Source organism: Sebastes fasciatus, chromosome 13 (genome assembly GCF_043250625.1).
Source record: "Sebastes fasciatus isolate fSebFas1 chromosome 13, fSebFas1.pri, whole genome shotgun sequence".
Classification (NCBI taxonomy): Eukaryota; Metazoa; Chordata; class Actinopteri; order Perciformes; family Sebastidae; genus Sebastes; species Sebastes fasciatus.
In genome coordinates this window covers 2,803,846-2,874,412 of record NC_133807.1, presented here as the reverse complement: position 1 = coordinate 2,874,412, position 70,567 = coordinate 2,803,846, and the positions used below count along the sequence as shown (strand labels likewise).

General features: G+C 41.7%; 2 protein-coding genes across 2 annotated transcripts; one reads left to right on the top strand and one right to left on the bottom strand.

The window, feature by feature from the left end:
- Nucleotides 1-14,827: 14,827 nt before the first annotated feature.
- Nucleotides 14,828-31,522, top strand: LOC141781432 (uncharacterized). The gene is made up of 9 exons (XM_074657202.1): nucleotides 14,828-15,125; nucleotides 17,187-18,925; nucleotides 23,397-23,723; nucleotides 23,877-24,814; nucleotides 26,010-26,183; nucleotides 26,271-26,444; nucleotides 28,089-28,262; nucleotides 31,007-31,180; nucleotides 31,303-31,522. The coding sequence occupies exons 1-9, from the start codon at nucleotides 14,828-14,830 to the stop codon at nucleotides 31,484-31,486; spliced, it is 4,182 nt and encodes a 1,393-aa protein (XP_074513303.1). The 3' UTR covers nucleotides 31,487-31,522.
- A 6,055-nt stretch (nucleotides 31,523-37,577) lies between these two features.
- Nucleotides 37,578-48,897, bottom strand: nags (N-acetylglutamate synthase). Its single transcript, XM_074655023.1, has 8 exons — nucleotides 48,412-48,897; nucleotides 47,303-47,583; nucleotides 44,798-45,011; nucleotides 44,089-44,269; nucleotides 42,990-43,029; nucleotides 42,652-42,783; nucleotides 39,337-39,519; nucleotides 37,578-38,241 (listed from the first exon to the last, which is right to left on the bottom strand). Exons 1-8 carry the CDS (start codon nucleotides 48,865-48,867, stop codon nucleotides 38,082-38,084), a joined length of 1,647 nt encoding a protein of 548 aa, XP_074511124.1. The 5' UTR covers nucleotides 48,868-48,897; the 3' UTR covers nucleotides 37,578-38,081.
- Between the last annotated feature and the right edge of the window lie 21,670 nt (nucleotides 48,898-70,567).

Here is a 70,567-nt window from a genome sequence, read left to right as displayed (position 1 = left end):
CTGGAAGATGGCGTACTCACAAAATTGGAAAAGTACGTACGCACATAAATTTTCACATGTATAAAACCGTGCATACGCCTGTTCCTGCGCACCTTTCCTTTATACATCCCAATTGACGTGAAATTGAGCACAGCTGCACGTGCCACTTGGTCCGCCTTGTCTCCTCCCATTAATAACTATGCAAATGACTATAAACACGCGCCATGCTGTCACTTATTATACAAATAACAACGGCAAATCACGCTGGAAAAGGAACAAAAGAGAAGAATTTCACAGAGTGTGAAATTGAAGTGTTTGTTACTGAGGTGGAAGCTCGAAAACCTATTTTATTTGATGGTCTTTCATCAGGAACCAGTAACAAACGCAACGTCTCCACAGCAGCGGACCGTGCGCTCCCGAAGGCTCCCGAAGGCTTCCGAAGGCGCACGGTCAGCTGCGCCCCGTGCCCGAACTGCTGAGGGGCGCCGGTCTGGCCGCATCCTCACTAAATATATACTATACGCTGTGCTGGAGTCACAGAGAGAGATTGTCAAATCAATGAAGGATATATATAGATATATATAGATATCTATATATATCTATATGCAACGAATTAAAAAGAATGAATGACGTCATATATTAAAAGACCTTGTTGAAAAATCAAAGTTTATCTCAACTCACCTCGTTGCTTTACATTCTGTGTATCTCATCTAAACGGCGCCGTATAGTTGCTGCATTTTGGCTCATTGTTAGGTGTGCCAGGGTCCGGTTCATCCATCTGTAGCTCCAGGGGACACAGGCTCACCACGGTGGTTTGCCACATTGTGCAGCACGCGATTTTGTTTTTGGCACGGTGGTTAAGGCATGTCATCTCTGGGAAATTAGTTTAAATGTATTTTTATTGTGCCTTTGTGATGTTAAACATTATGCGCAAACTAGTTAAGAAATATGTGTTGTTGTTTTTTTATCCCACATCATAAATAAAGCTCAGTAAGTTGAGTGGAAAAATTATTTTAACACATTTAGCGAGTTTCAGTACTTTGTAGTTTGACACTGCCAGATGACAGAGTTTGGAGGACGGCCCGCACATTCTCACGACTGGTCTAGAGTTTGCGGCACGGTACGCACATTCTCACGTCACGTTGATTTTTATACATCCCGGCGTGAGCGTGAAATACAGCGTATGCAACATTTTAGTACGTGCGCACCGTTTATACATGAGGCCCCAGGACAGCTACGTATTCTCTTCCTGCTTTTAACAGCTGCCGTAACTACGACAACCACAGACTCATTCGGCTGAAAGCCGCCAGTTAACGGAGTCGCCTGATAAACCGTAACACCGGTCAAGTAGTTGGCTAATCAGGCTCTCAATGGACAGGACCTCCGCCCTGAATACCGGACAGCTCACGATCCGACACCAGTCTCTCAAGTGGATTACCCACGACTGCGATTCAGACACTGTTTGATTAATGACAACCAGCAGCTGAGATCCAGCAGGTAACGTTAACCATTTAGCTCCGTTTAGCTGCTAGAAGTGCCACTGGCAGCTGGCTCTGTAGACATCAAACACATCTGGTTGTCCTGAAAGTTGTGAGTTGTATGTGGTGAAGAGTAACGTTAGTCGGTGTCACATTGACAAATAGTAATAATAGCAACAGTATTAGCAGCAGTAGCAGTGGAGAACGCACAGCGTACAGACAGGCAGACATATATTACATATCTATATGTATATCTGTACTGTATATGTATGTAAATATGTATATGTATGTATATATGTATATACATATCTATGCAAAACGCCACTGTAGTGGGCTCAGTTTTAAAGCTAGAGTGAAGATTCATACATGAATCATATTCATGGAATCATATGAAATGAGAAAACTTAAGGAATCCATTGGTACCGACCACTAGCTTGGCTGAATAACGCTCCAAACTTGCGCTAAATTTTGCCGAGGAATAACTGGCATGGTGATTTTCAAAGGGGTCCCTTGACTTTTGACCTCAAGATATGTGAATGAAAATGGGTTTTATTGGTACCCACGAGTCTCCCTTTAAACCTTACCTTTGTTAACTGATTTCCAATAATAAATATATGTATAGGCATTTGAATATAGCAGCATATTTGTCCACTCCCATGTTGATAAGAGTATTAAATACTTTACAAATCTCCCTTTAAGGTACATTTTGAACAGATAAAATATGTGTGATTAATTTGCGATTAATCGTGATTCACTGTGGACCATCATGCAATTAATTGCAATCGAACACATATTGTGGTGTCTCTCCTCACCACTGTTACCTAACCTCCAGCAGAGGGAGCCAGAGAACATGGGGGAGCCAGCGTCAGCCTGGAAGAGTTGTTAATCAGGTCTATCTCCACTGCCAGCTCACCCAGACCTGGGGCCTCATGTATAAAAGACTGTGCAGCTTTCACACTGGAAGATGGCGTACTCACAAAATTGGAAAAATACGTAAGCACAAAAATGTCCACATGTATAAAACCGTGCGTACGCCTGTTCCTGAGCACCTTTCCTTTATACATCCCAATTAACGTGAAATTGAGCGCAGCTGCACGTGCCGCTTGGCCCGCCTTCTCTCCTCCCATTAATAACTATGCAAATGACTATAATCACGCTCCATGCTGTCACCTATTGTCCAAATAACAATGTGGCAAATCACGCTGAAAAAGGTACAAAAAAGAAGAATTTCCCTGAGTGTGAAATTGAAGTGCTTGTTACTGAGGTGGAGGCTCGAAAACCTATTTGATTTGGTGGTCTTTCATCAGGAATCAGCAACAAACGTAAAATGACTGAGTGGCAGTGTGTCACAATTGCAGTTAATGCAGCAATATCAGAGACACGGACAACCGCTGAAATAAAATAAAATGGTCTGACATCAAAGTCGATGTCAGGCGAAGGGTAGCTGTGCATCGGCAGAGTGTTACAGCCACAGGTGGGGGCTCAGGAAAGCCGGAGCTGACGCCACATGAGGAACGAGTGGCTGCCATCATTGGAGAAACCACACTTTCTGGCATCCTGCCGGCAAATGAGGTAGATTCTGATATGTGTGTTACTCCTGGTAAGTACATAAAATACAGCTTGACTCAAACCTTGCCGCTGAATTCACACACAACGTACAACATAACATCTGTTAGTCACATGTTACATTCCACTTTAATAAGCAGGCTGGAGACATTGAGTTACAGAAAGTAATGTCCTTTATTGTCATAGATAATGTGGAAACTGGGGAATGCAGCATCAGGAGCGCATCTCCATCTGCCAACCTGAGCCAGGAAGAGTCCGGAGGAGGAGAGGGAAGCCATGGATCTGAGGCCAGCGTCTCCACAGAAGCTGACCCTGCGCCCCGGGCCTCGACTGCTGAGGGGCGTCGGTCTGGCCGCATCCTCATTAATGCTGTGCTGGAATCACAGACAGAGATGGTCAGTACAATGAAGGATATATGCAAGGAATTAAAAACAATGAATGACGTTCTTGGTGAGATCAGTCAGAAATTAAAAGACCTTGTTAAAAAATAAATGTTTGTCTCAACTTACCTCGTTGCTTTGCATTCTGGGTATCGCATCCAAACTGTGCTGTATAGCTGCTGCATTTGGCTCATTGTTAGGTGGGCCAGGGTCCTGTTCATCCATCTGTAGCTCCTGGGGCACAGGCACACCATGGTGGTTCGCCACATTGTGCAGCTCGCTACACGCTTGCACAATGCGACAGACCTTCTGTGGGGTGTATAGCAGGACACCGCCAGTGCAATCCAAGCAGCGCCAACGGCCTTTCAGCTGCCCTATGGTCCGTTCAATAACTGACCGTGCCCGAGCATGGACGTCATTGTATCGCTGCTCTTGTGCTGTCTGGCTGTTGGTGAGCAGGGTGAGGAGCCACGTTTTGAGCAGGTAACCACGGTCACCTACAGTCATAATAACCACATGCTCAAATGATACTACAAACGCACCATCATGAATGTTATGAATGCCATGTCCTGTAATATGAGATTTATTTAGTGAATAGTCTTGTAGATTACCATTTCTATGAGAGAATTGTCATAATCTCATGTCATATACACATTTGAAGGTGTCCCTGTGCCGTTTTACGCACGGCCTGAAAGTAATTTAAATCAGTTAAGAATCAAGTTTATATTTAAGAGCAACAAGCAGTATACATTACCTAGAAGCCAACCATCCTGCACAGCCCCTGCTTGAAGTCTGTTCCCAACACTACTACTCCGCAGGATGAATGAATCATGAGTTGAACCAGGCCACCATGCCACAACATTTGTGAGACACATTTGTGAATCACAAATCACTTGCACGTTTATGGAGTGAAACGCTTCCTGTTAACATAAGCAAATTCTTTCTCTGTTGGTGCCCTTGTAGCAATGTCAGTGCAGTCGATCGCTCCGATTACATTTGGAAATCGGCTCATCGCTGCAAATTGCACTTTAATGTTTGCCTGTTCAGCCACAGTGGAGGGAAATCTTACGTATCTTGGCGACATACCGATGAGGCCGTCCCATACGGCTGGCATGGCGCGGCTCAGCGATGACTGGGAGATACCTGACCGATCAGCCAGCTCCCTCTGAAAAGCTCCTGTTGCAAGGAACCCGAGCGTGGTGAAGACTTGGATTGGCACTGGCAAGGCGTGATTTCTCTCAGTCTCCCTCTCCAAAGCTGGACCCAGTTCAGCACAGAGCTGTAAAATGATCGCTCTTGGCAATCTGAATCGGCTCATAAGCCAGTCATCATCTTGGGCCAACAGGTCAGTGTGATCCCTAAACACACGCTCCCTCCCAACTCTGCCATTGGCAATGTCCTCCAGCAGTGTCCTCCAGCAGTGTCCTCCAGCAATGTCCTACAGCAATGTCCTCCAGCAGTGTCCTCCAGCAATGTCCTCCAGCAGTGCCAAAGCAGCCATGGTTTAGCAAGTATGCGCCATCATGTTCACGCAGCTTTTATAGGCTACATCTAATCGTCTACACCTTGTCAACTTCATAACGCATCACACGTGACTTATTCCTTTTCTTCCCAGGGGACATGGGTCTGTGCGTCATGGATGTCTGTGCGCCTCGGCAAGTGTGCAGTCCCTGACGTGTGTTAACATCTCCGTGTAACAGAAACAGAGACAACTTTCCAGTTTACTTGCAATTTTGGTTTTGGCACAGTGGTTAAGGCATGTCATCTCTCAAAAGTGTTTTTGTTGTGCCTTTCTGATGTTAAACATGATTTGCAAACTAGTGAAGAAATATGTGTTTTTTTTATCCCACATCATAAATAAAGCTCAGTAAGTTGAGTGGAAAAGTTATTTTGGCACATTTGGTGAGTTTCACTACTTTGTAGTTTGACACTGCCAAATGACAGTTTGCCGGACGGCCCGCACATTTTCACGACTGGTCTAAAGTTCGCAGCACGGTCCGCACATTCTCACGTCACGTTGATTTTTATACATCTGGGCGTGTGCATGAAACACAGCGTACGCAACATTTTAGTACATGCGCACCGTTTGTACATGAGGCCTCTGGACAGAGACCAGCTGAGGTGTATCAGCAATCAGTGACTGCTGGATAAGGAGGAGGAGAGCGGGAGCTGTCAGTGTGGAGGAGAACACAAGGAAAGTAATCTGTGGTAGTTAAGAGCAGGCTCGTTGGAGATGAACTGCACCTCGCCTGGAAAGTAGACAAGATCAGGCGGCATCAGCAGCAGGGGTGCGGTGACAAAAAGCTGCGGCCAAGTTGGCCATTTTACAGCCACCTTGAAAGCATATAAAGGAAGTCACAGAGATACTTACATCCTGTTAGATCCATCTGTAGGCTATCTGTAATTTACAGACCACAATTCTCCAACATCTTCAGCTAATTAAAACACATTAAAACAATTAAATAATCTGTTATTGTCACGAAGTTTAAAACAAGGTTGTCTTTATTATTTAATGTAAGTGACATTGTGGAGATACATGGTTTCCATTGGTCAGCAACGATATTCAGTTAATGATAGAATCGGCTTCATTATTCTTCTCCTAGGTTTGTTCCAAAAATACCGCATTTTGTTGAGGAGGTTGTCCCGTTGTACAGCGTTACTGACTTCATAAGTCATTCAGACTATCAAGAGGACTAGTGGAGGTAGGCTCATCTTAAGCGTTTCAAGGCCAAAGTATTATCAAGTGCTTCTCCTGTAGGCCACGAAATATGATGGGACAGATTGGAATTGACCAGGGAACAAAAGTGATGGAGATGTGTTGACAGGGCAGATTTTGAAATGTTGAATCTGTCTGCGACACCCCTATATGACTCCTGGTTCGACAGAGTCCACAGACAGGCAAGAACAGAGTGTTGACTTTTGAGAGAGGGACCGCTGGCAAGCTGCTGCCGCGCCTCCTCCGTGATTTGTTTGTTTATTTGATTGTTTTTGCTTCAACTCGTCTGCTGCATAGTGCTTAGACTGTCTGCTTCTTGGCTGAAGTAGTGCAAGAGTTTGGTTGTTCATGTGTGTTTGGCGCTACTGTGTTTTACTTTACACCCGGTAGCCTGGAGCTTATTTCGCCGGTAAAGGGGCTCACCTGTATGGGACTGTCGGGTCTCCTCTGTGCTTACTGTGGCTGGATTCCCTGATCTGGCACACGCCTGGTCGAAGCTGTCTGCTGCCTATCCTGCCTGCTTTCCTGGGTTCCAAGTGATCCTGTGGTTCACAGCACAGTGTGGACTCGCCCACTGGCTAAACCAGCTAACCTGCTAACCGGCTGCACGTCCCAGCGGCGTGTTTTGGTCTCCTCGCCCGGGTGTAGCCTGCAGCGCTACAGCTACAGCCAACACACTCAACCGCTCCACCTCTACCTGGCTGGCTTCGTGGCCTCATCATCATCATCTGGATTACAAAACTGTTGGATTATAGTGTTTTACAACTCTCCACTCCATCATGTTGGGCATCAAACTCCTCATCTGGATCGCTCTGTGTTTCACCGTCACAAGCACCACCCTGCCGCTGAAATACTCTGCAACGGAGCTGCTGTCTCTTCGATCCCACTACACGATCCCTGCAGCTCTGCTTCCACATCGGGACATCCTCAAACGACCCAGATATGTGCATCGTGGATCACGACGGAACTTTCTGTTCACTAAGCACTACAACAACAACAACAACAACACAAGCATTCCCTCCTCCTGGTCCACTAAGCCCCGCCCCCCTCGCACTGCCACCCGTCCTGTCAATCACAGTGTGCTGTCCCTCCTGCACAAAGCAGCCACCTATGCACCACTTGTCTGTCTAAAACTGGCTCTTTTTAACATTAGATCCCTCACCAGCAAACCCCGTGCTTCAGGGAGAGGGGGCGGTCTTGCTGTACTTTATCGTGACAGCATTAAAGTCTGTACAGTCACCGTCCCCCCTCATTCCACCTTTGAATGCTTAGCCATACAACTCACAGGCTCCACACCCATCATCATTATCACCATCTACAGACCACCAAAGCCCTCTGCCCTCTTTCTCACTGAACTGTCAGCATTATTAACCTCTGTGTGTGCCATGTCCCCTACTGTCATCCTTCTAGGAGACTTCAACATCCACATTGACAATTCTTCTGGTTTTACAAATGATTTCACCTCACTCCTTGAATGTCTAGATATCACCCAATATGTCAATTTCCCAACCCATAACAAAGGACACATACTTGATCTAATCTGCTGCACTGGTATCACCCCTCATAACCTCACTAATGCTGACCTCCCCATCTCTGACCACAAAGTCATCCTGTTTGAAATCTACGCCCCCCTATCAAAAATAAAAGAGCAACGGACCATCTCCTTCAGAAACATCAAGCATATCAACCCCACAGATCTCATCACCCTTATTAACTCCTCCCCCATCCGCCTCCCCTGCTGAACTGGTGAATCACTACAACAACTGTCTCTCCTCTTCCCTTGGTACCCTGGATCCAAAAAGACTGGACTTTCAGTGCACATCCAACTCTACACAGAACACCTCCACCGTTACAAGAACGCTCTCTCCACCGCCAAATCCCCCTACTACTCCAACCTCATCAGTACCGGTCAAGGTAACACCAGAACCCTCTTCTCAACAGTAAACCACCTTCTTCAGCCTCCGAGAACCCTCCCCCAAAATACCTCCACTGATCACTGCACTGCCTTTCTGCAATTCTTTGAAAACAAAATCAACACCATCCACCAACAGCTGGCCTCATCCTGCACCTCCCCATGTGACCCACCCTGGATGGCAACCTCCTGTCAACCACTCATCAGCACCCTCTCTAACTTCACACCCACAACGGAATTAACCATCACTGAGCTCAACCATAAAGCCAAACCCACTACCTGTCAGCTCGATCCCCTCCCCACCATCCTCGTCAAAGCCTGTCTGCCCTCCATCTCCCCCATGATCACAAGAATCATTAACTCCTCCCTCACCACTGGTATTGTACCCCCCACCCTCAAAACTGCTGCAATTACATCAACCCCCAAAAAACCCGGTGCTGACCCAGCTGATCTGAACCACTACAGGCCCACCTCCAACCTCACCTTCATCTCCAAAACCCTTGAGAGAGTGGTCACCGCCCAACTTCAGTCCCACCTCAACTCAAACAACCTCCATGAACCCTTCCAATCTGGTTTCCGCCCCAAACACAGTACTGAAACAGCCCTGGTCAAAATCACCAACGACCTCCTCCGTGCAGCTGACTCTGGACTGCTTACCATCCTCATCCTCCTCGATCTCACTGCTGCCTTTGACACCATCTCCCAACCACTACTCATCACACGTCTGACTGATATTGGTATCACTGGTGTTGCACTCACATGGTTCTCCTCATACCTCACCGACAGACAACAATTTGTAAAACTGGGCAATCACAGATCAAGGTGTTCCGCTGTTTCACTGGGTGTCCCCCAGGGGTCAGTATTGGGTCCACTCCTGTTTATCATCTACCTCCTTCCCCTTGGCACTATCCTCCGTCATCACAATGTCCTATTCCACTGCTATGCCGACGACGCACAGGTCTACATTTCAACTACACCCACTGCTGCCCTGCCACCCACCTCCCTCACCCCCTGCCTACAACACATCAGGAGCTAGATGAGCAGGAACTTTTTAAAACTAAACAGCAATAAAACCGAGGCCCTGCTCATCGGCTCCAAAAACAACATCTCCAAATCTCAACACACCACTGCTCAGAACCTCACCATTGATGGCTTTTCAGTACCATTCTCCACCCACGTCAAGAGCCTTGGGGTCACCCTGGACAGCACCCTCTCCTTTACATCCCACATAAAAAACGTCACCCGGACTGCCTTCTTCCACCTCCGCAACATCTCCAGACTCCGCCCATCCCTGTCCCACTCCAGCACTGAAATCCTGGTTCACGCTTTTGTCACATCCCGAATCGACTATTGCAACGCTGTCCTCTCTGGCATTCCCATCAAACTACTCAACAGACTCCAACTCATTCAGAACTCTGCCGCCCGGATCATCACCCGCACCAAATCCTCCGACCACATCACCCTCATCCTCATCCAACTGCACTGGCTCCCTGTTAAATCCCGGATTGACTACAAAAACCTTCTGCTTACCTACAAAGCCCTCCATAACCTCGCCCCCACCTACCTCACAGACCTCCTCCAGGAGTACACCCCCTCCCGTTCCCTCCGCTCATCATCAGCCGGACTTCTGACCACCCCCACTTCACGCCTCAGCACCATGGGAGCTAGGGCATTCAGCTGCTCTGCTCCCAGGCTCTGGAACTCACTCCCCCCACACATCCGGCAGTCTGACAATATCACATCATTCAAATCCCTCCTCAAAACCCACCTGTTTAAACTGGCCTACTCTCTCTAGTACTCATCCGCACCCATCATATGTGTCTGTACAAATATGTCTCTGTCATGTCCTGTTGTTTTTATATTGTTTTATCTGTCTGTTTTAATTGATTTTTGTAAGGTGTCCTTGGGTGTCCAGAAAGGCGCCACTAAATAAAATGTATTATTATTATTATTATTATTAACACTGTTTGGCATTGGCAATTTCGTTTGCTGTCCGTTCATGTAGAACGGCCCCAGTGTAGTCATAATGTCCTAGTTAGCAGAGAAGAGAAAAGTATCAAACTGACATGCAAATATCATCGATAATACTTTGGCCTTGAAACGCTTAAGATACCAAATGGCTGTCACATTGAGAATCTTTGCTCACGCTCCTGTCCATATTTTACATATTTGTCGACATGAATCCTAATTAGTATGATTGTATGAAAATGATTGAATAAATAATACTTTATACAAGACATGCATAACGTGAATCTACTACTGTCCAAATCATCATTCCTAAGTTTCAAACATGTTGAATTAAAAACATCATCTGGTTAAAAAATGTCTTATATCACTTTTTCTTAAAAGACAGATCTCTGTGTTATGGTAGATATGCTAATTATTTGATTATAAGTATATGCATATAGTAGCTTAAGAAACACAACACAACTCAGAAAAACACCTTGAAATGTTGACTTGATTGTGCTTCAAAGTTGTTATGGCTGATACAGACTGTTATATCAGATAATCAAGGGCCCAACACACCTGCACTCAATATGCAGTATAGCCAATAACCCACCTACTCAGCTGAGTAGTATATATCCCGATGAGCCAATTTAAATTAGTGGCCTATAAAAGTGTAGCTGGGAAGTGTCAGAGTTCGAGAGCGAAATGGGAGACATGGAGCTTGCTGCTGCTGGATGGGTCCTCTTGCAGCGAAACAGGAGAATTATCATGGCATTGTGTGCACAAGTGGGTAGTGGATGCTGATACGGGTTAACATTGATCACAGAGCATGCTTAAATTTAACATACCATCAAAGCATAACTGAAATTGGTTCTGCATATCTACTGTGTTCCTATGTGCACATGGGAGAAGTTCACCTTCAGGGCTTTCTGCCAGAAATGTCAGGCAACTAACTTAGTTTTAGGAAAAGATCATGATTTGTGTTCAAATGAAACCTTTCTGGCAGAATGCCCTGAAGGGTAACTTCTCCCAAGTGCTTGCCTTAAACAATAATGCATCATTAGGTTAAAAAATTAAGACAGGACAACACAGCACATTACTTATGTATTCACACTTTATTTTGTCTTTTACAGGACAGGAGCACAATATATGCCACCCCCAACACCCATGTCCCTCTTCTGCAGATATATTTAGATGCATCAAGAGACATGCATCTCGACTATCGCCTGTCAAGGCCGTCTTTTGAGGCGCTGATGGCCCTTCTCAGGAGGGAGACGACCCATGGCTGGGTGCAGCACATGGAGGTCCTCCTGGTGGTCTACTGGCTGGCACATGGTCTGTCATACACTGCTGTTTCCCGGGTGTTCAATGTGCCAAAGATGACTGTGTTTGACATTGTACATCGCACGTGCGACTCAATCCTGTCTCTCTTGGACAAAGTGGTCACCTTCCCCACACTAGCACAGTGTGCTGAAGTTGGCCATGGCTTCCAGCACCTTGCCAACAGCCCGGCCTTCAGCCACTGTGTGGGAGCCATCGATGGATGCCACATCCGTATCAAGGCTCCCAATGATCCACATGCACAAGATTATCTGAACAGGAAACTGTTCCACTCGGTCCAGCTTCAGGCGATCTGAGACAGCACTGGCAAATATCTGGACATATTTGTTGGGTACCCTGGTTTGGTCCACGACACCAGGGTACTAAGAAATAGTCCAGTATTTATCAGGGGCTGTTACCCACCAGCTGGCTTCTTCCTCGTGGGGGATGGGGGATACCCATGTCTGAGGGCACCAGTCACCCTGATTACCCCGTACCGGGAGCCAGTGCGGGGAACAGTGGAGGTGCGATTCAAAGCTCACCATGCCAGAGCCCGATCCATTATCGAGAGGTCCTTTGGAGTGATGAAGGCACGGTGGCGAGGGATCTTCCTCAAAGCCCTAGAAGTGGATCACACCTTCGCTCCGAAGGTTGTCGCGATGTGTACAGTGCTCCACAACATCTGCATTACTGCTGGGGACATCCTGGAGTCGGCTGAGGAAGAGGAACCAGTGCCACCGCCACCACTACCACCTGTGCAAGTGATTGAAGATGGAGGTCAGTTATACAGGGACAGACTGGCAGCACATGTGTCAGCCCCAAACCGGTGTCCCTCACCGCTGCAAGAGCACAACTATTTCATTTTGTAAAGTATATGGTTTTCCTGTTTTTGACCAATAGTTGAAGAACTTTTCTTCTACAGTTTTGTTTTTGCACATTAATAAATAAGAACTTGCCTTTCTTTCACACATTGTTTTTCCTGTTTATTGCAGTGGGTCTTTCTGTCAGATAACAAAACCATGGGTTGCCGAAGAAACACCATCATTAACTCTCCGTAAAAATAGTGGTAAAGGGGCTTACAACTATTCCAATTAATACAAGTAGTGTCTGAATGTAAATGGAAGCATTTAGTAAATAGGATGACATGGTGGATATGGCTGTGTCCTGCATTAATAGCCTACATGTGCTGCTAGACTCATTTTTTTCATCTGTGTCATCAGATTTAACTTATATATATATTTCACAGGAGTAAGTCAGTCACTTTGCATTCAGAAACTCCTACCTTTTCCCACCAGGTACGCCCTGGTGAGAACATTGTAATGTGTATCACAGTAATAACATTGCATGAACAACAGAGCTGTCATGTGTTTTAAGGTGACTGTTCTGAAAAAGGGGCTCCTCACATATACTCTTGTAAGAGGTGGGAGGAAGGGGCTTTGACAGTACAGTGAGTTCTGAAGTGATGGGAGCGGTGTACAGGGAGAGCTCTGACAGGTGGGAAGATTTAGATTGTAGATTAAAGTTATGTGTTGCTCAATACTATGCTAACAGAAGAACTTTGCATTTGACTTCTTAAATTAACAGAACAGGACTCCACTTTTTTTTTTTCTTCTTTTTTTTTTTAACAAGTTCTGCAAAAAGGTTAAGGAACCGCTCATTTTGCTCCATTAAGGCAGCATCCCTGGCTTCCTCCTTCTCAGCCTTCTTCCTGAGGAAGGCCAACATGCCCTCACCCCCTCCTGCACCTTTTGGTGGGTGGCTGGGAGGAGGTGGAGGGCATGGGCTCTTCCTCACTGGAAGCATCATCCAGGATGGAGGTTCCTGAGGGTTCTGAGGGTGAGGCTTCAGCAGCAGCCTGGCCACGGTTTGGCACCGAGCATGAGGCAACAAGGGTGGGAGGCTGAATAGACGGCCTCTCCCCTAGCGCCTCATGCATGGCATCAAACCACGGCCAAGTAGCTGATGTTTCCTCACCACTCTCCGTCCCTGTGTGGCGGTGGGGGGATTCTTCAACTCCTATGGATAATAGAATGTTAGTGAAAGGGCAGCAGAATACACAGTGACCAATACTAGAATAGTCTATCTGTTACTAGCCATTCAACTGTGTGGCTACTCATAATTGCTTTCACCTCAAATGTTGAAAAGTTCATCAAATGTGTAGATTACTAAGTAATAGGCACATTACAGTTCCATATAGAAGGCTGGAGTAGCCAATGTAATCTTATTTTAATTGTAGGCCAGTGACCTGACCCTCCAGACCCATTTCCTTCACCATCTGTCTGTAATCAGTCACAACAGCAGCTCATCAGCAGTGTGTAATAAAACAATAGGGTATATGTTTATTTGTCACATGAAATCATGTAAGGTACTATTACTAGATCAGAATTAGCTTATGTTAATTCACCATACCCATATGTGATAACATTTTAACCCAGGATATACGGTATACTTACTCCCTGCCTGATCTAGCTGTATTCCTCTTCCCACTGAAGAGGTTATCCAGTTTAACCTGTGCCTTTATCAGTGCAAGGGTTTCAGCATCTGAGACTAAAATGAAATCAAATAAAATAAATGAATCATATTCCTGAAGAGAGAGAGAGAGAGAGAGAGAGAGAGAGAGAGAGAGAGAGCACAGCAGCTGTAATAACTAATACATGTAGGTCTAATAACAAAAATCAATAGCAGTGGATGTAAAAGAGTGATAATACAACTATCGGAATTGATATCATTGGGTCGTCCTCAGACGGGCTTTCAAGCGGAGCTTCCAGCTATCTCAGTCAACCATACATCTGGCTAGCTCGCCAGCACTGTCCAGCATCTCTCCTCAGTACGTCCATGTATGTTGGTGTGGGACGTCCCTGTGATCGATACCCGTGCGTTGGTTCCCACAGCACCAGCATGCTTGCTGGGAGTTCTTGATGTGTTTGGCAGTGACCAACAAGTCTCATTCTCCAGGCTGCCACTTTGTCACCTAGCCTTGGTAGTCTGTATGTAAATGATATCAGCTGACAGGAAGTAAACATGGACCCAAGCTGTTACCTAGCAACGCAATTCTGTTGCAATTCCATTGAAATGTACTAAAACGGAGTGTTTCAGACAGAGGGTAAATACAGGTATATCCAAGCAGACAGTACGAGGAACTTAAAGGTTTTTTTAAACATTAAAGTATGTAAACATGTTCTACTAGAAACCCAAAATACAAGTATGAACCTGAAAATGAGCATGATATGGGACCTTTAAGGTAACGTAAAATGCTTGGTTTGTCCGTTCTGTGCTACATTATGTTATTTAAAACAAATGAAATACTTTGGGTTTAATTCATGAAAGGATTAGATAATGTGGTGACGGTCAGCATGTAGACATAATGACCCTCTGATAAGATTGATTATTAAGATAAAGTGTTGGTTAGTGTGCCCAAATTGAGGTATAACTACAACATTTACAAACTGTTTAATACTAAAAAACATACTTCAGTGTGCTAATTGATTTGAATGAATGCACCCTTATTGTAAATTGTTAACAATGTTTCATGGTATTTCAGCAGGAAGAGACCATGGCAACAGCCGTAGAGCTGCTGGCAACGTTGGAGGATTTGGCAGACGGAGAGTTTAAAAAGTTCAAATGGTTTCTGCAGCAGGCTGATGCCTTGGAAGGCTTCCCAGCAATCCCAAGGAGCCAGTTAGGGAATGCAGACAGGCTGGACACAGTGGATGAGATCATAGAGACCTACAACCAAAATGCAGTGGAGGTGACCATCAAGGCTTTGAAGTTCATCCAAAAGAATGACTTGGTGCAGCGTTTATCAAACATCAGCTCAACATCCAAAGGTACGTGTGAGGAAATAAATCAATAAATACATAAAAGGATAGAACAGAGTTACACGTGTAAAGGTCTTTGCACACCAAGTCCGTTGTTTTGTATGCGTTCTTTTAAACTGTTGTTTGATTAAAACAAAAACACAGAAACCTCGCACATTGAGCCCAACGATTATTCTAATCGTTATGAAATTCTCAGTATAAGAGCATACTGAATTATTTATGTGGGTGTGACGGATAGCACTAGTCCCAAACGGGGACTCCTTTAGCTGCCTAGAGCACCATCACTACTGTCTAATCTTTCTTATATCATTTGTTATGCGACTATCCCCGATTCTGATTCTGTCCCTGTTCTGCAATCACCTCCCACAATCTATCATTAAAGCGCAATAGAGTGCTACAGGAATAAGTCTTAAAACCCGGCTATGAGTTAGCATTTTAGCACTTCCGGTTCCCTCATCTGGAAGTCAATGGGTTTTTGGTTAGATGTCTGAAATAAGGTCTGTGGTTAACACAAGCTTTAGAGATCTTAAAGTTTTGTTCTATGATATAAAATACATCAATAAATAAACCACTCGTGAATTTTGAAGCTTTTATGTGTCTTTAAAAAGGGCGGTTGCTAACAAGTTACTAAATGAGACTTCAAAACGTCATCACTCCTACACATTAACTCGGACAAAAAAGTTTGGAAATTTGTGTTTGGTCAATTATTTCTTTATTATTTTCTTGTATTTTACATCGTTGGAAAGCCTGTTTATTAACCTTCACAATGAGGTCCAACTTGTAAGGATCATGTATTTGTGGGATGAGCAGCACAGCTGATTATGTGGGTAGTGCCCAAGTAAAATTTGCCAAAATGCTCTGCCAATGGTAAACAGTGTATTCTCCTGGTGGTATTGACTCTTGTTGTGAATTGTTTGGTGGATTGGATGATTGAACTCTCTATCAATAACAAAGAACAAACAAGACATATTGTCTATTTTACACTTTATTCATTTAATACACCGTCAGGAGCCTCAGTAGCGGTGGAAGATCCATACGCAGCCACAACAGCCTGGCACCTCCTCATCATGCTGGTCACCAACCTGGTCACACGTTGCTGTGGGATGGCATCCACTCCTCAACCAGGATTCAACTTGGTTTTGCGGAACACCAGCTTCAACTTAACTTTTCGCACAGGCTTTATCCAGATTAGACAAATGTGGCATGCCGATGCTTGGAGCCGACACCAAATGATCACTTTAGTAGGGCGCAGCACCCAGCAGGCCTCATGCACATCAGACACCTGATTGGCAGCACCTGGAGCTCAAAATAAGTCAATACCAACAGGAGAATACACTGTTTAGCATTGGCAGAGAATTTTGGCAAATTTCATTTGGGCATTACCCACATAATCAGCTGTGCTGCTCATCCCACAAATGCATGATACTTACAAGTTGGACATCATTGTGAAGGTAAAATACAATGGCAATTAGCATTGTAACAACAGAGAATAATCGACCAAACACAAATTTCCAAACTTTTTTTTCCAAGTTTATATACTTGAAGAATTGCGTAGACTACTTGCATATACTTGCCCTCATGCAACCGTGGTGTAGTTCGTTTATAGCTTAACGGTAGCTTTTTACTTCTGGCGATTGCACTTCAAAAATCGTAAAAGTGGTGTTCATTTGTTGAGATTATTTTACAGAACAAAACGGTAGTATCACAAACATTTGTTTGCCACAGAGCTTTCTGCAATAATATAATAAAAAAAAATAAAAAAACCCAATGGAAGGATCCCATTGGCTTTTGTCGAGGGAAACCATGCAATTCTAACTTCTGGGTTGGCCTACAAAAATATGTCATCCCTGCACCACCCTATAGTCTGAATAACTAACATGGAGATAGAAATGTGTGTCCATTCATCTGAAATGTTTGCATAGATTTTCAAATGCTGACAAAAGCATGTTCAAATTAACCCCAAGGGACTTTCCCTCGAAACATGAATGAGAATGCAGTTTATTTGTATGGGAATGTTATTTTGTACAAAAGCATGTTAAATTTAATGTCATCTCTTCTGTATTTGTTCAGAGGCTCTCACTGATTGCCAACGTAAACTCAAATCCAACCTGAGGAAGAGGTTTCAGCATTTGTTTGAGCAAGACACAAAATCTGGGAAGCAGATGTTGATGAATGAGATCTACACTGAGCTCGACATCACAGAGGAAAACTCTGGGAAGGTCATCGTCCAAGACCTCTTTGAAACCTTACCTGGTCAAGACGGATCAGTTAGAACATTATTGACAAAAGGAGTATCAGGTATTGGGAAAACAGTCTTGACACGGAAGTTTGCCATGGATTGGGCCGAAGACAAAGTCACCAACAAGATTCAGTTCATATTTCCATTCACTTTCCGAGAGTTGAATTTGCTCAAGGAGAAACAATACAGCTGGGTGGAACTTCTTCATTACTTCTTTACTGAAACCAAAGAAGCAGGAATAAGCGGTTTTGATAAATTCCAGATTGTGTTTATCCTCGATGGTCTGGATGAGTGTCAACTTCCTTTGGACTTCCACAACAACGAGATTCTGACTGACATCACTGACTCGGCTTCGGTGGACGTGCTGCTGACAAACCTCATCATGGGTAAACTGTTCCTTTCTGCCAGCCTCTGGATAACCACAACACCCGGGGCAGCCAATGAAATCCCTCCGGGGTACATTCACATGGTGACAGAAGTGAGAGGGTTCACTGATCCAAAGAAGGACGAGTACTTCAGGAAGAGATTCAGGAATAAGGAGCTGGCGAGCAGAATCATCACTCACATTAAGGCATCCCAAGGCCTCCACATCATGTGCCACATTCCAGTCCTCTGTTGGATCACTGCGACAGTTCTGGAGGATGTGTTGAAAACCAATGATAGAGGAGAGCTGCCCAAGACCTTGACGGAGATGTATATCCATTTTCTGTTAGATCAGTCCAAACTGGCGAATGCCAAAAATCATGGAAGAGCTGAGACAGGTCTACTTTGGAACACAGAGACCAGCGAGATCATTATGTCTCTTGCAAAACTGGCTTTTGAGCAGCTGCAGAAAGGCAACCTGATCTTCTATGAAGCAGATCTTAAAGAGTGTGGCATTGATATCACAGCTGCTTCAGTCTACCCTGGAGTGTTCACACAGATCCTTAAAGAGGACCGCCGGCTGAACCAGGACAAACCTTTCTGCTTTGTCCATTTGAGCTTTCAGGAGTTTCTGGCTGCTGTCCATGTCACTGCATCCTTCATCAACTCTGGTGTCAACCTCTTGGCAGAAGAGCCATCAACCTCCCAACAGTCTGCTGAGCAGAGCACAGAGCAATCTACAGTAAATCACCTCCTCCAAAGTGCGGTCAACAAGGCTTTACAGAGTCCAAATGGGCACCTGGACTTGTTCCTCCGCTTCCTAATTGGCCTCTCACTGCAGACCAATCAAGCACTTCTTCAAGACCTGTTGAAACAATCAGGAAGTAGCTTACAGAGCAATCAGGACACAGTCCAGTACATCAAGAAGAAGATCAGGGAGAATCCCTCTCCAGAGCAATGCCTCAACCTGTTCCACTGTCTTAATGAGCTGCGTGATCATTCTCTAGTGGAGGAGATCCAACTGTACCTGAGTTCAGAATGGCTTTCCACAAACAAACTGTCTCCTGCTCAGTGGTCGGCTCTGGTCAAAATCTTACTGTCATCAGAGAGCGAGTTGGATGTGTTTGACCTGAAGAAGTTCTCTGCTTCAGAGGAAGGTCTACTGATGTTGCTGCCAGTGCTTCAAGCCTCCAGTCTATCTCGGTGGGTTCACAACACATTCACATCATATGCATAACGTATTCAATCAGCGGTGCCGGAATGAGTTTTGAAGTGTGGGGGGGGGGCGGCTTTGGATGATGTAAGTACAGTGTTTCAGTATTCAGCACAGTATTGTGTGGTGCTGCCTAGGAAGAAAATTTGGAACATATTAAAGTTAAATGCAACAATCTGGAGCACTGTGAGAGCAACATCTAGGCTAGATCTATGAACAACTTGGTGCTCTAGTAAACTATTTAATCATCAAGGTTGTATGGTTATGAATGGGTTGCCAACGTTGCCGCAGACCCCTCGCACTGACGACAGTCTGCCCCGGTTGATAGTCGCGCCGGGAATCCCGTCCATCCCCACAGGGAGAGAGGGCACATTGAGCAGCTAGTACTGAACGGCCCCGGGCAGCGGCGAGGTCTGGGCGAGGGGTGCTGTAAAACTTTCCAAGCAAACCTCGGTCGCGGCGCACCGAACGATGCGCCCGGCGAGGGCCATTCCACCAGTTGAGAAGTATAAAAATATATTTGGTTCATTATGAAACTGTAGTGGGGTGAATGTCCGATCACTTTGATTTCATCTGAATCAGGCTACACAATGGTTGATTATGATTGGATAAAGATCCACAGCACATTCTTATCCGCCGATTGCAATATGTGGATACACATATTATTAATAGCATTAATATCATTATAGCATCAAACAACGCCAACAACATTTTAATTTCAATGGCAATATCATTTTTAAAACAAAGATCCAATGGATAATGAACTGAATGTATTCTGTTACTCTTTACTACAACTGGGACTGTACATTTGATGAAAATACACTAAAATACACCACTTATGATACAATTTATAAGATATGCTCAGGCGCTCTCCATGTTTTGGCCATGTTTATTGTTTCCAGGTTGACTGTTGACTAGGAGTTTTACTTTAAAAAAATGATTTATTTCCATATAGCCATGTTACAAACAACCTTAGAACCCATCAGCTTCCGGTCTGATGACAGATAAGTCTCTGGGGGCAAAGGGCTATATTTTGGAGGTTGTGGTGTAGCCAGCGGATAACCGGGTCAAGACTTCCTCTTCCGTGCACTGCTCATTGTATATAGAGTCCGATTAGCAACTTGAGACGCGAGACTGGAGTTGGAGTTGAGAGACCACATATACGACAAGTAGCCAGTTTACAAGCTAATTTACTTCAAAATGAACTCATGGGATTATAGTGGTTTTTAATCTGGAAAGAATGCTGCATTTGGGTATTTAGAATTTAAAGCAGAAATCTGGATCACTTTGATCCCAAAATCCAGGATCATTTGGATCCCACCTCAGAGGTGGATTTGACATAGATTTACAAATACCTTAGGCTTCACTTCCCCCAAATATGTTTACCGGAGATATGCATTACATTAATTACATCAGTCGAATGTACCTTTCAAATGTGAAAGTATTTTAGTAACAGAATGAAGTAATTGAATAAATGTAAATAAATGCTGTCAATGGGTTAGTGATTGTTTCAAGATGAAAAGTATGACTTAATTCCGATTAATTCCTGTTTAAAAGTTTAACCACAGACCGTCACGTACATCAACAAAGCCAGCTAGCTCACTAGCCTGCTAGCTACTTACCATAGAAGTCAGTGGAGCAAAGTTAGTTCCTGTTAGCATGGCCTAAGCCTAATTGGCAATCGTTATGCGATTGTTTTTTAAGGGACTGTTTGTAACTTCTTACACGTATAAATCATTCCAGGTCGGTGTCTCATGTGCGCATTTGGACGTGAAAGCTGCGCTAACACTTGCTCCTGTCGGAAAATGGTCCTCCATGGTTCAGCATCTTTTGCTCTCCACATGGACTCTTTACATGCATTCAACCAAAGCCTGCTCGAACATAATTGGTCAACACTACTCACACTAAACCAGAATGCTTGTGGTACCAAAATCTTGCGCCTACAGATTCTACATGTGAATGCAAAATCTGTTTAAAGAGATTATGACATAGTAATAAACACAATTGTAAGAGCCAAAACATGATGCTGACATACTGAGGTTGGGATGTAATTCACTTCTACGAACACTAGGTGGCACTGTATTAATTGATTGACCCAGCCACGGGTATATAGGTAAGGAGGTGTGTTGTTGGCATCAGGGTTTAGCCCGGAAGGGCAAATGGTTTTTGACCGCAGGGACGCTGAATTGTTTGCCGTGTTGTTATTGTTTACTCGTTGCTATGGTAACTGGACTTGCTTCCTTAATACCATATTAAGAATAAATGAACTATTATTGTAAAACCAACGAGCGGACTCAGGATCAGTGTTGTACAGCACAACAGACAACTAAAGGTACCATCTACAGCGAAAAGCGCGTCAGTCCAGGGCTAATCACCTCAGTAGCTACAGTATTGGACTTTAGCTCCTACAATTAGTCAAAAACCCGTCCTGTTGGAACTTCGTTGAAACTGCGGCACGTTTGGAACTCAACGGAGGCGACGCGGGAGGACGAGGAGAGCTGCCGGTGTGGATTTCGGCTGTGTTTGGAGGACGTCTGCAGCCATCCATGGGCGGAGGAGGTAGGACGGAGGAGCTACGGAGCTAATGCTAAAGCCGGCTGTGGAGCATCGGACCACGGCATCACTACAAGGCGCCCGACGCGGAGGTATCGTAGCGCTACACTGTGTAATGGCCATATAAAGTGTGCACACATATGCGGGCGGAAATCCAATGCATTGGTTGCCGAAGCGGGCGGACTTTGGACTTTGCGCTGACTGTTTGTTACATTGACTGTTAAGTGACTGACTGTTAATCATGGAGAGTCGCGAAGCGGCGTCGGGCCGTATTACCGGGACTGGTGCACAAACCGCTAGTGAGACTGGCGGTGTTGAAACACCAGCTGAGAAGCGGGTAGTAAAGCTCACCGTGAAAGCGCTTGCTGATAAACTGGAAAAGTTGCAAGACAGCAGAAGGGCTAAGCTAAACAAAGTAACAAACATAAGAAAATCAATTCAAAGTTTGATGGTTATGGGTGATAAAGAACAGGTACAAAATGCTCTTGAAGAGTTGATTAATGTGTGTAATGAAGCTAAATGTGTGCATGAATCTCTGTTGGTTTTGTTGCCATGTGATGAAAAAGAAAAACATGTAACATGGTTTAATGCAAAAATGCTGGCACCTAATGAGTGTATTGCTGAGGCAAAAAGGTTGGTTTCATGCATTGAAGGTGACACACATGAAAAGGGTAATATTGAGGATGATATTCATCCAGATGACAGTGTTTCAAATGTTGGTAGCAAACACTCAAGCCACAAAAGTATGAACAGTGGTAAGTCCAGTACCACATCCTCTGCCAGAATAAAGGTGGAGGCAGACAGAGCTGCACTCATGGCTCGCGTTGCATCTTTAAAAGAAAGACAAGCTTTGGAGGAGCAAGAACAGCAGCTGAAGAGGAAAAGAGAGCAGCTTGACTTGGAAGCTGAACTAGCTGCATCCACTGCTAAGCTAGCAGTATTGAGGGCATATGATGTGGGAAGCTCCTCTCAAGTACCATCAAATGGCAGGAATTCCTATTTGCAAAGGGAAAAAAGGAAACTGGAATCTGCAAATGTATTGAATCCTTCTGCAAAGGAATACAAACCTGGATCATGGAAATCATCACAACAAAATGATATGACAAAAGGATCATTACTGTCTAACAGGCCATTGGATATGAGACCAAATGAACATCAGCAGGAAAACAGTTTGTTGGGAACATCACAGCATCTGCAGTACCAACCAACAACTGCTCAGTTAAAGACAGAGGAAAGGCAGCCTACATACCAGCATCTGGTCGGTCAACATCCAACTGTGGACATACTTACCATCATGCACAGACAAAATGAAATCACAGCTGCTTTGGTTCAACAGCAGCGTTCACTGTCTCTACCACCGAGAGATATTCCCTTATTCGAAGGGGATCCTCTCCAATACAGGACGTTCATCAAAGCCTTTGAGCAAGGAGTGGAGGAAAAGGCAGGAAAAGCAGATTGTTTGTATTATTTGGAACAGTTTACCAGAGGACAACCACAAGAACTGGTGCGTAGCTGCCAACATATGGCTCCTGAGCGTGGCTATGCAGTGGCGAAGGGTCTTCTACAGGAACACTTTGGCAATCAGTACAAAATCGCAACTGCTTATATTGAAAAGGCTTTGGCTTGGCAAATAATAAAATCTGAGGACGTGAAAGCACTCCAAGCGTACTCTTTGTTCTTACGTGGCTGTTGTAACGTGATGGGGGAACTCCAGTACATGGAAGAACTGGATATGCCTGTAAACATGAGAGCCATCATTTCAAAGTTGCCATACAAAATGAGAGAACAATGGAGGACAGTAGCTCACGACATAATGGAGAAAAGCAATAACAGAGCTTACTTCATTGATCTGGTCAAATTCATGGAGCGTCGTGTCAGAATTCTTTCCGACCCGCTGTTTGGCAACATACAGGAACCAACATCTGGCGTTACTGGGACGAAGCCTCTCACCAGTTTTAAGCCACAGTCTGGGTACAAGGTGAAGGAAAACATTGTTGCCACCACAGTAACATCTAAGGACTTGCCCCAGGAGGCTAAGGAACCAACATCAGATCCAGCCAAGGCTGAAAATGCTGAATGTCTCTGCTGTGCTCGTAGTCACTCATTGGACGAGTGTAAACAGTTCAAGGGAAAGATGCACAAGGATAAGATTCACTTTCTGAGGGAAAAGGGAGTTTGCTTTGCATGCTTAGGTGATGGTCACATGAGCAGGGATTGCGAGAGGCGCATGACATGCAAGGTTTGTGGACAAACTCATCCCACGGTGCTTCATATCAAAAGGCAAGTAACAGCTTGGCAGCAGGAACCATCTCAACAGCCATATTCATTCCAAACATGTGGACATACAGGGGCCGGTGAGGACCGGTGTGTTCTATCCATTCTCCCTGTAAAGGTGAAATCTGCCAAAGGAAATCACATCATTGAAACTTATGCCTTTTTGGATCCTGGTAGTTCAGCCACATTCTGCTCAGAACATCTTATGCAGAGGCTGAATGTTACAGGCAGAAGAACCAGCTTCTTGTTGCGCACAATGGGTCAAGAAACAGTTGTTCCAGCTTACTCCTTGACTGGTTTGGAGGTCTCTGATCTGGATGGTGATGACTTCTATATTCTCCCAGAGGTTTTCACACAGAAGAAAATGCCAGTTACCACCGATAGCATGGTGACACACGAGGACCTGGCTAAATGGCCCTACTTGTCAAAAGTTCACATTCCAAGCATCAAGGCAAATGTCGACCTGTTGATTGGAACAAATACTCCCAAGATATTGGAGCCTTGGGAGGTCATCAACAGCTGCGGGAATGGCCCGTATGCCATTAGGACTGTGCTGGGATGGGTTGTAAATGGGCCGCTGATTGGAAACAGTGGCACCCTGGAGGCAGGGCTTCCCTCCGCTAATGTGAACCGGATCTCTGTGCGCAAACTGGAAGAAATGCTAACCAAGCAGTACAACCACGACTTCAATGAAAGGAGTGAGGAGGAAAAGGAAAGGTCCAGAGAAGACCTCAAGTTTCTGGAAACTGTTGAGCACTCAGCGGTACTTCAGGATGGGAAGTATTGTTTGAAATTGCCCTTTAAAAGCAAGGAAGTCTATCTGCCTAACAACTTCGTGGTGGCAAAGCAAAGGATCCAGGGTTTGAGGAAAAGGTTCCTCAATAACAAACACTTGCACCAGGAGTATGCAGGGTACATGAATGCGCTCATCAGTAAGACCTATGCAGAGCCAGTACCTCAACATCAACTGCATCAGGAAAATGGTCCTACTGTCCAGCTCATTGGCTACTTTTTTGACTGGAGAGGGCTCAAGACATCAGTTGCCTGGTTCCTCAGGTTAAAGGTCGGGTTGTTAGGAAGGATTCGCCTACGAAAGCAGCTGGAAGCTTCTGAGGCTAACCATTCAGAGGAAACCAGTCAGGACAGACCAAAGCCACCATAATTGAAAGGCCAGTGACAAAACTCTGTTTGGTACATGAAGTTTAAATGCATAACTTGGTGTATTGTAACATTTGGCTCCTCTTTTTTGTGTATTTTGTTTGAATTGTTATGTCTGCCTGCCATAACAATTAGGGGCCGGTGTGTAAGAGCCAAAACATGATGCTGACATACTGAGGTTGGGATGTAATTCACTTCTACGAACACTAGGTGGCACTGTATTAATTGATTGACCCAGCCACGGGTATATAGGTAAGGAGGTGTGTTGTTGGCGTCAGGGTTTAGCCCGGAAGGGCAAATGGTTTTTGACCGCAGGGACGCTGAATTGTTTGCCGTGTTGTTATTGTTTACTCGTTGCTATGGTAACTGGACTTGCTTCCTTAATACCATATTAAGAATAAATGAACTATTATTGTAAAACCAACGAACGGACTCAGGATCAGTTTTGTACAGCACAACAGACAACTAAAGGTACCATCTACAGCGAAAAGCGCATCAGTCCAGGGCTAATCACCTCAGTAGCTACAGTATTGGACTTTAGCTCCTACAACAATGAATACTGATTCAATTCAATTTATTTTTATATCGCGTCAAATCATAACAGCAGTTATCTAGAGACACTTTTCCTATAGAGGTCTAGACCGTACTCTAATTTTCACTTATTTAAAGACCCAACAAGAGATCCCCCATGAGCAACAGTGGCAGAAAAAACTCCCCTTGGCAAGGAAAAACTCCCCTGAGCTCCATGCTATACAGCCGGTAAATAGAGAATGGAATGCACTGTCAGATATCCACAGATTCGTCACAATGAGGCAAAAATATTCATATAAGCAAAGAGTATAGAAGCAAAGAGACGAAACTCTGGAGTTTTTTTGACAACAGCCCCTGTCGCCATTTTGGACTGAAAACACTTATTATATTTATAATATAATATTGTTTAACACAGGCCATTTCAGTAGAATATGACAATAGAACAGAAATGATTTTGTTTTACTTTTGTACCGTACCGGATGTTTAACTGGCGTCCGGTAGTCGCTTTCAGTCCAAAAGTTTGCTACTTTACATTTTTAAAGTATTTGTCCATCTTCTTCAGGCTGAGTGGCTGTCTTCTGACATCCACGAGTTGTACAGCCCTGTCTTCAGTTCTCAGTTGCCAGTCCTCCAGTCTTAGAGAGCTGGACCTTACTAGCAATTACTTGCAGGACGATGGAGTGGAGCTGCTCTCTGTGGGACTGGAGAGTCCACACTGTGGACTTGAAATTCTCAGGTCAGCTGGCTTTATGATGAACCACACCCAAATCTGTTTGAGAGCTGTCATTTTCAAAGTTTGTCTTCATCGCTCATTCTTTTTCAGGTTGATTGGCTGTGCGCTGACGTGGAAAGGCTGTGATGCTGTAGCCTTTTTCCTTAGCTCCCCGTCCTCTGGTCTGAGAGAGCTGGACCTGAGTTTGAACAACCTGCAGGATTCAGGAGTGCTGGTATTCAGTGCAGGACTGGAGAATCCACACTGTAAACTGGAGACTCTCAGGTCAGGTTCTGTACTATTTCAACAGTTTCTGGCACTTAAGTTTAGAAGTTGTTTCTGCAGGTGCCAATATGTGTGCCTGTGAAAGCTGGAATTCTGCTTCTGCGGAGATACGCATAAATGTCTCTGCGAACCTACCCAGACGTCAAGCAAAATGATTGGTTGATCTAACATCCTGTCCGGAAGTTTTCTCTATTTCTTCTTTCAGAGTACAACTCAACAGTAGTACAAAAGCTGGGTTTCCAACTGAGACTTTTAGTCCCTGAAACTCCTTCTCAAGAAACTAAAAGGTTCCTTCAGTCCCCTGTTGTCTCCGTTTCCACCGCGGTCAAAAGACCTGCAAAGATTAGGCAAATTAGTCCACTGAGGTTTGAAAAAGCAACATGACATGTGACGAGGGCTGCTGGTGGTCACAGCAAACACACTCTGCAGCCTGCAGTTCAGTGTGCCCACCCGTTTCATCTAAGAAAACATGCTGTGTGTGTTTGACCAATCAGCGACGGTCAGCTTGCAAACTCCACCCCCAAAGTTCCAGTACTTTCAGAAAGCACTACCCCCCAACTAGGGCTTTTTGGGGGGTAAATAGGCCCCATAAAATCTTAAGTTCCTGCGGTGGAAACGGGGCTGAAGTGATCTTCTAGCAGAGCATAGGAAAATAAACTCCTCCTCAAGGCTCTTCATATTGCTGGCCAATTTGTCACTGTCTCGTTGATTTATGTTGATAAATCCAAATTCTTTCACGTCTGTTTCCTGGATGTAGTGGTTTGTTCACACTGTCAACGGGGAGATATTGATTTCCAATCCCTGATATCTTCTACATTTTCTGTACATTGTGGTTAGCTAAACATGACACTGCTTCCTAGTGGACAAGTACGTTATGCCCTCAATCCGTACAGTTATATAAAAAAAAAAAACATGCGCGAGTGTGTCCGAAAGACGTCTACGTTCACTTATGTGCAGCCCGGAGAAGCAGAATTACAGTTTGCAAATGCATTCACCTCATCATGAAGCCTGGAGGGTGTTACTGGAATAATTACAGACTTTCACACTGTTTGATTAGAATTCAATTATACAAGACTTATATTATAAATTAATTGATTAAAATGTATTTTAATAGGAAAAATACAAATTGATAGGGGGGCCAATACGCCGGGTTCAGCACTTTCTACGGAGGGGCACCAAATTTGGTGTGCGTGATTGGCCCGTCCCATAGACCATGTGTACCAGGTTTGGTGCATATCGGACCTTGTTCATTTTGAGGATCCCGATTTGTTATATCATGGGAATGGAAGGTCAGATCGACTCGGTACCAAGACTGGGGTGTTCAGTGTCCCCGAAGTTTCAATTACAGGGGGACCAACACCTTCGCAGATGAACAGTAGGAAATTGTGGCTGTAATTATTACTGTGGCAGGGATAAAAATTACCCGCATACGCGCTCTGGATTAAAATTACTGACCATGGCAGGTTGTTAAAATCACCCCACCTCCCCTAGAGAAATGAATCCAGTCCAAATGGGGCTTGAGTTCATCTTTCTACACAGTGATTTCAGTGTGTCAGGGCTTATCTGCTTTAAATTTCCAGCTTGAGACCAATTTAAGATTTTATTTTTTTAATGTTTGTTTCATAATTCTCTTTTCTTCTTCAGGCTTAGAGCTTGCAACCTGTCAGAAAAGAGCTGTGAAACTCTGGCCTCGGTTCTCACTTTCCAGACCTCCAGCTTGAGAGTGCTGGACTTGAGCAAGAATAACCTACATGATTCAGGAGTGAAGCTTCTTTCTGCTGGACTGGAGAGTCCACACTGTAACCTGGAAACTATCAGGTCAGCTAAGTGAAATATTTGTTATCTTTAGAGCCGGTAATATAATTTTAAGAATTTAAAATAATATATTAAACAATTATTGGCCAGACATGAGTTTTTTTGGTTGCAGACCTCTCAAAAGAGTCTTCTCTGTCAGCCGATGAGACTGTTGTCAGGCTATTAAATTGGTGTTATCAGTCACTATAAGCCCTATACACACGTAGGCAAAATTGTTGGTACCCTTCCGTTAAAGAAAGAAAAACCCACAATGGTCACTGAAATAACTTGAAACTGACAAAAGTAATAATAAATAAAAATGTACTGAAAATTAACTAATGAAAATCAGACATTGCTTTTGAATTGTGGTTCAACATAATCATTTTAAAAAATAAACTAATGAAACTGGCCTGGACAAAAATGATGGTACCCTTAACTTAATATTTTGTTGCACAACCTTTTGAGGCAATCACTGCAAACAAGCAATTTCTGTAACTCTAATGAGACTTTTGCACCTGTCGACAGGTATTTTGGCCCACTCCTCGTGAGCAAACTGCTCCAGCTGTCTCAGGTTTGAAGGTAGCCTTCTCCAGACTGCATGTTTCAGCTCCTTCCACAGATGTTCAATAGGATTTAGATCAGGGCTCATAGAAGGCCACTTCAGAATAGTTCAATGTTTTGTTCTTAGCCATTCTTGGGTGTTTTTAGCTGTGTTTCTGGTCATTATCCTGTTGGAGGACCCATGACCTGCGACTGAGACCAAGCTTTCTGACACTGGGCAGCACATTTCGCTCCAGAATGCCTTGATAGTCTTGAGATTTCATTGTACCCTGCACAGATTCAAGACACCCTGTGCCAGATGCAGCAAAGCAGCCCCAGAACATAACCGAGCCTCCTCCATGTTTCACATTAGGTACAGTGTTCTTTTCTTTGTATGCTTCATTTTTGCGTCTGTGAACATAGAGCTGATGTGACTTGCCAAAAAGCTCCAGTTTTGTCTCATCTGTCCAAAGGACATTCTCCCAGAAGCTTTGTGGCTTGTCAATATGCATTTTGGCAAATTCCAGTCTCACTTTTTTATGATTTGGTGTCCTCCTGGGTCATCTTCCATTAAGTCCACTTTGGCTCAAACAGCGACGGATGGTGCGATTTGACACTGATGTACCTTGACCTTGGAGTTCACCTCTAATCTCTTTGGAAGTTGTTCTGGGCTCTTTGCTTACCATTCGTATTATCCGTCTCTTCAATTTGTCATTAATTTTCCTCTTGCAGCCACGTCCAGGGAGGTTGGCTACAGTCCCGTGGACCTTAAACTTCTGAATAATATGTGCAACTGTAGTCACAGGAACATCAGGCTGCTTGGAGATGGTCTTATAGCCTTTACCTTTAACATGCTTGTCTATAATATTCTTTCTAATCTCCTGAGACAACTCTCTCCTTAGCTTTCTGTGGTCCATGTTCAGTGTGGTACACACCAGATACCAAACAGCACAGTGACTACTTTTCACCCTTTAAATAGGCAGACTGACTGATTACAAGTTTGAAGATACCTGTGATGCTATTTACAGGACACACCTTAGTTTAACATGTCCCTATGGTCAAATTATTTTCAATCTTTTCTAGGGGTACCATCATTTTTGTCCAGGCAAGTTTCATTAGTTTGTTTTTTAAAATGATTCTGTTGAACCAAAATTCAAAAACAATGTCTGATTTTCATTAGTTAATTTTCAGTACATTTTTATTTATTATTACTTTTGTCAGTTTCAAGTTATTTCAGTGACCATTTGGGGTTTTTCTTTCTTTAACGGAAGGGTACCAACAATTCTGCCTACGTGTGTAGGTGTGAGTCAATAGGAGCCTATTACACCCACTAGTAGGTTTTTGCCTAAACTTAAAGAAGTTGTAGTTTTGTTGCCTTAACCTAAAGAAGTTGTAGTTTTGTTGCCTAAACCTAAAGAAGTTGTAATTTTTTAGCCTAAACCTAAAGAAATTGTAGTTTTGTTGACTAAACCTAAAGAAGTTGTAATTTTGTTGCATAAAACTAAGATGTTGTAGTTTTGCTGCCTAAACCTAAAGAAGTTGTAGTTGTGTTGCCTAAACCGAAAGAAGTAGTAGTTTTGTTGCCTAAACCTAAAAATGTTGTAGTTTTGTTGACTAAACCTAAATAAGTTGTAGTTTTGTTGCCTAAACCTAAAGGAGTTGTAGTTTTGTTGACCAAACCTAAAGAAGTTGTAATTTTGTTGCATAAACCTAAGGAACTTGTAGTTTTATTGCCTGGATGTAATGATGCTGTAGTTTTGTTGCCTAAACCTAAATAAGTTGTTGTTTTGTTGCCTAAGCCTAAAGAAGTTGTAGTTGTATTGCCTAAACCTAAAAAAGTTGTAGTTTTATTGCCTGAACCTAAAGAAGTTGTAGTTTTATCGCCAAAACCTAAAGTTGTAGTTTTTTTTGCCTAAACCTAAACAAATTGTAGTTTTATTGCCTAAACCTAAAGAAGTTGTAGTTTTATTGTCTAAACCTAAATAAGTTGTAGTTTTATTGCCTAAACCTAAAAAGCCTTTTGTTTGTGTTCAAAACGTGAACTTTCATTCAGTTTCACAACATGTTAGAATTTGTTGCTTTTAAGTTTCACTTTTACAACATAGTAGGTGTAGTAGGCCCCTGATGACCCACATCTACGGTGCTTATAGTGGCTGATAACGCCTATTTAATGGCCTGTTAACATTCGAATGGGGTGCCTCTTGTCATCATCATTAATTGTTATCCAGGTTGAGCGAGTGTAAGCTGTCAGAGAGAAGCTGTGAACATCTGGCCTCAGCTCTCAGCTCCCAGACCTCTAGTTTGAAAGAGCTGGACCTGAACAGCAACGACCTGCAAGATTCAGGAGTGAAGCTTCTTTATGCCGGACTCGAGAGTCCTCAATGCAGACTGGAAACTCTCAGGTTAGAACAGATTTAAAAGCTCTCGCACATACAATTTCTCTCAAATGACCAGATTCTTGTGATCTCACGAGTCACCACTACAGACCAGTTGTAGTAATGATTGTATTGCTGAATGTTAACAGGCTGTCAGGCTGTCAGGTCACAGAGGTGGGCTGCGCTTCTCTGGCCTCAGCTCTGAGCTCCAACCCCTCCCATCTGAGAGAACTGGACCTGAGCTACAACCATCCAGGAGACGCAGGAGTGACGCTCCTGTCTGCTGGACTGGATGATCCACAGTGGAGACTGGACACTCTAAAGTATGGCTGACGTACAGTAGGGCTGGGAGCTTGCACTCATTCCTAGTCAGTGGCAATGGGATAGTAGGATAATTATTAGGGCTGTCAATCGATTCAAATAGTTAATCACCATTAATCGCAAATTGATTTTCCATTTTTGATCCATTGAAAATACTCTTATCAACAAGGGAGTGGGCAAATATGCTGCTTTATGCAAATTGATGTATATACTGTATTTATTATTTGAAATCAATTAATAACACAAAACAATGACAGATATTGTCCAGAAACCCTCACAGGTACTGCATTTAGCATAAAACAATATGCTCAAATCATAACATGGCAAACTGCAGCCCAACAGGCAACAACAGCTGTCAGTGTGTCAGAGTGTGCTGACTTGACTATGACTTGCCCCAAACTGCATGTGATTATCATAAAGTGGGCATGTCTGTAAAGGGGAGACTCGTGGGTACCCATAGAACCGACGCTGACTTTCGTTGACTTAACGGCCACGGGTGTCGCTGTTAACAAGCAATTCTGATTCTTACAAACAGTCCCTTTATGTGATGTTGTATTTAGTAAAAAGGTTAAAAAGCCTCTACAACATTTATCAGAAAGTGTTTTTCCTATGATTAAACAAAATCTTTTCTGAAGGTATATGAGAGCTCTTTAAGCCACAGAGATGCACTAAGTGGGCTCCTAATTTTTTCCAGCTAATGGCTATACATTTATTTTCTGCAATTAAGGCTAGTCTAATTTTTTGTGATTTTTAAGTATTGCAATTCTACAAGTATTGTGATTCGATATTACGATTTATTGCTTTTTTAACACTAGACCATGGGAAAAAGTTGAATCATACACTTCTAGGTAATTTAACTTTAATAAAAATGTTTGATGTTCAGCATGTATGTAGTCAGAGATGTTCTCAAGTCAAATATAATCAGTCATTGTCAAGCATTATTTTTTTTTATTTTTTTTGTGCAACCCAAAAATCAAAGAATAAAGATATTCCTCTCACAAATTAGTGGTATTTTCTTTTTAATTTATAAGGGAAATGTAACGGTTTATACTTCTGGTGAATATAATCCAAGCAATCTTATTTCCATATATGTATTTTGTATATACAGTTAGAGTGAACCTTATCTTTAGGATGATGCAAAAGACAATCCGGAGTACCTTAATTTAACAGCTTTGACACACTAGAAGAAATTAGGTAAAGTCTATCTAACATTTCTTAATAAATTACACAACTAATTACTTATAAAAAGTGAGTAATATTAACCCTTGATTGTTAGTGACACACTAGAAGAAATTAGGTAAAGTCTACCTAACATTTCTTAATAAATTACACAACTAATTACTTATAAAAAGTGAGTAATGTTAACCCTTGATTGTTAGTGACACACTAGAAGAAATTAGGTAAAGTCTACCTAACATTTTTCAATAAATTACACAACTAATTATTTATACAAAGTAAGTAATATTAACTTTTGATTGTTAGTAGGCAATTGTCCATCTACTTATTAATTATTATTGATAATTAAACAATATGACTAATTAGCCATTACTTATTCAGGGAAGTTTAGCTTTACTTGAAAAATGATTATCAGACACAGGAGACAATATTGATCAACTTTGCATACTTTATAAAAAATATAAAAATATCATTGGTCTATTTGCAATTTACAAGTGCTTATGCTTTGTCTAATTTCCATTTCTTAAATCAAACATTGCTTAGTCACAATCAGTGCGGAAGTTAAATCTGATCAATGGGCGTGTTCCTGACCAGATGCTTAAGATGCAGAACACTTCAGTTTATAATCAACACCAACATAAAGATCATTTCCCCACTTTCCTTCAGAGGAAGTCGTTATGAAAGGTCATCCATCCATTTTCTATTCATGGATTTGTTTGATGAACATATGCATGTTTTAGCACACACTGAAAAAAACAACTTGTGGGATTTACTTGATAAAATCCTCGTAACAATTTGCACTAACACTAACTAAGTAAACTTTACTGCTGTAATGTCAAGTACAACTCACTTGCCAGCATCAAGTAAAATGTACATACTACTAAACTTAACATTAGTGAAGATATTAAGTAAATGTTACTCTTTTATATTTAAGTTATGTTATATTTATTTAAACTAATTAAGTAAATTCAATTAATTTTTTTTCATTGACAGAGTTGTCTCTGTCATGAAAATATTAAGTAAATCTTATATATCTGTAATATTTACTATTACTCACTATAAGTGTGTAAATGTTGCTAATTTTCTTTTGATAAATGTTACCAAATAAATGTAATTTTCTCTATGCATGTAATACACTTTTATCACAAATCACAAAACTAAAATACAATACAATTAAACTGTTTAATTTTGTCAACATTAAACACCAATTTCCAGTTCTGGAAAACAATTCCATCTCTGTTGACCAACATAAGACATCCTTACTTATCAAAAATATAAAACAAAAGTAGCACTGCTAATTATTTCATTCTACACTGCATTTCAAATAACAGGAGAAAAACAACAGGATATGAGGTTTTAACCTGATAGAGCTAGGTAGTATCGACATTAGCATAATTCTATTTTGCTCTTAGACAAATCCGCTGCATCCAACAAAAATCTGGAATGCCGATTTTAAAATATTCAATTAAAACCTTAAAGCCCTCTGAAACGGTGCAATTGCAACATTCAAACCGGCACTCTGGACTAGTATAGTAAGTTCTAGATAAACAATAAATGCTAACAACTTTCTTTAACCTTTCTCTGGCATAAACATCAGTGACAGGAAGAGTTAGTGCCTTAGTTGACACAACATTTCCGACAGACAACTTCCCACAACTAGCTAGCCAGGACGAAGTTGAACTCTAAGGCAAGGTGCTCTTGCTTACTTATTGGGGCCGAGTGTCTATAATGAAAGGTATAATGATATTCACACTGGCACACAATATATTATCATTACACTGTGGTTAATTTTGCATTAAACCATCTTACAAACAGCAATATAGTTTTGAAAGTCAACAAGTCCTGGCCATATTTGACCACATCCAACACACATTTTTGGAGAGTCAAGACTGAAGAAGGCCGCTGCAAGTCTGTGTGTCTGGACAGTGGAAGGTCCAAGACAAGCTGCTGTATGTGAGCAGAGGGTCCAATGGAGCTGATAGTGTCTTTGCAAGTTGTTGTTACAGTCATATCCAAGATGGAGAAGTGAGTTGGGGTGTACCAGCAGCTGTGATTGTATAGTACTTGCCATGGCGATAGCATTTAAGACAGCAGTTTCAACTTTAAAGCTTGTACTTTTGGGGACAGCTTAATCCCATCCAGTTCTAGGAAAAGTTTCAGAAACACCTCAAAAGTGTAACGCAGTGTTGCGGGGTATGCAAGGTAGAGGGCATAAACCAGCCCCATAAGCAGCGTGCAAGCTTTAGCAGTACTGCCGCATCCTGGCAACATCTCCTTGCCTTCAAGAAGGATGGATACATCCACTGGATCCTCTCCAGCACCATGGACGACCAGGATCTTGAGGATGTGAGAGTTGAGAGTTTGCTCCGGCTGGTTGGCGGTGCTTAGTGTTTGCTGACTATTTTCCAACATGGAGGATCGGTCACAAACAATCTCATTTTAAAGCTTAACAGTTACTAAAATATGTTTCTGAAAACATTTGAGTGGAGAAATAATCAACACAGTAACAGAATCTTGATTCATATTTGATCAGCGCTGCCTAGTTTTGACAGATTGATCGTAGTTCACCAGCAGTGATCGACATGATTGACAATTGACGATTAAACACATATTGTGGTGTCTCTCCCCACCACTGTTACCTAACCTCCAGCAGAGGGAGCCAGAGAACAGGGGGGAGCCAGCGCCAGCTGGGAAGAGTTGTTAATCAGGTCTATCTGCACTGCCAGCTCACCCAGACCTGGACATAGACCAGCTGAGGTGTATCAGCAATCAGTGACTGCTGGATAAGGAGGAGGAGAGCGGGAGCTAACTGTGTCAACACTGAACCATTATTCATACACAATAAACTGTCAAGTGATTTATTATTGGGAGTCAGTTAACAAAGGTAAGGTTTAAAGGGAGACTCGATGATCTGGGAAGTTTTGTTTAGTCCCCTGCCCTTTCCCCTGACAGTTAATAAAAGCAAAGTTAATGCCATAATAGTTAATCGAATTCCTTTTAACGCCACTAATTTCTTTAACACATAAACGCAACTTGTGATCAGAGGTTGTAACGGGCTCAGTTTTAAAGCTAGACTGAAGATGCTGGCATCATGAAATTACATTGGTACCATGGTACCAACCATGTCATACTACCTTGTTGTGAAGGAGATTAAATAACGCTCCAAATTCACACTCAATTTTGGCGAGGAAAAACTGGCATGACCATTTTCAAAGGGGTCCCTTGACCTCTGACCTCCAGATATGTGAATGTAAATGGGTTTTTTGGTACCCACGAGTCTCCCCTTTAAAGACATGCCCACTTTATGATAATCACATGCAGTTTGGGGCAAGTCATAGTCAAGTCAGCACACTGACACATAACACTGACAGCTGTTGTTGCCTGTTGGGCTGCAGTTTGCCATGATTTGATTTGAGCATATTGTTTTATGCTAAATGCAGTACCTGTGAAGGTTTCTGGACAATATCTGTCATTGATTTGTGTTAATTGATTTCCAATAATACATATATACATACATTTGCATAAAGCAGCATATTTGTCCACTCCCATGTTAATAAGAGTATTACATACTTGACAAATCTCCCTTTAAGGTACATTTTGAACAAATACAAAAGGTGTGATTAATTGCAATTAACAATGGACAACCACGCTGGCTGACCTGCAACGAATCCTGGTTGAGGAATGGAATGCCATCCCACAGCAACGTGTGACCAGGTTGGTGACCAGCATGAGGAGGAGGTGCCAGGCTGTTGTGGCCACGTATGGATCTTCTACCGCTACTGAGGCTCCTGACGGTGTATTAAATGAATAAAGTGTAAAACTGCCAATATGTCTTGTTTGTTCCTTGTTACTGATAGAGAGTTCAATCATCCAATCCACCAAACATCTCAAAACAAGAGTCAATACCAACAGGAGAATACACTGTTTACCATTGGCAGAGAATTTTGGCACATCTGTTCAAAATGTACCTTTAAAGAGAAATTTGTCAAGTATTTAATACTCTTATCAACATGGGAGTGAGAAAATAGGCTTGCTTAATGCCACCAAAATTTAATGGATTGTTCATTGTGCCACACCCTAACCCTCCAAAAGATTTCATTCAAATCCATCGCGGACTTTTGGAGTAATCATCCAAACAGACAAACCAACAAATAAACAAACAAACCAACGCCAGTGAAAACGTAACCTCCTTCCTAGACCTTCGGCCTTGGCAGAGGTAAAAATACCCCTGTTGGTATTTAAAGGGCCAGTGTGTAGGATTAAGGGGGATTTATTCGCTTTTCAACACACTTGTAAAGGGAAGGTTGAGCGGAGGAGTATTCAGTTGTGAACAACAAATCTGTGTTGAAATCGGCAAAAGGAGAGCTAGTTAACGTTAGCTGTTAGAAGCCGGTGGGCAGCGGAGTTCGCACATAGGATAAATTTGACTTTAGGACTATCTGCCAGAACTGGTTTATTTGAACCCAAACCAGGATCTTTTCCTAAACCTCACCAAGTAGGTTTGTTTCCTTAACCTGTCAGAAAGGGCTTTCTGCCAGAAATCCCTGAAAGCAAACTTCTCCCATGTAAATAATGCACCTAACAGCAACGTTAACGAATGTTTCACTGGGTTACATTATGGTGCGTTCATTCTCTGCTCTGTAAAAATTAGCATTAGGTGAAGGTAAATTACAATGCTATCATGATGTGTTCAAATGTCATCTTGTAAAATGTAGTTTTTAGAGATAAACTTGAATAAATCCAGTCGTTTGAAGGACATGTTTTCACAGCAATATGAAATAGATGGAGGGAATTATGACCTGTTTAACTTCCTAACACTAGCTCTAAGCAGCCGACAATAATGCATACTTACAACTACTAATGCAACGCTTCTGTAGAAAGCAATCAGAGTTGGTGATTGTTGAAACAGTGGAAAGACTTGACCAAGACAGTTTTGATGAGTTTTATTTTGTTTCTGTCAAGTGCATTTTACAATGATCAGCAAGGTAAAATTACTGTTTCTGTCAATGGAGTCTGGTGGCTTTGAGGAGAGCATATGAACTGTATGTTTTGTACGTTACTAAATTATAATAATTGCTTAAATTCCTGTTGATTTTATTTATTTTTTAATAGGTCTCTTCCATTTAGGACAAGTAAGTTTTGCTATCGGGCAAGTAAAACATCTCATCTACTTGCCGAAAGGGCAACTGGCTGAAAAAGCTTAATGTCGAGCCCTGCAATTACTGGAATGCTAACCCCGACTTTAAAAATAGAGGATGATTTATAGCTATTCAAAATACTGCAAGTATGAAATTCTCACTGTAGCTTTGGTTTTCAAGTTTCAAGGTAGGGAAAAACTCAAGGAAAAAAGGTCCAGTCAGAGCAAAGACAAGAAAACAATCTTCATATCAGAGTCAAGGAGCAACACAAGCAGCAGCTGGAAGGAGGTGGTTCAGGATCCTGCAGAGGCGGTGAGAGAGGAGACATGGAAAGAGTCTGGCAGGTTCTTGGTGTACTCCACCAGCTCATAGGAATCCCTGATGTCCGTCAGACCGAACCAGAACACGGTCCATGCCCCATTGACAAAGCTGCCATCACAATGTTTAAAGTACCTGAACAGAAAGAGAGAGAAATATCACATGTCAAATGACCAATGTTGTAACAAGAGTAAAGCCTCATCCACACCAGGAACGTCAGCAGTGCGTGGCGGCTGCGTTACCTGTTGTTTATTATTTCGGCGTCCGTGTTAACAGGTTGCGTCTCACGCACGTCTCAGATGCGTCTCCTCTAGAGAATAGAAGTCTCGCCTATTTTTGGCGTGTGTGTTCACAGCAACAACAGACAGTGAAAGTGATCTATTGACTTTATGTTGACATCATACCAGCAACATCACTACAATTTCAATGTCTATCTGTAGAATATGTCATGGAGATGAAAAAAAGTAAAGACTTATTTTTAAATCAACACTTCCTGCTTTGATTTCAAAATAAAAGCCCTCAAGCATTTTTTTCCATGGACAGAATTCCTTCACTTGTTAACACAAGGATTTTATTCTGAAATATGAGCAGTCAGTGCTGTGGAACATGCAGTGACTTAGAGAGCACCGTGAATTGATATAGTATGGGGATTAAATCAACACTTACTGCTTTCATTTCAAAATAAAAGCCCTCAAGCGCTTTTTTTTGTGGACAGAATTCCTTCATTTGTTAACACGAGGCTTTTATTCTGAAATATGTGACGGACAGTGTTCTAGAACATGCAGTGACTTGGAGAGCTCCATGAATGAATATAGTACTGAGTTTTAATTGTGGATTATTACTATTATTTACAAATTACCACACGTTTCTTAACCTTTCTCTGTCTAAAATAAATATAAATGTGTATAAATATAAGTGTGCTAGGCTTTGAAGGAAATTTTACATAGTGGCCAAACGGTGGTACCAAAGAACACATATCGCTAAGAAGTGAAAGTCAATTGTTCGTTTCCATTGCAACATCAGTGCCCAACGGCAGAGCTACGCTTCCGCCATTTTGGACTGAAAGGGACTACCGTTTGCATACTATTATGGATACACTCCCAAGTTTTTGATATCTACCTCTTGCTACTACATGGTTTGAAGTCGCTTTGGAGAAAAGTGTCTGCCAAATGAATGTAATGTAATAATAATGGAACTGCCAACATGAGTGTCTTAAAATGTGTGTCTTACCAGGGGTTGATCCTGTTGGTGGCTCTAGACCTCCAGAACAGTTTGCCCAGGTCCTGTCTGATACATTCCCACAGGATGTGGCTGGTGCCCTGACCCTGCTTACTGCTGCTCACCACAAACTTGTCGAGGTAGGGAGTGCCGCTGTTCACCGGCTCCATGGTGATGATGGCTGCCGCGCTGTAGCTGGAGGGACAGAGATACAAAATAATCAGGAGAAAGGTTCACTGGGTTTAGATTCTCTAGTGCAGCGCCCATACAAAACATGCTCGTACCTAGGCCTGTGTATTGCTGCTTGCAGCCCTTCTCGAGAACTGCTCATACAAACAACATCACACTCGACACGGTGCTTCCTTGGGTCCTGAGCAATACATCTGCCATGACATAGTTGTGCCACACACCAAAGTCGTGGTTACTCAGAAACACCGGTGAATTAAAGTCTGATTCACGGGTAAAAATAAACCCAAGTTCGGCTATTCGCAGTCAGAAACATTGCTGAAATACACTTAGCGGATGTATTCATTTTCAAATAGGCGTATTGGTCCCTTTTTTTTTTTACATAACCACTGTGGTTATAAATAGAGCATGGATTTAATTAGTGGAGGTATTTTGTTGGGGGTAACATCATAACTCATCACACGTCTGACTGATATTGGTATCACCGGTGTTGCACTCACATGGTTCTCCTCATACCTCACCGACAGACTACAATTTGTGAAACTGGGTAATCACAGGTCAAGGTGCTCCGCTGTTTCACTGGGTGTCCCCCAGGGGTCAGTATTGGGTCCACTCCTGTTTATCATTTACCTCCTTCCCCTTGGCACTATCCTCCATCATCACAATGTCCGATTCCACTGCTATGCCGATGACACACAGGTCTACATTTCAACTGCACCCACTGCAGCCCTGCCACCCGCCTCCCTCACCACCTGCCTTCAACACATCAGGAGCTGGATGAGCAGGAACTTTTTAAAACTCAACAGCCATAAAACTGAGGCCCTGCTCATCGGCTCCAAGAACAACATCTCCAAAACTCAACACACCACTGCTCAAAACATCACCATTGATGGTTTCCCAGTACCGTTCTCCACCCATGTCAAGAGTCTTGGGGTCACCCTGGACAGCACACTCTCTTTTTCATCTCACATAAAAAACATCACCCGGACTGCCTTCTTCCACCTCCGCAACATCTCTAGACTCCGTCCATCACTATCCCACTCCAGCACTGAAATCCTGGTTCACGCTTTTGTTACATCCCGGATCGACTATTGCAACGCTGTCCTCTCTGGCATTCCCATCAAACTACTCAACAGACTCCAAATCATTCAGAACTCTGCCGCCCGGATCATCACCCGCACCAAATCCTCCGACCACATCACCCCCATCCTCATCCAGCTGCACTGGCTCCCTGTTAAATCCCGGATCGACTACAAAAACCTTCTGCTCACCTACAAAGCCCTCCATAACCTCGCCCCCACCTACCTCACAGACCTCCTCCAGGAGTACACTCCCTCCCGTTCCCTCCGTTCATCATCAGCCGGACTTCTGACCACCCCCACCTCACGCCTCAGCACCATGGGAGCCAGGGCATTCAGCTACTCTGCTCCCAGGTTATGGAACTCACTCCCCCCACACATCCGGCAGTCTGACAATATCACATCTTTCAAATCCCTCCTGAAAACCCACCTGTTTAAACTGGCCTACTCTCTCTAGAACTCATCATCACCCATCCTATGTGTTTGTACAAATATGTCTCTGTCATGTCCTGTTGTTTTTATATTGTTTTTTATCTGTCTATGTTTTAACAGATTTTTGTAAGGTGTCCTTGGGTGTCCAGAAAGGCGCCACTAAATAAAATGTATTATTATTATTATTATTATTATAAGTTAGAGGGGCAAATATTTGCACAATTTGAGCTGCAATGGCAGAGTGACGCTGTTCCTGGAGGCTATCCACTCATGCTTGTTGACTCCAGGGGAAGTGGAGAAAAGTTCCGTATATCCAGCAGCATCCATGTAATTTTAGTATATCCAGCATCCAGCAGCAAAAGTGATGACAAATATTGCCCAGAAACCCTCACAGGTACTGCATTTAGCATAAAAAACATGCTCAAATCATAACATGGTAAAGTCAAGCGTAACAGGCAACAACAGCTGTCAGTGTGTCAATGTGCTGACTTGACTATGACTTGCTCCAAGCTGCATGTGATTATCATAAAGTGGGCATGTCTGTAAAGGGGAGACTTGTAGGTATCCATCAAACCCATTTTCAGGTCAAGGGACCCCTTTGAATGGCCATGCCAGTTTTTCCTCGTCAAAATGTAGCTTGTTTGGAGCGTTATTTAACCTCCTTCGCGACAAGCTCGTATGACATGGTTGGTACCGATGTATTCTTTAGGTTTTCTAGTTTTGTATGGTTCCATCTTCCCTCTAGTTTTAAAACTGAGCCTGCTACCCCCTAAAAATCAAGTTGCGTTAATGTGTCGTTAAATGTGTCGTTAAAATGTATTAGCGTTAATTTCGTTACCATCACGTGATGCTCAATAGCAGATATACTGTATGCAGAGTGATTACTTCGATCTTTAATGTTGGATGGCTGTGTCTCTGGCCTTTCTGGTCAAGCTTCGGCTGCAGGGCCGCAGGTTTCCACCCAGCGCCGCGCACGCCGGCTGTGACCCACCGTCCTCCCCATGGCAATTTCCGTATTAACTTTATGGTTCTCCGGGGTTTAAATCTGTATTGCCAAATATCTTGCCAAGTATAATACAAACATCCTGTGTGTGTGTGAAATCTGACTCCTGCTACTCTGAGCTGAGACTCCACTTTCAATTTCAGTTTGTAGCGTCTGTCGTCAGACTACCTATTGATAACACGGTGCTGATATGCGTGAAAAAAACTAAATGGGTTTTATTTCTATAAAAAAGTAAAACAACGGTGGGCAAGTAATGTAATCGGAGTATGCCCGAACACCACTTAATACCAGTAACACTGACTACCGCGGCAAGCCTAGTGTACGATATGCTCGGATCAACTGCAGAGCCCTGAAGCCCCGCCCCCACTGCTGCACAGAGCATGTTCACTCGTTTATTCAAAGTTTATTCATATTTGATGTGTCCAAACTGCACCACATTCAACGCTGCACGTCCTCTGGGATCCGCCAAGTGGGACATAGATCGGATGAGCGGTTCTCGAGATGCGAAGGACACACGGACAGACAGACAGACAGACAGAGTCCTTGCTTTATAGTCAGATATATTAGACATACTTGCGCCCACAAGCCTTGGTTTAGTAAGAAAGACAGGATGTATACATTACTCACGCTTCAGAGAGGTAGATGGAGTGCAGTCGTCCTTTCAGAGAGTCGATGTAGTCTCGCCTCAGAGTTTTATCAAATGACTTGTTGATGAGAACCAGCAGACGCTCAACATCAATCCCATCCAGAGAGCTGTACCTGCACACACACACACACACACACACACACACACACACACACACACACAAGTTACTCGAAATGCAATAGAGGAGCCATATGCAGTGTGTGCTCTATTTGTGAAGGAGAAAGCAACTAAACTCTTTTAAGGAGGTAATTTTGGTTTATGACTTTAAGGAATTTAGGGTTACTTAAGGGTCAGATTACTCATGTTTGTCTGTACTTACCGATGTATGGGGTCTCCGTTTTTAAAGAGTGTTCCAGACCCTGAGCGAGAAACACAGACAGGAAGAACAAGCACTTATAGAAATAGCATTAACATATAAATTCATGTTACGGCTGGGAAACACAGGGAACGTCAGAAGCGTGGTGGCTGCTTGGCGTGGTGGCTGCGTGATTCATGCGTCGGGTGTTCACACCAGCTGCATTTCAGCTGCGTGTCTGCTGCGTTTCTGCTGCTGCAGCTGCTGCTGTCAGCCCTTTCTTTTTACATAGAGTTTGCCTTTTAATGGCCATTTCATTTCATTATAAATATAATTTATATTTATTTTAGACAGAGAAAGGTTAAGAAATGTGTGGTAATTTGTAAATAATAGTAATAATCCACAATTAAAACTCCGTACTATATTCATTCATGGAGCTCTCCAAGTCACTGCATGTTCTACATTACTGTCCGGCACATATTTCAGAATAAAAGCCTTGTGTTAACAAATGAAGGAATTCTGTCCACAGAAAAAACGCTTGAGGGCTTTCATTTTTAAATGAAAACAGGGAGTGTTGATTTAAACCCTATACTTTATCAATTAATTTTATTAATTTAATTTAATTAAAAAATTTTTTTATCTCCGTAACATATTCTACAGATAGACATCGAAACTGTAGTAATCTTGCTGGTATGATGTTAATATACAGTCAATAGATCACCTTCACTGTCTGTTGTTGCTGTGAGACGTGCGCGGCACGCGTCAAAAATAGGCGAGACCTCTATTCTCTAGAAGAGACGCAGCTGAGACGCACGTCTCACACGGGCGGTGTGGCTGCTCTAACCCGGACGCCGTAACAAAAAATGACAGGTAACGCAGCCGCCACGCGCTCTTGACGTTCCTGGTGTGTCCCAGGCTTTAATCGTTGAGTTGTCAGAACCCCCCCCCCACACACACACGCACACACACACGTACACACACACACACACACACACACACACACACACACACACACACATATGGACCAGTGCCCACTTGGGTTACACCTCAAAATAGACCGCTCTCCATGTATGTGTGTGTCTGCATGTGGGAGAATGGTAGGAGGGTCGGTCTGTAGTCTCGCCTCTGTGGCTGAACAGCTCGGTCAGCAGCGTGTCCGCGGACGTGATCACCGCAGACGACTCAGTCAGCAGCTGGTTGAGCAGTCTGGCTATGGCCGTCACTCTGCGGCGTTTGGCAGCGCTCAGCCACGCCGCCGTGGACAAACCGGGCAGGTCGCTAGGCAACGACACTATGTCCAGCACCTGTAACACACACACACAAAGTGTTCAGGAGAAGTTGGTACAAGACCTTTTATATGCAGAAGGGATGGGGGGAAAAAATAGATTCACCTATGTATCACAATTGTTTTTTTTTACTATTTTGAAATAGATCTTTTTAATGCCAGAATCGATGTACAGTATTTGCTTCATTTGAGTCTATGCAGAGGTAGAAGGAAGTTACCGCTTTTATTGTTGTAGTCAGAGAAATATGACGTCATATCCGTTCCGTATCCGTCAACCAAAACAAACCGCAAATGTGAAACCGCAAACATTTTTACTGTATTAATTTAGATATTTTCCAAAGTAAAAGTCCCTAGAAGTGTATGATTGAACTTTTCCCCATGGTCTAGTGTTAAAAAAGTTCACAAAAATCCCAATCAATCGTAATATCGAACTGCAATACTTAAAAATCGTAATACATATCGATCGATAAACCTGAGAATTGATACACAAACTATTTATCTACTATGTCTACGGTAACACAATCAGAGCCGGAGCCAACCGTCGTGCCTTGTTTTCTCGGCTGCGGAGACCTCCCGAGTTGTTCAGGAACATGACTTTGTGGGGTTGCAGAGCTCTGGAAATAGCTGCCGTCACCTCCGTCGGGTCCAACATTACCGAGCAGCCCCGCCCGTCCCTCCCCACCGGACAAACCAACGGGATCGTCCCGCAGTTCAGACTCCACTGGAGAAGGCTGATGTCCACGGCGACAGAGGGTGGAGCACTGGGTGATGAAGACAGGGTCAGAAGGATGTTAGAGGAGAGGAAGGAAGGTTGGGATGAAGAGAAAGCATGAAAGGATGGAAGAAAAGCAGTGAAGGAAAACAGGTGTCATGTTAGGGGGAAAAATAGATGTGTCTGTTAAAGCAGCACTGCCTTTAGTAGACATTTTATGTTTTCCAATAAATTCATAATATCAGTAATAACAAAATACTAATGTGTTTTTAACAGTGTTAATATTGTTTAGGCATATACACCACAATACAAATTAGATTTAGGCTAGTGCTGACTGATAAATCGTATTTTCATCGTCATCGTGATATGAACATGTTCAATAAACACATCGCAACAGACTGCCTGAAACGCAATGAATAAGAAAAATCATTATATTTAGGGATGGTTACTGAAACCCGGTATTAAATGGGCACCGAGGCTCAACAAGCATAAACATGATGCAACCGTTGAACATGTAGAAAAGTGATATTTCCATCTGCTCTGTCCGCAGTCTCTCATCCACCGCCGCTATGTTTACACGAGCACAGCGCGCTAGCTTGGCGGCTAATACCAGATTGTTACAAACAAGTGTTTTTGTTGAGTTGCCTCTTAGTGAAGGCTCTGAATGACTTTAATTCCCTCTAGTATTTTATTGTGAAGAGTGGAACGGAGGGAGTGAAGCGGTGATGCGCTGTTGCTGACACGGTTGGAGTAATGAAGTTGTTGCCGTCCTGGTGCAGACTACGGAGCCTCCGTGTTGTTATTCATTTATTTCCTTCATAAAGTACAGGAGCAGCGTAACCCTCGGCTACACAAGCTAACACAAAAGCTGTCTGTTTGTAGTCGAACTGGTTAGCTTAGTTTGCCACGTCTCTTAAAATGATTCATCTCCATGACAACTGAGCAATCTTCACTGCTGATGAGGACCATGTGATAGGGTTCAAAGCTTTGTAAAGGCTAGTAAGTGGACCTTGAGTTGAGATTGTATTGTCGTGTATGTGCATTCAATGTTTTGCCTACTGTACCTGCTAGAAAAGTTGACCTTTGGGGAGAATGAAGTTCTAGTTGAGGTACATCAGGTTATGGTTTGGTCAACACATACTGGTCAAGGTAATGGTGAAGAACATGAATGGCAACAAAAAGGAACTCTTAGCTCTGATAATACTGCTAGATTCTACAGGCAACTCTACAATGTTTGCGTCACTATTTTTATATCTGTTACTGTTACTTGCAATAATGAACGTATTATCAGCTCCATGCTAAAAAAAAACAATCATCACTGAAATACAATTAAAAACAAATACACTTACAGGCACATAACACAGTATGGCTGTGCTTTTATGGAGGACAGAACCTGCCAAAATCAAAAATAAATTAATTAATAAATAAATGACTATGAGCCGCTAGCTAGCATATAGGCATGCACCTTGACCCCATGACATACATTGAGTGACAGCCCCCTCATTTGCATAATTAGGCATTTATAAAGAAAAGAGTAAAGAAAGAAATAAGTTTGGGGGAATAAATAAGGGGTGATATGGAAGGGGAAAATCGTACAGAAATAAATAAATAAATGCATAAATACATACGAGGCTGCACGGCTTGCTGTGAGGCCCCTGTGTTAGAGGGTTTTCTCCGGGTTCTCAGGTTTCCTCCCACAGTCCAAAGGCATGCAGGTTCATTGTTGACTCAAAATTGCCCGTTGGTGTGAATGTAAGTGTGAATGGTTGTGTTTCTCTATGTGTCAGCCCTGTGATAGTTTGGCGACTTGACCAGGGTGTACCCCGCCTTTACCCAATGACAGCTGAGATCGGCTGCAGCCCCCCCGAAACCATGAATACGATAAGCGGTTATAGATAACGGATGGATGGATGGATGGATGGATAAATACATAATAATGAATTTAAAAATAATTTAAAAATAAATAAATTAATGCAAAAATAAATGTACAAAAAATAAATGCAAAAATAAATAAACAAATTTAAAAATTAATAAAATACATGAATAAATAAAAGGGGAAAATTAAACAGAAAAGTAAATAAATAAGGAAATTAATACAAAGATACATAAATAAATAAGCAAATTAAAACAGAAATATCAGTTTATGGCACTTTTTATCAATTAATTAATGGCTACATTTATTTTTAATATTATTTTTGCTAAATTTAATGACAGTTATTTATTTATCGAGTCATTTATTTAATTATTTTTGGGGATTTTGGAAGGTTCAGTCCTCCATACACACCTACAGCATCTTCTTCCCTGTGTAATATTAAGAGAATTGTATGTCTCAAACCTCACCTGCTCCCTCGTGGGGCTTCATGTAGTAGGAGGAAGGACTCAGCGGAGAAGAGTGGCAGGACGGTGGCCGAGTGCTGCTGCAAAGCCTCGGTCAGCTGCTGGCTCCGCTCCACCAGACCTCGGGTGCAGTGGGACCCGGCCACCGGTTCGGTGGGCCCCGTCTCTTCGTACTCAGACTGGCCCATCACCACCACGGGCTTCATATCCATCCGCTGCAGGAAGGAGAGCCCGAAGGCCAGGCTCTGAACCATTTCCCTGCTGGCAAAAACTGAGCCGTCCACCTGGAGAGACAGAGATGGACAGACAAAGATGGGAAGTGTTAGTTAGCACTGTCTCAAACTAAGTATCTCTCTTTTTAGTGTCTGAAGGCAAGCACATCAGTCCTTTCTCCTAACCCGCCTTGTATCACAGCAGCAGGTTATTGTTTAGTTTAATAGTGTCTTTTATGTTTTTAGGTTGATATCTGCATTTCATGTCTATTGTTTTGTCTTTTACTTGCTATTTTTTCTTTTGTTGTGAAGTACTTTATGCTCTTGAAAGGTGCTATATAAATAAACATATTATTAGTATTATTATTTTGTGTTTAATAAAGGTACAGTTTGGTCCAATGTAGCTTCATTTTCTTTTCACTGTTTTCAAAAGATAGGTCTCTAGTCATGTTTGTGTGGCTTTTTTTCTGTTAAGTTTCTTATTTTGTGGTAGTTAAGGGCCCCTCAGGTCCGACAGATTTAGAAACAAATAAAGAGTTATGCTATTTTTTATGTAGGGTATTAATTTATGAAATATAATATTGTACCTCTGGTACCTGCCAGCTTTCATATAGCCTACTATCTTGGACTTTATTTTTTTTATTGGGGAAAAAGTCAATTTTTACCACTTGTTAAAAAAAAACATTGAAACAGTAGCACATCATTTATTTTCATTTATGATTTTTCCTCAAATTAACATAATAACTAATTTAGAAGCGCCTACTATCTCATGACTTTGAAGTGGTGGAAATGGGCCTCCATACAGCCTATCCCCACACGTCAAATAGGCAGCATGTTCATATTAATCACAATAAATAGTTACTATGACTTAATAACATATTTTTAATTGAATAAAAGTACCTCCAGTACGGCAAAGGCAGTAGACTGAGCCGAAGTGGCTCTTTGGAACTGGGTCAGCCAGTACCGAGCCTCCCGAGGGTTTCCCCCAACTTCATTGAGGAAAGCCTTGACGTCCCGGTAGATCAGGGTCGGGTTGGCCAGCACATGTCTGTCCGCGGCGGAGCAATACCCCAGCTGCTCCTGCTGGGCCAAAGCTGCGGGTTTTCCTCTCGTGCCGGCCGCGTCGGCGCTCATCATTCGCCGCTGTTGACAGAACATCTTCCGCTGACCGTGGCCGGAGCTCCGGGTCAGCGCCGGGGGACACGGAGCCGACAGGTACTTTCCTGCCTTCACCATAGCCCGACAACCGGAGGCACCGCTGTTCACTTTGGCCATGTTACTGCCTGACAGAGCTCCGTCCGCGAGCTGACAGCCGGAATGTTGAATGTTGCTGCGTCGGCGATTCTCACATTTCATTAGACTGGGACATGCTGGGTGGGGGACATGGTGGGGGGGGACACACCATGGGGGCCACTTGTACCCGCTATGGGGATATATACCTCATCCATTCATTCATTCATTCATTCATTCAAAAAACAACAAAAGTCAGTGTATCTTTTGGTCATTTGATTTTTTTCTTTCACAAACGGATATTAAAAAACAAAAAAATTAGTGGTTATTTGATTTTCGTTTTAAAAAACAAAAAATAAAATTGAAATACAAGACGTTTTTCTTTCTCAGGGTCAAAAAGGGATGAACTAAACTTAAAAAACGGGTTGATTTTCATTTTCTATTTATAAAAACAAAAAATAAAATCACTAGAAGACAGAATATGAAAAAAACGCCCGCTTTTTTCATATTCTGCGACAGGAAGTTGCCATTTACAAAGTAAGAGCGCTTATGAGGACTGTGCTGTGTATGAGAGGGGAAAAGACATGACCCTGAGACAAACTCTTTTATTGTTTCAAAAAACTATGTACTGATCCATGTCCATCACCTTCAGTTACACAGCAGCACCGTGCTTTTTTCTCTCATACACAGCACCGTTTTTCGTTTCTGTCTTCTAGTGATTTTAATTTTTGTTTTTTAGAAATAGAAAATGAAAATCAACCCGTTTTTTAAGTTTAGTTCATCCTTTTTTGACCCTGATAAAGACGCCTTGTATTTCAATTAAATTTTTTGTATTTGTGTTTTAAAGGGACTGTTTGTAAGATTCAGAATGTCTTGTGAACAGCGACACCTGTGGCCATTAAGTCAACGACAGTCAGCGTCCTGTTGCTCGCGCTTGTGCTCGCTCTACATAGACATGAACGAGCATCGCTCAAAACAGTGAGGAGACACACGTCAGCTAAAAGCACAATATCACTCTATATTTCAGCTGCTTGGCAGTAATGTTAGCTGACCAGACGAAGGTCTCTCCATGAATCACTGCTGATCCGAGTGTTGGCTTTTCCTGCTTCAGCCTCCCGACCGCGGCTGGAGGGAACAGGGGAGACACCGGAGTTTTGGTCGGAGACGATAACGTTTCTCTCTGCGGAGCCCCGTCACTTCACAAGACACGGGAAACCTCTGTTGGTCTGGAGGAGCTGCAGCATTTGTTTCTGCACAAACGTCCACTGTACATTCACTAGATATTCTCAGAGCTAAACTAACTCTTCTGCAGTGTGGAGTGCGCGTGCATGCACGTGAGGTGGAGCGAGACGGCGCGCGGTGTGTGAGTGAAGGCAAGCAGAGGAGCAGAGGAGCAGAGTACAGCAGAGACTCCGGTCCTGGAGACCAAAGCTACGGTCTCCTCCGCGTCCTCCGACCGCGGCCAACACTGTTTAACAGACGGGCTTCACCAGATACAACTTTGAGGTTTTGGCGCTTCCATGTAGTTAGTTTGTCTGAACAGCGTAGCCACATGCGAGCGCGCATATGCGAGCGAGCGCGTATATGCGAGCGCGCATATGCGAGCGCGCATGGGACACCGACCCGGGTGATTTATACGTGTAAGAAGTTACAAACAGTCCCTTTTAAACGAAAATCAAATAACGTCTAATTTTTTATTTTTTAATATCCGTTTGTAAAAGGAAAATCTAACGACCAAAAGATACACTGACCCAAAATGCTAACACGTAATATCTTTAAAAGAGTTTTATTTTGTTTACAAATCTCACATAGTCTATAATTCAATGATAGGCTACTTCCTCAACAATTATGAAGGTAGGTTAACGAAAACTGGGCAACTGACAGCTCCTTCATTAGTGGTTGTAGGCCGTTTTTTTTTCTATGCCAATTTCATTTACTGTACATTTACTTCTGACAAATAAAGGAATTTTATAGTAAAAAAAAAAAGCGTATCTCTCCCGCAGTTTACATGGACTGTCATGTTATTTGAATGATATGGACTCCCGTATAGCACATCACATTAGTAGGCTATGATGTTGATGATGCCCATGTGTATGGAGGACAAAACCTGCAAAAATCAAAAATAAGTAAATGACTAGCTAGCTCATAGTCAGGCACCCTGATCCCCTGACACAAGTTGAGTGACAGCCCCCTCATTTGCATAATGAGGCAGAAATGCATAAAGAAATATATTAGGAAAAGAATATAGCAATAAATAAGTTTTGGGAGATAAATAAGGGGTGAAATGCAATGGGAAAATCGTGCAGAAATAAATACATAAATATATATATACATTTTAAAATAAATATAAAGTAAATAAAAAATTATATTAAAAAAATTATAAAAAAATAAATACATGAATAAATAAGATTATTTCACATTTTATCAATTAACTTATGGCTACATTTATATTTCAGTTTAATTTTTGCTACATTTAATGACTATTTATTTATTTATTTATCAAGTCATTTATTTTTTATTTTTTTTATTTTTTATTTTGGCAGGTTCCGGACTCCATACTTGTGAAGGCTGCTTCTGCTTCTTCTATAGCCAAACTCTCAATATATAGCCTAATAAATAGGGCTATATTACAGAATTAATGTACTAGCTTATTAATATGTTGCAACAGGTGTTCAGCCTTTGCCAAACACAGGATAGGATTGTTTTACTTTTAAATTAACAGAAACACAGTAATATAATACAGTAGTATGGTATTATAGCCTATTGGGTAAAATGCTGTATGTCGTGATGTTAAAGTCTTTTGTTGGATAATGCAAGCGAACTCTGATGTGTTAACAGCTCCACTGTTAGAGCCGTGTGGTCTCTGTCTACCCCTGAAGGAGAATCAGGGGTAATACAGTGATCAGAAGTTTACCATTCTGTAAAAATTTCAAAGTGGTTTTGTACAATTGAATATGTTTTATTTGTTTAATTTATGATAGGAAATTTTTTTGTGCTCTGAAATATCAGTGTGTAAATTTTATTTGAATGAACTGTCCCTTTAATTAAAAGAAAATCTGCATAAATATTAGGGCTGTCTGTCGATTCAAATATTTAATCGCAATTAATCATATGATCAGATCGCGATTAATCGCAAATTAATAACAAATTTTTGTATCTGTTCAAAATGTACCTTAAAGGGAGATTTGTCAAGTATTTAATACTCTTATCAACATGGGAGTGGGCAAATATGCTGCTTTATGCAAATGTATGTATACATGTTTTATTGGAAATCAATTAACAACACAAAACAATGACAGATATTGATCCAGAAACCCTCACAGGTACTGCATTTAACATAAAACAATATGTTCAAATCATAACATGGCAAACTGCAGCCCAACAGGCAACAACAGCTGTCAGTGTGTCAGTGTGCTGACTTGACTATGACTTGCCCCAAACTGCATGTGATTATCATAAAGTGGGCATGTCTGTAAAGGGGAGACTCGTGGGTACCCATAGAACCCATTTACTGATCTTGAGGTCAGAGGTCGAGGGACCCCTTTGAAATGCGTGAGTATTTCCTCGCCAAAATTTAGCGTATGTTTGGAGCGTTATTTAACCTCCTTCGCGACAAGCTAGTATGACATGGTTGGTACCGATGGATTCCTCAGGTTTTATAGTTTCATATGGTATCAGCATCTTCACTCTAGCTTTAAAACCGAGCCCTTTTCAACCTAAAAATCGCAAGCTGCATTAATGCGTTAAAGAAATTAGTGGGGTTAAAACATTAAGCATTATTACCGCGTTAACTTTGACATTCCTAATGGGAACGTGGCAGGGCTGATACCACAGTAGCTATTAAAACTCATATGATACACCAATTGTTTGAATAAAGTAGACACACTCTATTGTGCAGTGACACCAACACATGTTTCTTCAGTACTCTGGTGCCCATTTGAACACCCTTCATTTGGCCGTTACGACAACGTACAGATATTAAGTTGAGATCAATCTTTACAAGCACCCACACTTTAAAGTCATGCTCTTGTTGTAGCCTCACAATTGGACCCCATCATCATAGTTTTGTAACTGATGTAATATCATCTTTATTCAATCACACAGTATCAAAGCAATGCTCATCCTCGTAGCCAAATGTTGCTGCTCACTCCTACATCTCCAGTTAGTTCGCTAGCTACTTCTGAGACGCCTTTTACTGCCCCCCAAAAAAAACATAATAACACCGAGACCTGCCAAAATCACACTGACAACGAGCTCAATGACTTTACCAGCACTTCCATCTGTTTATTTCTGTAGTGTAACAGAAATGTGCTGACTGTTTTTGGTCAGTTTATTCGCTTTACGCACTTCAGCATGACTGCCAAACTTATTTATAACTCTTGTTGGCTGTCACTGTTTGCTGACATCATGCTTCTGTCTCTGTTTCTTCCCTATCTCTGTCTGTCATCAGGCAGGACACAGAGGACTACATCTGCCAAGGCTGCCCTCAGGCAAGCACACACACACACACACACACACACACACACACACACAGTGAAGGCAGTGCGGAGGTGCACGTACTGTATAATCTTCAGGAAGTGATTAGGGGGTGTGAGATCAAAGTGCGACGGGAAAACATTCCTCCCTCCGTTCCCCCCTCGGGGGGCTAGAAGGACCGACAGCTTCCTCATGTTTAACTCAGACAGTTTTTATGGAACCAAGAACCCTGTTCAAAAACTGTTACGGCATAAAATCATTTCCATCAAAATGTTTCATAATAAATCAGTCCCTCCCGGATCTTGCAGGCTTTTTTGGGGGGATTGTTACGGCCTGGATTGGCTCATTTCACAGCAGTTTTTCTATAAAATGTTCAATGCATGTTGTTATGATTTTAGGCATTTTATTTTGCGATAAAATTGCAGGAGCGAGTGAAAATTGCACAAATAGTTTTTTTTTTATAATTCGTTAAAAAATCAAAGGCAACTTATTCCAGTCGGAATAAAGTAAGTAAGTCACCTTATATATGTATATATGATTACTTAGAACACTCAAAACAGTGCGATTTTATTATATAAGCTTCATAGTTGAATATATTGATATATATATATATAAGCGTTGTGGAAGGGTGCACTTCTTCATTTACAAATAAAGCATATGGTATACAGCATATATATATATATATAAGTAAAAGGATAACATTTCGAAGAAAAAAATCGCAATCGTCAAAAATCGGAAGGCTCAGTATTTTCGGTTTGTAATTTTTATTGACAAATGTTTCCATTTAATTTACAGAACATTTTTGGCAGTCAGTTTCATTTCATTGAATTTAATTTCTTAATTTCTTTGAAATGTTGTCCTTTTACTTTGTTATTGTCATCTATAGTGGTTATTAGCATATTGGCAACAAATCAGAAATATGACCAATCTTCACAACCAGAAAGAAGGAGGAAGTGAGTTTGGTGACGTGGGCGCGGGGGGACTACTGGTTGTGCAAAATGTGAATTGTTGCTATTGCAACATCCTGGAGGGACTGAATGCTTTTAAGGTGGAAGATTTCTAGTTGAGTTTGATTTTTAAACAAACTTCAGTTCTCTATGTCCCAGGAGGGATTCTTTGAATCATTTGGAAAACATCACATCATTTAATGTGGGATCAATATTGTTAAAATGTCGGGGCTACGGTAAAGACAAAGTTCCTGAAAAATGTACCTTTTTGGTGAAGTAAAACTTCTGTCTAACATCTGAATATACATCAGACATCTTCAACAGACAAGCTGCGACAATCATTTTAGTAATAGTTGTATATATAAATGTATATGTATGCAACTGAAAATGCTCTATTAAACACATAACACAAGTATAAAAGTTTAAGAAAAGTGTAATAAAAGTGCTAAATTCGAAATGCAGAGCATATCCATTGCCTCCACACGGCTCTCAACATGGCGACAGCGATTTCAGCAACCCACCCACTCCGTCTTGAAACCTTGAATCGGCAAATATAAGAAGTTAACATGACAGAGCCGGCTGTCAGTCACTCGCGAAGTTCAACCAAATGGTCAAACTAGGCAGCGCTGATCAAATATGAATCAATATTCTGTTATGTTAATGTTTAATTTCTCTCCTCACATGTTCTCAGAAACATCTTGTAGTGCACGGTTTAGCTGTGAAATGAGAATGTTTTTGACCTGGCAGCCATGTTGAGATCAGTTGAAGAAATACCAAGCACAGCCCACCAGCCGGAGCACAGCCAATAGGAACTCTCTCTCTCTGAAATCACCTGTGATTGGCCAAAGTTTCCCGTCACGGGCTACATTTTTGAAAACAGAGCCATGAGGAGGAGCAGAAGTCTAGTTATCTCTCAGAACACTTGAATTACAATATGCTGAAAGGTTATTATGGGATTTTTGCCCAATGATGCCAAAATATACTGCCTACTGCCACTTTAACGCAAATTTTTGTTTTAACGCCACTGAAACGCAACTTCAACATATGAAACTAGAAAACCTAAGGAATCGATGGTACCAACCATGTCATACTAGCTTGTTGCGAAGGAGGCTAAATTATGCTCCAAACTTACACTCAATTTTGGTGACGAAAAACTGGCATGGCCATTTTCAAAGGGGTCCCTTGACCTCTGACCTCCAGATATGTGAATGTAAATGGGTTCTATGGGTACCCACGAGTCTCCCCTTTACAGATATGCCCACTTTATGATAATCACATGCAGTTTGGGGCAAGTCATAGTCAAGTGAGTGATTTAATCGTGATTAAATGTTTTAATCGATTGACAGCCCTAGTGTAAATATGTTTGGTACAATATCTTTCTAATGCATTTCTCTTGTGTTCTTTCACATAACTAAGATTAAAGAAGTGTAAAAAAATAGGTTACGTCTAATTATTCCAAGGGACATACATGACGGGTTCCCCGGTAAATTCTCTATTTTAACGGGTCCTCGGCTGAAAAAAAATTGAGAACCTCTGTTTTAAACTCCCTAATGCTTTATATTTGCATTACTGTTTTCACACAATGTCACAGTGGTTTTGTAAAATAACTGAAAACCTGCATTAACATAAACGTGACAAGTACGTACATCATTCACTCCTAATGACATATTACAGTTTTGTTTTTATGGGCTTTTTTTTCAAGTACAGTACAGGTCCATGCACATAATATTATACTGCATATAATATTATTATATATCATTATATACAGTTTTTAATAAAACAACACCAGCAATTGCAGCATTGGTGCTACGCTCTCCCTTAAAGAGAACACACAGAATTAGTTTGAAGCAGTTTACAGTAATGTTAAAGGTCCCATATCGTGCTCATTTTCAGGTTCATACTTGTATTTTGTGTTTCTATTAGAACATGTTTACATGCTGCAATGTTCAAAAAACACATTATTTTCCTCATATGGTCTGCCTGAATATACCTGTATTTACACTCTGTCTGAAATGCTTCGTTTTAGTGCATTTCAATGGAATTGTAACGGAATTGCGTTGCTGGGCAACAGTTTGGGTCCATGTGTACTCCTGTCAGCTGATGTCATTCACATACACTGCAACAGGAAATAAACTAGGACACATTTAGAATGTTTACGTTTAAAACCGTGTAATGGTCTAAATATTGTATATTTGTGACATCACAAATGGACAGAAATCCTAACGGCTTGTTTCAAACGCACAATTTCTGAATACAAGCTGTGTGTATTTCTCCGTATATTGAACGTTTTGATAGTTTAACAGTATTTATAAAGCACTAAAACCTGCTTTATAATATAAAAGATCTGAAAATCTCTCTTTTTACAATATGGGACCTTTAAAATAATTTCATTAAATCTCCCATTACTCCATTTGTGTCCAAAGACTATATTTAATGTGATAAGGATAAATACCACATTTGTTCTGATTAGTCAAAAGTCTTGAAATTTGATATGGACATACTTTGGGCAAGTATTTAACAGTAGAACTTAGAATGTTTTAGATCACATGAAAAAATTACATTTTTTTGCACTGCATATGTGTACATATCTTTGATATTCAACTTGTTATGAATTCATAGATACCAAATACGTGTATGTGCGCCTTGTAGTTTCTGAGATACAGTCATATCGTTATTATACTATATTTAGTCTTTGGGCACATTTGATTACTGTTTATTTCAAAAAATGGTAGAAAATGCCCTAGAATAAGCAGTAAAAATGTAGGGATTTTTTTATGATTTTCAGTACACACATCTTAGGGGCTCCTATCTACATATTCCATATAAATAAATAAAAGTTGTACAGAACTTTTATATGTCATCAGGTGAAAACATTGGCTTGAGGAGCCATTCTCCATTAGTTTCAATGGGTTTCAAAGCACTTTCAGGAAATATGTTTGTTTGCAGCCAAACGGTTTGACCCATTTTGAAAATGTCTTTAGATTTGTGCTTAGGAAAGCCCAGAGAACATTTTCAACAAAAGAAATTTAAAATTTCAGTTACGTGCACAAATGGGCTAAAATTACCATCACTTTTCAATTTAGTGAATTTATTTCTGCTTTGACAGCCCATTTAGCCCAACAGCCTCACCAACTCGAGAAACATTCAAAACTTAATGCGTTCACTACTATCATCTTTGATCCTTTTCTCCTCATTCACTTAAAAACAGTAGAGGGCAGTAGACACCAAGGGCTGAAAGTGTGTGTGTGGGTGTGGGTGTGTGTGTGTGTGTTTGTGTAGCTATCTTTGATAGGACCAATTCTAGTTTCAGACTGAGGACATTTTTGTAAAGTGAAGATAATTTATCCAGTCTTCGCCTTCGGACAGACCTTCAAAGGTCTGTTTGAGGGTTCAGACTTGGTTTTAACGTTCAAGTTAGAATTGGGTTAGGGTAAGGATTGGGGTCAGGCATTTAGTTGTGATGGTGAAGGTTAGAGTAAGGGGCTAGCGCATGGGTCTGCAACCTGCGGCTCTGGAGCCACATGCGGCTCTTTAGCTCCTCTCCAGTGGCTCCTTGTGGATTTTTAAAAGTGGAAATGAATAACTGTTTTTTGTTAACATTTTCATTTTTATTTATCATTTTTGTAGGTCTATGGTACGACGGTACAACGGAAGGCCACATTGAGGAAAAAAAAAAAAATCTGAGATTTCGAGAATAAAGTCACAAATTTATGAGAAAAAAAGTTGTAATATTCTGAGAATAAAGTCATAGGTTTAAGAAAAAAAAGTCGTAGTATTATGAGAATAAAGTCATAATATTATAAAGTAGTAATTTTACGTGTTATTTTCTTTTTTTCTCGTAAAGTTATGACTTTATTCTCGTTATATTATGACTTTTTTTCTCATAAAGTTATGACTTTTTTCTCGCTAAGTTATGACTTTATTCTCATATTACAACTTTTTTCTGAAAATCTAAGATATTTTTCCCCTCAATATGGCTCTAATACTATGTCGTACATTTGCTCTTTGGCCCTCACTGCATTGGACTTATATTCTATATACTTAGACTATAAACTGTGTTACCTTCATCACAATAATCAAATGTTTTGCAGCTCCAGACAGATTTATTTTTATCATTTTGCCTAAAATGGCTCTTTTGTTAGTAAAGGTTGCTGACCCCTGGGCTAGGGAATGCAATATGTCAATGAGTGTCCTCACAAAGATAGAAATACACGGCTGTTGTGTGTGTGTTTGTGTGTGTGTGTGTGTGTGTGCACTGTTTCTAACTCCCCTGGTATCTGTCCCAGCCACCACTTGACTGGCAACAACGTGCGGCAGGTAAACTGTCACACAACAAACAAACTGAAAATATGATGTGTCTCAGTGAATATTCAAGTTCAAACAGCTTTCGGTACTTTTGAAGTGACACAAGCTTCAGATGTAGTTCCAACTCTCATTACGAGATGTGACCTTTATTGTAGCGTACAGTAATTTGTGGCACTGGCAATCTTGAAATCATTTCAAAGTCATTTTTATAAACAAACAGGACTACAATAATTTTTTTCCTGTGCAAAAATTTGAATTGTTCAGATTTTGAACTTGACTGGACAAATTGATAAACTTGTGGCTCTAGCAGCAGTTTAACGCTCTGTAGACAGAGTTTGACACTTGGCCAAGACTGACCCTGCAAATAAATAAGCTTTTAATTCTTGTTAAAGGATGGATTGAGATTTACATGTTTGAGGTAGGAGTCCTCTGTAAATATGACCCATTACTTCTAACTACACCTACCAGCTTGCGATCATGTTGTAATGTGATGTTAACCCCGGGGTCTTCAAAAGACAGCTCATTTAAAGATTAAATATGTAACATTTCTGCATTTAAATGTCTAAAAACGACTAGACCCATGTTATATATTTTGTAGGGCTGTCAATCGATTAAAATGTTTAATTGTGTAAATGTGAATTGCGATTAATCGCAAATTAATCACACATTTTTTTTATCTGTTCAAAATGTATCTTCAAGGGAGATTTGTATTAGTATTTAATACTAAATACTAATACAAATATGCTTGCTTTATGCAAATGTATGCATGTGATTATCATAAAGTGGGCATATCTGTAAAGGGGAGACTTATGGGTACACAAAAATGGCCATGCCAGGTTTTCCAAAATTGAGCGTAAGATTGGAGCATTATTTAGCCTCCCTCTCAACAAGCTAGTATGACATGGTTGGTATCAATGGATTCCTTATGTTTTTTAGTTTCATATGATGCCAGTATCTTCACTTAAAACTGAGCCCATTACCACCTAAAAATCGCAAGTTGCGTTAATGCGTTAAAGAAATTAGTGGCGTTAAAACAAATTTGCATTAACAAGTTATTATCACGTTAACTTTGACAGCCCAAATATTTTGTTGAATTGTGTACTTACATTATCCCAAATTTTTCCAAATTTCATCAATGTTCAAACTCAGAGAAATCTGTAATCTTTATTCAAGGTAATTGTGCATTTCATTTAGTCGCTTGTCAATGGCGTCATATCTCCTTTACCACCTTTAGTTGCTCTACCTTCAGGGGAAACACCAGATGATACTTCAGAGGCCAGTAGGGACCGTTACTGATATGATATTTCAATATCGATCCAGCTTACTACAATGTGCTACTATGACATGTGGCTCATCATGCCAGCTACCAAGCTAATGTGTACAGTAACATTATAACATCGCAACAAATTTCAACACGCTGATAGTTATTTTTAGTATGATTGTTTTGACCATAGATAACAGTGCTGGATTACCCCATGATTAAATTTGCCACGTAATTGTAGCTACAGTAGCTGTATGGGTAGTCGACTCATCTAATGCTAAGTTAGCAGGTTAACATTACGTTAGCTAATGTTACTTGCGGGTATTTTATTAGAATGAAATGACACAACGTGAATGAATGTGAATCAATGTGACTAAACGTAACGTGAATAAAACTTGTCCGTGAACGTGATTTCTGCCTGAGACGCGTCAGATAGATTTTCATCGGAAATAGAGAGCTGCTGGGACGACGTATTTCTGTAGACCAACCGGAAAGTTAGCATCTCACTGGTTTCCTCGACAAAAAGCCAATGGGATTTGTCCATTGGATTTTTGATTATTGCATAAAATAAAATCTTACGCTGAAAAATGTTTATGATTAGCATACATGTTTTGTTCCGCAAGATAAACTGTACAAATGGACACCACTTTTATGATTTTTTAAGCGTAAATGCAATCGAATAAAGTTAAAGTTAGGCTACAAATGAAACAAATAAACAAATGAACACCACGGTCGCATGAGCGTGAGTATACACAACGAGGCTGTAAGGACGGACTAGTTGGTGAGATGACGTCTTTTAAGCCATGTAAAAGCTTCAAAATTCACGGGTGGGATATTTACTGATGTAACTTAGATCGTATTACAAAACATTAAAATCTCTTATCTTGTTTGAACCGCAGACCTTATTTTAGTCACCTAACTAAAAGCCCATTCAAAGAACCCATTGACTTCCAGATGAGGGAACAGGAAGTGCTTAAATGCTAACTCATTTCCAGGTTTTAGGACTCATTCCTGCAGCACTATATGATCGTTGTTTAACAATGAAATGAATGAGTGTTTGATGAGGAATCATAGCTACAGTAGGTAACATACTGTGACTGAATTTTCTATATAACATATGGGATACGACATGGAAATTTGACAATTTTTTGCAGTATTTAATTCGATTTTTAAATATTAATGATAATTTTGTGGGAGTGGCTTTGGAGGGGGGAATGAAGGGACTGTCAATGGTTCCGACTTGGTGACTTTCTCGCTAGATTTAGGGACTTTTGGAGCTAGTGCTGCTAGCTACTTTCACTGGAAAAGCGTTGGCAACGCTTGGCTTGGTTTTAATGTTGGATACCTTTTAAAATCTAATGTATTCTTGCTGGTTTCTAGAGTTTTACCTTTAAGTTGCCAATTAAGTATTAATAGTACATGGATAGAGATACCGTCAAAATCTGTAAGCTTTAGACTAGGGATGCTCATTTTGAACATTTTTCTTAAGCAATAACCGACCCTCGTTAACCGATTATTAACCAATAACCGACAAAATTTGTGCCTCGCGCCAGCTGCAATGTATGAGCACAACAGACAACTGAGAACCCAGTTCACCGTCCGGGAGCGTTAACTTAGCAGCTACGATGCTGCGTGTAGTGTCGCGGACATGCAGCCACTTTCCCAGTAAAAGTCTCCACCGCACATTTAGTTTAGTTTAGCAGGTTGTCAGCTGTGTGTCTGCCCGGATTAACGATAGCGATTGCCTGATAAACAGTGTGTGTACTGCTACGTTAGCAGCTCTAGCATTGCCGGAGGCTTCTTGCTCGCCGCCGCCGCCACACATACAGTCTGTCAACGCGGCGTAACTTTAACGAGTGTCCATGTGTGTGTGTTGGTGGTGAGTGTGAGGTTGTTGGTGGCGTTCTAGCTGTGAATGTAGGTATAGCAGTGTGTGTACAGTTTATTTGTCGGTGAATAAATGCTACAAAATTACAACTCCTCCGCTCCGCTCAAGCGAGCCGGAGACCTGAGCCGACTTCCTGTATCTTGCAACTCCGGCTCCGCCTCTTAAGGTGGGCTGTTCAGGTGGACCAGCTTTTCTCCTTAAAGAGACGAGCCGCTCCTCTGAGCCGCTCAGCTTTTTAATTAATTATAAATATTTCTTTTAACCGTTTTAACCGATAGCGTTAATCGGTGAAAATGCTTCATGTCGGTTAACGGTTAAACGGTTAATCATGAACATCCCTACTTTGGACTAAATGAGCAAGTTTTTTGTTAAACAGGCTAGTTCAAATGGATAGGAGAGCTAAATGGAACTCAACCAATGAGACTCTGGTTGTGCTACCTCTGAGAGAGTTTGTTTGTTTCTGTTCTATCTCTGCCCACCTACCTGCTCACACTCCTAGTCTCCTACCTGTCTATCTGTCTGACTGTGTGTCCGTCTGCCTGTCTGTGTGTCCGTCTGCCTGTCTGTGTGGGTGGTCATTTAATCACAGGCTGTATGTGGTCCTTCATCCTTCTGAGGGCGAGAGGGCAGATTGAATTAGAGCTTTAGAGCATCTCTGATTACACATGCAGCAGCTTGTGTGTGTACAAATCCATCAACAAGGGGTGTTGAAGTGATATTTCTCTCTGGTACAACAGTTTCATCCTTTTTTCAAACACCCTGCTGGGCCAGTAAACATGTGAGATTTGTTGGTGCATGACATATGGTTTTAATGCTGATGTGTTTTTTTATCCAGTTGTAGTTCAAAACAGGGCGAAAAATGTTTGTACACTCACCGGCCACTTTATTAGGTACAAGGTGTACCTAATAAAGTGGCAGGTGCTAGTACCAGGTGGTCTTCTGCTGCTGTAGCCCATCTGCTTCAAGGTGCGACGTGTTGTGCGTTCAGAGATGGTATTCTGCATACCTTGGTTGTAACGAGTGGTTATTCGAGTTACTGTTGCCTTTCTATCATCTCGAACCACTCTGCCCATTCTCCTCTGACCTCTGACATCAACAAGGCATTTCCGTCCACACAACTGCCGCTCACTGGATATTTTCTCTTTTTCGGACCATTCTCTGTAAACCCTAGAGATGGTTGTGCGTGAAAATCCCAGTAGATCAGCAGTTTTTGAAATACTCAGACCAGCCCGTCTGGCACCAACAACCATGCCACGTTCAAAGTCACTTAAATCCCCTTTCTTCCCCATTCTGATGTTCGGTTTGAACTTCAGCAAGTCGTCTTCACCACATCTAGATGCCTAAATGCATTGAGTTACTGCCATGTGATTGGCTGATTAGCTATTTGTGTTAACAGGCAATTGAACAGGTGTGCCTAATAAAGTGGCCGGTGAGTGTATATAGCCTACAGTATGTAAGATTTCTTAAATACACTGAGCAAACTAATATGAGTTATGACGCTTCATAATTGGGTCAATTTGCCTAAATTACATGTCAAAACCATATCTTCTCTCTTACCTTTAGATAGTTTTGGTTTTATTTGCCCAGGTATTGAGATATGTGAGATTTCTAATTTGCAGTTCTCACAGCATTGACAAATTACATTTAAATGATGTGTGATATTGTACACTCTTCTGTCAACAAATCGTACCCAGCACAAGTATCGTGTGTTGGGCAATATGTCCAAAAGCTATGGAAAACACATAAATTAGTCACACTGTTGCACTGTGTGACATAAACTGGAAAAACAAAGTTCAGAAACTTTTGTTTGGTCGATTATTTCTCTGTTGTAACAATGCTAATTGGCATTGTATTTTACATCGTTGGAAAGCCTGTTTATTTACCTTCGCAATGATGTCCAACTTGTAAGGATCATGCATTTGTGGGATGAGCAGCACAGTTGATTATGTGGGTAGCGCCCAAGAAAAATTTGCCAAAGTGCTCCGTCAATGGTAAACAGTGTATTCTCCTGTTGGTACTGACTCTTGTTTTGAGTTGTTTGGTGGATTGGATGATTGAACTCTCTATCAGTAACGTAACAAGGAACAAACAAGACATATTGGCTATTTTACACTTTATTAATTTAATACACCGTCAGGAGCCTCAGTAGCGGTGGAAGATCCATACGCAGCCACAACAGCCTGGCACCTCCTCCTCATGCTGGTCACCAGCCTGGTCACACGTTGCTGTGGGATGGCGTTCCATTCCTCAACCAGGATTCGTTGCAGGTCAGCCAGCGTGGTTGTGTTGGTCACTCTAACACGTACAGCACGCCCAAGCTGATCCTACAAGTGTTGAATTGGGTTGAGGTCTGGAGTCTTGGCAGGCCGTTTCATTCTCTCTACTCCCACATTGTGGAGGTAGTCTGTGATAACCCTGGCTCTGTGGGGGCGAGCGTTGTCATCTTGGAGGATGAAGTTAGGTGCCAGATTGTGGAGATATGGGATCGCCACTGGCTGCAGAATTTCATCACTGCATTGAGATGGCCTTCAATGATGACAAGCCTTGTTTTGCCAGTGAGGGAGATGCCGCCCCACACCATGACACTGCCCCAACCAAAAGCTGTTACTCCATCGGTGCAACGGTCAGCATAGCGTTCTCCGCATCATCTCCATACTTTGACCCTGCCGTCCAACTTTCGCACACAGAACCTGGACTCATCACTGAACATGACATTCCCCCACATGTTCAGGTTACATTATCTGTGTCGTCGACACCAGCGCAAACGGGCCTGACGGTGAAGGGCAGTCATTGCAGGCTTCCTGGTAGCCTTATGAGAATACACTGTTTACCATTGGCAGAGCATTTTGGCAAATTTTTCTTGGGCGCTACTCACATAATCAGCGGTGCTGCTCATCCCACAAATGCATGATCCTTACAAGTTGGACATCATTGCGAAGGTAAATAAACAGGCTTTCCAACGATGTAAAATACAATGACCATAAGCATTGTAACAACAGAGAAATAATCCACTAAACACAAGTTTCCGAACTTTGTTTTTCCAGTTTATATTCATCACCATGAACACTGTAGTTTATTTTGACCCAATCCGACATACAGTACGCCGTCCCGCTAAACGATAAATATAAAAGAAAATCCAAATTTGGGATCGATAAAGTACATCCATCTATCCATCTATACTCACTTCAGCACCAAATGTGTATTCAGCCTGTTCGCACAAAAAAGGCGTATAAATGCCCCGATAAAGCACAAGGTTAAATACGCCTTAATTGATTTCCGCACATCATTTATATGCCATGTATCCTGTAGCCTACTGACTGCAATGTAAACACATCCGCATATAAATGCTACGGTAAGAGTTAGTGACGTAGTATAAAAAACAAGAAAGACCACTTAGAGGTGCGCGGGTTGTCACATGTTTTTTGTTAAAGTTTGTGACGTGTTTTCCCGTGGTGGTGGGCATGGTTGGTATTCAGCTGCAGGAGAGAGAGGGCAGTAGCATAAAGGCTAACCCAGAAACGTTAGTACAAAGGCTAACCTAGTAGCACTAAGGTTAACCAAGAAACGTTAGTACAAAGGCTAATGCAATAGCACAAAGGCTAACTCAGTAGCACAAAGGCTAACCCAGTTACATTAGTACAAAGGCTAACGCAGTAGCACAAAAGCTAACCCAGTAATGTTAGTATAAAGGCTAACCCAGTAACACTAAGGCTAACCCAGTAAAGTTAGCACAAAGGCTAACCCAGTAACACTAAGGCTAACACAGTAACGTTAGTATAAAGGCTAACCCAGTAAAGTTAGCACTAAGGCTAACCAAGTAACACTAAGGCTAACCCAATAACACTAAGGCTAACCCAGTAACGTTAGTATAAAGGCTAACCTAGTAACATTAGTATAAAGGCTAACCCAGTAACACTAAGGCTAACCCAATAACACTAAGGCTAACCCAGTAACGTTAGTATAAAGGCTAACCCAGTAACATTAGTATAAAGGCTAACCCAATAACACTAAGGCTAACCCAGTAACGTTAGTATAAAGGCTAACCCAATAACACTAAGGCTAACCCAGTAACGTTAGTATAAAGGCTAACCCAGTAACATTAGAATAAAGGCTAACCCAGTAACACTAAGGCTAACCCAATAACACTAAGGCTAACCCAGTAATGTTAGTATAAAGGCTAACCCAGTAACACTAAGGCTAACCCAGTAACACTAAGGCTAACCCAGTAACATTAGTATAAAGGCTAACCCAGTAACACTAAGGCTAAGCCAGTAGCACAAAGGCTAACCCAGTAGCACAAAGGCTAACCCAGTAACACTAAGGCTAACCCAGTAACATTAGTATAAAGGCTAACCCAGTAACACTAAGGCTAACCCAGTAACGTTAGTATAAAGGCTAACCCAGTAACACTAAGGCTAACCCAATAACACTAAGGCTAACCCAGTAACGTTAGTATAAAGGCTAACCCAGTAACATTAGTATAAAGGCTAACCCAATAACACTAAGGCTAACCCAGTAACGTTAGTATAAAGGCTAACCCAGTAACATTAGCATAAAGGCTAACCCAGTAACACTAAGGCTAACCCAATAACACTAAGGCTAACCCAGTAATGTTAGTATAAAGGCTAACCCAGTAACACTAAGGCTAACCCAGTAACACTAAGGCTAACCCAGTAATATTAGTATAAAGGCTAACCCAGTAACACTAAGGCTAACCCAGCAACACTAAGGCTAACCCAGTAACACTAAGGCTAACCCAGTAACATTAGTATAAAGGCTAACCCAGTAACACTAAGGCTAACCCAATAACACTAAGGCTAACCCAGTAATGTTAGTATAAAGGCTAACCCAGTAACACTAAGGCTAACCCAGTAACATTAGTATAAAGGCTAACCCAGTAACACTAAGGCTAACCCTATAACACTAAGGCTAACCCAGTAATGTTAGTATAAAGGCTAACCCAGTAACACTAAGGCTAACCCAGTAACATTAGTATAAAGGCTAACCCAGTAACACTAAGGCTAACCCAGTAACGTTAGTATAAAGGCTAACCCAGTAACACTAAGGCTAACCCAGTAACACTAAGGCTAACCCAGTAGCACAAAGGCTAACCCAGTAACACAAAGCACACCCACTGAGCCGAAAAAGCCGATTCTAACTGAAATCGCAACAGATACTTTCGTGGTTGCTATTCTGCTTGTGTTTATATGACTGTGCCATGTAACACAGTTGTTTATTTATTCTTATATTACTAAATTTATGGCTCACTGCACTCCAGCGTTCCTATTGGCAGTCCGAACGCAAACAGAAAAACCCTGAAGGTATGTAGTTGACGGGGGAGCTCCCCTGTGGGCAGTTCCTCTCAGGGAGTCCCCACAACAGTTTGGTCTGAAAACGCCTACTGGGTTTTTTTTTGGGGTCCCAAGCCTCCCCTCCAGATCGCACCGTCTTCCTCCTCTTCTGTCAAAGTACATCTCAGAGTACTTTCTTTGTTCTACTATAAATGCAGCTAAACAAAGAGGTAGTTATCAACATCCATACCAGCAAACCTCCCCTCCATGCTGGCACAGTCACAAACTAAAGTGTTAAATGGCTAAAAAAAACAACTTCACAGTAATTCCCAAAGTGCTCAGCAGAAGTGACAGTGTGTAAAATGCAGCATTTTTCTCTAAACAAAATGAGAGACTGCTTTGAAGCCTGGCAGACAGTTTGTGGGCACATGAACCCCCACCCCCCCTGGCAGTGTAGACACCCACAATTCCCCGGCGGTGCCACCCTGCCACCCTGGTGCCACACAGAGACTTGAAAAGCTGCAGTAAATTAGAGTCAGTTGAGATGGTGGATTTGGATGCAGAGTCAGGGTGGGCTCATTGGTGTGGTTGGATATGTTGGCGAAGTGCGGTTATGTGTGGGTATAAAGTATTTATCTTGGTGATAGCGAGCTGTGTGTGGTCAGTGTCTGTGTGTGTGTGTTGAAACCAGGTCTAGTCTTATATGTCCAACCATGTGATCTCCTGATTAAAATGTCACTACACAGCAGATTGTGAACCAAACAGGCTGTCAGCTCCAGTCACAGTATATTTTACTAAAGAGTAAACAAACACCCATATCCCCCCACTGTGTTTGACTTGTTGCACTGGCCATACGTTATGGAGGACAGAACTTGCCAAAATTAAAAAATAAATAAATAAATAAAATGACTTGATAAATGAATAAATATGTCATTTAATGTAGCAAAAATAATATAAAAAATAAATGTAGCCATTAATTAATTGATAAATGTGACATTAATTGATATTTTTGTTTTAATTTGCTTCTTTATTTGTCTATCTTTGTATGAATTCCCTTATTTATCTACTCTTCTGTTTGATTTTCCCTTTTATTTATTTATGTATTTATTTTTATTAATTTTTAAATTGATGCATTTATTTTTGCATTTATTTATTATTTATTTGCTGCAACAAATGTATGTATTTATTTCTGTATTTATGCTTTTATTTCTTTTATTTACTTATTTCCGCATGATTTTTCCATTTGCATTTCACCCCTTATTAACGTGGAAAACCGGTGAAAATATCGCTTCATTACCAAGGTTGGAATTTAAATAAACAAAGGAATATATGATAAATATTGAGTTGAAATTTTCGAGTTATGGAGAAGGTGTAGTACCATATATTCCTTCCAACTTCTTTTGGGACATGTAATATTTATTTATGTTGATTATTTGTTAATTTATTGTTTACTGTTCACTTTATTTGTTATTCTTGTTTTGTTTTTTACTGAGGTATTTGTTACATGTTTGAAATAAATAATTAATTAAAAAATAGTTAGAAATAAAATGATTGTCACTGTCCACTCATATTAAACAAGAATCCCAATTAGTGAATGACTGTATGAAAATAATATGCAAGATATACCATTCGGCCGTTCATATTAACAAACGATATGCTTGTCGCTTTAAATGCAAGCCCCCAGGAAGAGCGCCGGTCGTTGATCCTGACTTTCGTAGTGGCCAAACGGCGGTACTGCAACTTCCGTGTTCGTCACGTGATGCATTGGGCCCAAAAATACTTTTTCCCATAAACTTATATTGGGAAAGAGACGTCTGTAACTCAGCGGATAATTTTTTTTTAGGTGAATCAACTTCCCAGTATGAACACTCCCTTATTTAAAGAATTCCGTTTTTAAAGTTGTAAAACGCACTAATAGCTGAATCCAGAGTTCTTACCCTTCCTCCGTTCATGTGAGTGAGACCCAGACCAAGGCTGGAGCGCAAGCCGTGGCAACGGCATGACGTTGGGACTGCGTGACCAAGTCATGTGACCGAGCGGACGCTACTCCGCCAATCATCTCGGACGCTACTCCGCCAAGATCCGGGTACCTTTCCAGACGGAAGTCGAGCCATTTAGGCTTCATGCTCCAACGAGCAACTCTCATAGGAATGACCGGGGCCCCGCCTCCAACGCTGTATCCAGTTCTCTTAATACATCCATGTTTAAATGCTGTGGCCGCAAGGAATTGTGGGATGTTATTCTCTCCTTTCCTTTGGTAAAGGATGGTCCTGTGTATCCTCTGCTAAAGGAGATAATAAAGGAAGCATTGAAGCACCTTTCCTTAGCATTTAGAGAATTCAAACAGCTCTTGTCATGGCTGCTACTGAGATACTTCCAGGTCATTTCACTCCGTTAGCAAAAAAGACTTTTCGACCGCAGCCCTGGTCTGCTCTGATTGGCTTGAGAGAGAAAATATGTTGCACCTTTGCAAATTTAGTTCTCAAGCTGTGGGCGGTATATTAAAATGAACCTGCATGTGACATAGGAAGGGGAGACACATCTGAATGGCTTGTTGAATCACATGTTTTCTGATCTAGGCAGCCTACAAAAAACTAACTGGGTTGTCTTATTTCACTTTTTTTTTCGGTTGGTCGCATTGACAGTATATGTAGATGGACGACGCATCTCCACTTCCTCCCACTGTACAAAAGTGAAGCCAAAATATCCCGCCATATAAATAGCTGCCATTTTCAGATTTTGACGTCATTTGGAGCCAGAGTCTGCGCAGTAGACTGTGGCCAAGCACAGCCACAGCTTGTTAACGTGAGCCACCTAGCTGCTATGTTAGCACCACGGCTAGAAAGACACAACAACTAACCATAATATCGCTATATAGCTACATTTATGATCAAATTGACACATGTTCTGTTACACAGACCCATGTCGGTTATGGAAAGTTAAAGTTACATCTTCCCTCTCGTACAATTCCCGAGACTCCGGCTCTGCGACTACTACTGTCAATCACAGCTGCCAATGTTTACGTCTAACCCCCCTTTGTATAGCATCAAATAACTAATTAAAACCAAAGTTATCAGAAAAATGAACACTTGAACATACATTAGCGTAATAAGAACTACCTAAAATGACAGAGACCATCTTTGGAAAAATGTATTTGATGTGTACTTTCACTTTTTAGTTTGGCCCATCGGCTAACATGGAGGAGGCGGGAGCTATGACATATACTGCAGCCAGCCACCAGGGGACGATCCAGATGTTTTAGCTTCACTTTTGGGGAGCTGTCATGTCATCCATCTTTATACAGTATACAGTCTATGGTTGGTAGGCACTCCTAAACTTGGAGCGACGGTTCTGGAACCAGATTTTAACCTGGAAGAAAAAGTATCAACTGTTGAGGCAACTTAAAGAACAGACAAACTTAAAGGTCCCATATTATAAAAAAGTGAGATTTTCATGTTTTTATATTATAAAGCAGGCTTAAGTCCTATATAAATACTGTGAAAGTATCGAAACGCTTAATCCACAGACAAATACACATGGCCCATATTCAGAAACTGATCTTTTTAAACAAGCCGTCAGGATTTCTGTCCATATGTGTTGTCACAAATATACAATATTTAGACCATTACACGGTTTTAAATGTAAACATTCTCAATGT

What these genes read in the sequence shown, in the direction of transcription:
- LOC141781432 (XM_074657202.1), top strand. Translation starts at nt 14,828, where the DNA reads ATGGTATTTCAGCAGGAAGAGACCATGGCAACAGCCGTAGAGCTGCTG. An exon ending in TCAGTTGCCTGGTTCCTCAG is followed by an intron (nt 24,815 to 26,009) that starts GTTAAAGGTCGG and finishes CATCTTCTTCAG; the next exon opens with GCTGAGTGGCTGTCTTCTGA. An exon ending in TGTAAACTGGAGACTCTCAG is followed by an intron (nt 26,445 to 28,088) that starts GTCAGGTTCTGT and finishes TTTCTTCTTCAG; the next exon opens with GCTTAGAGCTTGCAACCTGT.
- nags (XM_074655023.1), bottom strand. Translation starts at nt 48,867, where the DNA reads ATGAAATGTGAGAATCGCCGACGCAGCAACATTCAACATTCCGGCTGT. An exon ending in TCCATCTACCTCTCTGAAGC is followed by an intron (nt 39,520 to 42,651) that starts GTGAGTAATGTA and finishes CTGTCCCTCCAG; the next exon opens with CTACAGCGCGGCAGCCATCA. An exon ending in ACCAACAGGATCAACCCCTG is followed by an intron (nt 38,242 to 39,336) that starts GTAAGACACACA and finishes CTTTCTGTTCAG; the next exon opens with GTACTTTAAACATTGTGATG.